At 43.3% G+C, this 58,848-nt stretch overlaps 3 protein-coding genes across 4 annotated transcripts in view; all 3 read left to right on the top strand.

Moving 5' to 3' along the window:
• LOC310868466 (ceramide synthase-like) overlaps nt 1-2,280 on the top strand; it is a gene marked incomplete at its 3' end in the record, with an annotated part of 11,475 nt that extends 9,195 nt beyond the window's left edge. The window contains exon 6 of the mRNA XM_083778924.1: nt 2,031-2,280. Coding sequence (XP_083635050.1) covers nt 2,031-2,280 — 250 coding nt within the window. The remainder of the gene's footprint in view (nt 1-2,030) is intronic.
• Nucleotides 2,281-7,079: 4,799 nt separating this feature from the next.
• mvp (major vault protein) lies at nt 7,080-33,614 on the top strand. Of its 2 annotated transcripts, none has more exons than XM_083779341.1 (17): nt 7,080-7,254; nt 10,859-11,019; nt 11,928-12,123; nt 13,030-13,150; nt 13,521-13,652; nt 14,638-14,732; nt 15,210-15,446; nt 16,969-17,094; nt 21,298-21,519; nt 22,393-22,628; nt 23,909-24,106; nt 24,823-24,967; nt 25,914-26,125; nt 29,869-29,985; nt 30,302-30,428; nt 32,481-32,669; nt 33,130-33,614. In XM_083779341.1, exons 2-17 carry the CDS (start codon nt 10,859-10,861, stop codon nt 33,247-33,249), a joined length of 2,634 nt encoding a protein of 877 aa, XP_083635467.1. In that variant the 5' UTR covers nt 7,080-7,254; the 3' UTR covers nt 33,250-33,614. The 2 variants fall into 2 exon arrangements, with proteins under 2 accessions (XP_083635467.1, XP_083635468.1); XM_083779342.1 differs by having other exon boundaries at nt 7,081-7,254; nt 21,304-21,519.
• Nucleotides 33,615-49,067: 15,453 nt separating this feature from the next.
• Nucleotides 49,068-58,552, top strand: LOC310869915 (proline-rich transmembrane protein 2). Its single transcript, XM_083780895.1, has 4 exons — nt 49,068-49,183; nt 53,292-53,587; nt 55,625-55,757; nt 57,764-58,552. The coding sequence occupies exons 1-4, from the start codon at nt 49,108-49,110 to the stop codon at nt 57,775-57,777; spliced, it is 519 nt and encodes a 172-aa protein (XP_083637021.1). The 5' UTR covers nt 49,068-49,107; the 3' UTR covers nt 57,778-58,552.
• The last annotated feature ends 296 nt before the right edge of the window (nt 58,553-58,848 follow it).

The following is a 58,848-nucleotide window of genomic DNA, read 5'->3' as shown; positions in this document are numbered from 1 at the left end:
TTCCGCTAGCGTTACGTCATAACGCTAGCGGAAAGGCCGTTGTGAATTTGGACCATGGAGAGGGAAATATTTGTCCTATTTGTTTAAATGTTATAGCCAGTGTTGTTAATTACGTGATGATATCATAGAGGCTGTATTCGCATGCAGTGTCTCTGCCAAAGATGCCCAGTGCGAACCAGTTGGAGTAGAGCTTGCGGTGAAGATGCCCACGCATCCTCTCGCATCCTTTCGTCTTGTTGAAAAATGCGCTGGCCGACGAGCGGTCTTTTCTGGTTAAGACAAACTCAATTCTTTAAATTCTGTAAATAATCCTCGCTATAGAGTCATTAACAGGGGTCACCCTGTCTACCCAGCTCTTTAATAAACAGAAAATACATTCTCATTTCATCCAATCAGGAGAGATAAAACTAATATTTTTGTATATATATATATATATATATATATGAACCCAATATACTTTTAAAAACACACATGACAGCACTCGTCAAATAACTTTAAAGAGAAAGAAAAGGACAGAGACAGTGCCTCAGTTTCACCAATTTATTTTTGAAAACTCATAATCTAGAAACTTCCTCTTCTGTTGTATTTCCAGGTAGTTGTTTGCAAAACAGGTAATTCTCTCTGATGAAGTCACCATCCGCGTCACAATCAATGAATCTCACGTTTGCCAACAGCTGTGCGTGTCCACTTATATCTGTTGATTCATCCACTTGCAGTGCAAATTTACCACTCGTCATCATTTTTTGTATGACAACACTCTCGATGTCTGCAGACATTTCTTCAATGCGTCGCCCAATTGTGCTATCTGAGAGCGGCACATTTGCTAATTCCTTTGCAAGATCTGCTGGCACCAAGCCCACACCCCCCGCGAGTTTGAATGCTCTGGCTATTACTGTTTCTGCCAATGTATGAGGCATTTTTAACTGTGCCAACAACTCTGCGATTTGGAAGCTTAATTCCAGACCTTTTTCAGAAGTCTTAGTGGTACTGCGTATCAAGAGACTTGCCTGCTTCGTTGTGTCTTTCTCCTTTTTTTCTTTCAAGCTCACGAAAAAGTGTTTGTCCTTTGTAGCGAGTTCATCATGATTGGTATGAAGGTGGCGCTTCAGTTTACTCTGAACCATGCCGCTGTTTGCAAGCTTGAATCCACAAACTATACACAGCGGAATCGGGTACGTTTTATCCCCAGTAAACGTGAAGCCAAACTTCATGTAATCATCACGGTACAGTCTGGCAGGGGCTTTCTTTGTAGGCGTTGGTAGTAGTCGCCGTTCCCCCCGGCGGCGGCGGCGGCGAGGGACCGCTTGCTGTGCCGTCATCAGATTCAGGTGACACGGCGGCGCTGTCTGTGCTGTCGGGTTCTGGTGGTGTCTTTCTGGAGGGAACGAAATGTAGTGTCTTCTGGATGCATCTCTTCTTTGCTGCTGGTTCCATCTTGTAGTAGCTGTACAATGTGAATGCCATGTCTGTGCTGTGCCCCATTTATACAGTAAAGTTGCCAGGCGATTAACATTTCTATGGCCGATGGTCGTTAAGAGTCTATTGTTCCGTCGTCATGTTGTTTTCGCACGTCTATTTAGACGTGTGACAACAACAACGACGCAACAATAGGACGCCTAGCTATCACTTTCGGGGGAGGGCTAGTGTTACTTTCGGTCAAAATCTCGAGGCACACCTGGACAAATCAAAGGCACAGTAAAGTGCCGCGGTACATAGGTTGAGAAACACTGCTGTATCCTATATGAGTACTCTCGATTGATTGCATAACGTTGATATTCCCTAAAGAAGACCTTACAACACGAAATGTTGGTTTCTCTGTTAAATAAATTTCCAGCATCGTGGCTACGAGTGTGCAGCCCTTTTCTTCTTTTTCAACGTTGATATCCCGATGTGAAAATGTATTTTCTGTTTTTCTGTCTTACTAAATTATTACTTACAGCACCTTTAACTCTGAGCGTGTACAAATCGAACCTTATGGGTCCATTTGGTTCCATGCAACAACAGCACCCCCTTCTGGCTCTTTGTTGCAGGTACGCCTCCATTCCCTTCTATGCTGTGCCCTTGGTGGCGCCGTGGCAGTGCAACCTGGGCTCTGCCTTCCTCATGGCTCTACAGCTCTACTGGTTCGGCCTCATCTGCAGGGGAGCTTTCCGTCTTTTCACCAGAACGTCACGCTCCCCGCCCTCCATCAAGGGCGCCGGCGGCGGGGACTGCCACCTGACAGCGGCCAATGGCTACAACGCACATGGGGGATCGGAAAGAGAGACTGACATGCACTGAGGGGGAATCGGCACAGAGGGGAGAGCGCGGTGGGAGAGAGAGCGGGGCCTCAGGGATAGGCCGACAAATGAAGGCTTAAAGCCAGGCTTATACTTCACCGTGTGACACTGTCATGTGCAGAATAAGGCAGGATTTATAAGCTCACATTGTGTCGCATCTGTGATGCGCTGAGAGCTTATAGATCTGCTATGTTCTGTTTGCAACGCTGTTGCACAATGGAGCATAGGCTATATTAGGCATTGGTCTGTGGGGTGAAACAAAATGGAAGGAACTGGCGACGAGCTGAGTTCAAGCACTGGACCTGTCCGATAAACACCAATGACACCATACACTGGCGACGAGCTGAGTTCAAGCACTGGACCTGTCCGATAAACACGATACACTGGCGGACAGGCGAGCCTCTCTTCTTCTCACAGGCGTGCCTCTCTGACCCTCTTAGTCCACAGAAAAGACAGAAGTGAGATAGGAAGAGAGGGAAAGTAGAAGATGGAGGAGAGAGAGTCAAAGACAGAGGGCGAGACAGACACTTTTAAGAGAGACAGACAACCAAAAACTGTCTTTAGTACGAGGAGGGGTTGGACTAATGTATTAAGAACATCATAAGAGCCTTAGAAGTCCTTTGTGACGGTGTGTGTGTGTGTGTGTGTGTGTGTGTGTGTGTGTGTGTGTGTGCGTGTGCATGTGCATGTGTGCGCGTGCATGCGTGCGTGTGCGTGTGCGCGCACCTGTGTGTGCGTTGTTGTGTGTAGGCCTATAAGAGAGAGCTCTGAAGCTCTCGGGAAGAGCTTTGCAGTCCCTTGAAGGGAAAACTGCCCGAGGACATAACACGGTTTAGGATATAGATATTAATACAGTTCACTAGCTTTTATTTAAACAGGTGGGACGCTCTTAGGAGAGCGATGTCGGTGAAAGGTTTTCCCCCAGAACTTAATGTTTAATTTTGAAATGATTAACTAAAGTTTAATTGTGAATCAATTTGTGGCATAGGCCTAATGTTGCTGTGACCACTTGACTTGCTCAGCTTCTCCGAGAGAAGTGTTAAAAAGTATAGTTGGTTTATGTTTTCTCCCACCCACCTTTATATTCTGATGTTGTCGTTTTCTTTTATTTATTTTGTTAATTTAAAAAAGATGTGCTTGGATTCTTTTTTTCCCCTTTTTTCCATATGTACTTTACAATTAAGAAAAAAGGAAAATGATGGTAAATAATTATGCAACCTTGCTCAGTTACCTATATAGACATGAATATTAACCACTTAAACCCTATATACTTAGTTGTATGTCAAATAGCAACAATAGGCAATCTACAAACTCAATGCAATGCAATGTCGTGAGCTGGTAGATCTACTATTTTTGCTGAATGTTCGCATACTTTCATCGAATGTTCGCCTATTTTTGCCAAATGTTCACCCATTTTCGCCGAATGTTGATCTATTTTCAAGGAATGTTCAGCTATTATGACATGCCCAGAATAGGGACGCTGGGGTGACGCTGTGGTTAAAGGTTGAAGTGGACTGGATGCTACTTTATAGTGTTGCTGAAAGCACTGCAGTCAGGCACTCTACCACTCAGTATGGTGCCTGGACTAAGACAGCAGAACTAAAGTTCACACAGTACATTGCAAAACGGATACATTATAGTATCAAATTATGATACCCAGCTATAATACGATACTGCTAAACAGAATTTTGATGCTAAGAGCAACAGATACTATAAAGCCAGAGTTATACGTGTTTGTGTGCTGCCTGCACTGCACACAGAAAATAGCAGCTCTACAAGCCCACGGTGCATCACGTCGCGCCATGTTGTGAGCTTGTATATCGGCTGTTTTCGGCGCGCAACATCAGCACACACCTAAGTAAATTGCCCAGGTGCCACAAGCCTAAGCAAAGCGAAAGTGCCCTTGAGTAGTCCTACGTGTACAAAGCCATTAGTGACATTAAAGTTATAATTATAATGGATCAGACAAAATTATCATCCTCTCACTATATTCTTTAACCCAAAGATCTCAAGCTTTATGTGCTACATGTATATCCTGCTGTTCATAAACTCAAGCACTAGGAATGCCATCAACACTGGAAAGGTGATGTGGTGCAAACTTAATATCTGTGGAGTTCATATATGCAACACTACAAATTCACTGCAAATCAGAGATTATACTGCTGCAGTGCTTCCCAACCTCTGAGCCGGGGCCCTCTGGTGGGCTGTAAGTATATAGCAAGTGGGCCTCCAAATAATTGGCAACTATAAAAAAACAGATTAAAAAAGAAAAAACCTGTTTAAACCCGAGTTTCCATTGTCATATTACCGATATACTGTATAGGAACGTAACTGTCTTTAGTTCCTTTGATCCAAGACTTGAACACGATTGATCGGCCCACCCATCTCATCTGACCAGTGAATTTATGGTTGCCATGTTCAGTGGTCACGATGGGTGGGCTGAGAACGCTTTTGAGACATTCAAGACTCAAGTGGGCCCTTAATCCAGAAAAGGTTGAGAACTGCTAAAATACTGAACACTAAGTGGCATCACATCACAGGAGGAAAGAGAAGGAAAACAGTTGACAAGCATTTAAAAGCTAGGCTACCGATTTTCACAAATCTGTTATATAGCTTTGTGCATGTTTACAGGGTTGTCTGATTCTCTTGAAATGTAGCAAGCGGTTATTTGTCTCTCTTCAGTTTGACACTTTATGAATAAACCATATGCCCTGGCTCGTACAGAAAAGAAAAGGCAATTTGTCTTCCAGACTGTTCAATACAGGGTAAAAATGTTCCTTTCTTCTTTTTTTGCCATCAAATGGCAAAATGCATTTTCTGGCCTGCTCTAACCACCTAACTGTATACCGGTATAGCTACTTGGTTGCCTGCCTGGGGTACCACAGGGCTCTAGACTAGGTACGCCAGTATTTCCCTCTACACCAAATGATGTTAGCCCATGCAGAAGACGGACGCTAGGGTTCAAGGGCTATTAAGGGTGACATTCCAGGTAGGATGCAGGAGTAAACATGTATCAGACGTTGAGCATCATCCAAATGTCTTTGTGTTCTCTTTTTTTAATCATCTCTCAGTCAAAGGTCCTGTGAAACTGTGAATCATATTTATCATTCATTTTCACTTCTTGACCATTGTTCTGCATGCATTTTAATTTGAACCGCAGTCCGCATTCTAAAGTTCAAAATGCATAATGTTTTAATTTATGGTTTTGTTCCTTGGACAGGGTCTACATTTGGTTTGCATAGACGTCATGAAGTAAACAATAATTAAAGTGTGGTCCATTGACGTCAAAGCCTAGGGCTTTTCGTTATGATTCATGGCAGTGTGTGTGTGTCCCACACATCACATGACATATGTAACTAGAAAAAGTGCCCTTCTGGGCACAGGTCTCCACCGGGATAGGAATGTAGGACATTGCAGCTTGCCTTCATCTGGTGGTTGGATAAAAGGGCAACAAAAGTAAATTATCCACAGATCCGTGCAGTTAGAGGTAAAAACACTTTTCGGCCAGTTATAGCGCCACCTTGAGGCTGAGTTGAAATTGTTCATGTGGCATTTCGTCCTGGGCCTAGTGGGAATGTGGGTGCACAATTTCACGGAAATCACGCGATGTGTTCATGATTTGCAGCATTTTGTTTGAAACTGAGCACTCCTGTGAACTTTGGAAGCCAATCTTAAAGATGGAGTGCCACCATTTTTTTCCACCCTAAAACATGATCATCGGGTATTATTACAATATAAGGGGGAAGAACTTTTTCCAAAAAGTGTACAGTATTTGTTAAAATCATGCTTTTATGTGGACACGCCCACCAGTTCATTAAGTATGCCTGGTTTGCCTGGTGGGTGGTGATGGGTGGTGATCCACCTGAATTGAAGCCACACCCACAGCTGTAGTTGTATGATAAAGGGGGAGGGGTTTGGGGAGGGGCTGATAGTGTGGTGTCACTATATTACTGTTTACTTCATTGGCCTGTTTGACTGTCAAGGGTTCGGCCTCCAGGAAGAAACCCTAAATACAAAGTCAATACACAATTGCACATAAAAACAACTCCAGTCTGTCTAATTAAGTACTGTCACCTCATAGACACATGAAAAACTGGAAAAATTCAAAAATTGTGGCACTCCATCTTTAACCAATCAGGATGGAGTCTGAGAAATCTGAAAGACCGGTTTCGTTGAATGGCTCTAGAGAGACTGTGTACCAATTTGCGCGATGTTTGGACAAAATCTGTAGGTGTACTGTGCAAAAACTTGTTTTGCACAAAGCGGCCTCCTGGTGGCGCTATAACAGGCCGTTCTGGAAAGTTTGGGGCAGAGGTTCATCGTTGGCATCCAGGGAGTGTGTGTGCAAAATTTGGCATCGACCGGGTTAACGGTGGCCGAGATTAGCTGCTCACGGACACACGGACGGACGGAGTGCAAAACATACTCTCCCCCCATGCCTTCGGCCTGGTGGAGACAATAATATTGTAGGCCTATATATTTTTAGTTTTAATCAATCACAGTCAAGTGAAAATGTTTAAAACACTTGCATAAACACACTTACGGCCGAGCTACACTAGGCTTTTTTTTTTACAGACAGTGATAATATATTCGCGCGCACGCACGCACACACACACACACACACACACACACACACACACACACACACACACACACACACACACACACACACACACACACACACACACACACACGCACACGCTCAGACACACCCACACACACACCGAATGGTTACATTTAGCAGCACGTGACCGTTCCTTCTTCCTGGAATGACACGCCTTCTGCTCAGCTGTTTCTTCTTCCTCATTCATCTCCTCAGAGGAACTTTGTCTTGTACAGTTGTACTGTACATGTAGCCTACTTGCTGGCTGCTGCATTTAAACAGGAGGAACATTGAACTTGAATCACAGTCAGAACTCAGAGGACCAGAGGACCTTCTCAGCTGTTTGTCTTCTCTGCGGAGACACACCACAAGGTATAGCCCTGGAACATGACTGCCATGATGATTATCATGACAGTCATGCAGTACCTTTGCCCTGTTTTTTGCGCTCGCTGCATTTACAAGATTTCCGTATATATAAACATTCAGATTTAAAATATAAAGTACTCACAAAGTGTCCCACGGGTGTTAGTTAGTAGCAGCGCCAGCGATTAGAATTGCTGCGTCCCGCGTTGTTTAATAAAAAGCATTTTTGTCCGAGCTCTCCGGCTACTTTTTTCAAACGGGGTTCGTTTGGGAAATCCACAGTTGCACACCGGGAGCGCACTCGCCTATTAGTCTGTATTGGCAGGGCGGTCAGCGTACCTATATCGAACACACCGAGTGCCACCCTCCTCCCGACCGATAGGGGCGCGTAGTTGAAAGCCAATGGCAAAATAACACCTCGGATAAAAATGCTTTTTATTAAACAACGCGGGATGCAGAAATTCTAATCGCTGGCGCTGCTACTAACTAACACCCGTGGGACACTTTGTGAGTACTTTATATTTGAAATGCGAATGTTTATATATTTTAATTCTTTGTAAATGAAGGGTGAAGTTGCGTCATGACTCTCGTATGAATACGAGAGTCATGAATCATGGCTACACAAGGTACAACGTACTGGTAGCGCCGCGGGGGAGTGAAATTGAAAGATCAAGTTGCAAGTCACGTTGCAAGAGGCATCTTGTTTATCTTAATATAAAGTGAATTATCTCGGCGTTTGTTGTGCGAATAATGTTACCTACGTCGAAGATTTGGCATTTGACAGAATCCCTGGACAATTGCTGCTTAGTTAAATCGAAGATTTTGAATGAATTTAAACTCTTTAAATCGAGAGATTTATATGAACCTGAACGAGAACCTGACAACGTTAGACATAATAATGTTCTGTAATGTATATATTTTTTAAATGGTTGCTCAGGTATATATTCTGACGTGCAATCAGAGTGCAATAAACCAGTCTGCAATAGTATTACTGCATGGGCTGGGCTGAGTTGACGCACTTTGAACCCCCCCCCCTCCCTGATTATGATGTTCCTACGTTACCTTACCTCTCCTAGTACAACGACACTCTAATGTGGGCAATATAAAGAATATTGAAAAAGAAATAGACTGCACCTTGTACTTTTTAGTAGTTTAAACTAAATGTGTTTCTGAAACAAACTGCCACAGCCTAAAGATTGATTGATTGATATACATTATTTATTAACAGTTTGCAGAATTGCAGTACATTTCAAGCACAAACTCAATACAAAGACTGTTAACTGTGAGTGGACGACCCAATTAAGCATTACACTTGTTTACACAAGATACATTTGGAGAGCTGTGTTCAACATTGAACTTCACAACAACGGAAATTAGCAAATGTAAAACAGTCAATCAATCAATGGCCTTGTCAAACAAATATGTAATGTGTGTGAATAATATGAAGATTCGCACCGCACCTGTCAGTCTCTAATACACATGGACCCGATTCATTATACTAGACACTACAGAGGAGTCCTCTGTAGTGTCTAGTATAATGAATCGGACCCCCCTTGTCATTTTCCAGGCAGGCTCCACTGCAGAGGACGTGTGACTGTTGAATGTGAACAAAGATTGCATTGCAAACAATCTCGTTTTAAAGTTAAACAGGACAGAGGACACCCTAGTTTCTGAAAACATTGTTATAGACAATGGACTACATAAACTGATTCAGCACAGGTGTGGCCTGCCCTACATACAGTAAAGGCTAACCTTCCCATCAGACAGTAATTGCTAGTAGCTCCACTTCTGTTTAAGCAGTAGCCCTACTGTGTTTTTAAGTGATAACCTGTCTGGGGGAGGGGGGGTGTGGCACTAATGCTGGTAGATTTCCTCATAGGATACTTTGCGTGCACTGTGTGGTGGACTGGTGGTGGTGTGTAATGTTTATGTAAAGCTCCGATTTGTTTGAGCAGAAGGTGTGTTTGTAGTACAGTGTGTTCATCTCTAAAAGGGTGTGTCCATCATTTGTGTTAAGGAACATTTACAAAGTGTAGTGCACCTGTGTGGCTGTGTCTTTCTCTATGATCAACCACTCTTCTTCCTCAGAGTAAAACCACATGGCTCTCTCCTGTGTTTTAACCACTTAAACCCTATACTGTATATATACTCTATTTCATTGACCGGAGTTCCCCAGGGGGGGGAACTTCCTTTTTTCCTCTACAACAATTTTATTTTGATGTGTTGGCCTATGTGACATACCCATTAGAGATGCTAAGTTTCATGTGATATGTCAATGTTATAACAATATCTCAGTTTTCACTTTTCAAAAGTGACTTAATTGACTAGTTTTATTTATATTTTTTATACCACTACCACACAATGCTTTCAGTGTGTTATACTGTGTTTAAGGAATCTGCGTATGCTGCTGGTACTCTGCCTCTCTCTCTCCACTCTTTTCTGCTGGAGGGGGTCGGTGAGGTTAACCTAGCCCTGGTCCAGTGCGTCAGCGAGTCTCTCACTGACTCCCTGTGGTCATCAGCAATTTTCCCACTGCCGTGTGAGGGTTTAGAATTCCCCAAAAATAAACAAAACGACGTAACTACTCACCGAAACAAAGCCTGCTAGACCTTGGCAAAAGTCTATTCTCAAAGCTGGGAAGCATCTCAGGTCCCCAGCTTCTCTCTAAAATGCACTTTGTGCCATTTCAATAAAGCAATGTACCGGATGAGTAACTTCTTCTACTACGGCATTTCCGGGTTGTTCCTGCGCCGATCCACTTGGATGCATTTTATTTCATGACAAAAATTGTGCATTTTAGAGAGAAGCTGGGGAACTGAGACGCTTCCCAGCTTGGAGAATAGACTTTTTCCTATGTCTAGAAAACTTTGTTTCGGTGAGTAGCTACCTGGTTTTGTTTATTTTCGGGGAATTCTAACCCTCCACGACAGTGAGAAATTTTGCTAGCAGCGGAGGCGTGCCCCACAGGGTGTCGGTGAGAAACTCGCTGACGCACTGGACCAGGGCTAAGGTTAACCATGATAGCCTTGTACTTCACCTCCACCTCCTTTTGGTATATCCATACGTAAAGAGACTAAGGGAGTGTCAAAAGCATTCCTCGCTCATGTCAAATACTGCAGATGCCAACTAAAGTGCGATGTAGCATTTCAAGTGGGAAAGGTGCATTGCACTTTAGTTGTCATCTACTCTACAGTAACAGTAACAGAGAATGCTTTGTAAAAAATTGTCCTTTAACACAAATGGATGGATGGATTAACACAAATTACATCAGTACCACACCCAGACAGACAGGTTGTCCGTTTCAAAGAGGACGTTCTTAATCCTAACCGTGAAGCCGATTGTACAAGCTCACAAATCCTTTCCCTATGATGACATGCCCCCAAAAACTTAAACCTTTGTGTGTTTTATGCATATATTTAGCCAATTAATAGTATTACCAGTAGTGAGAAGAGGGAAGTATTAACCGATCTAATAATGAAATTGGATCCATTGGAACACAGGTTGTTATTAACATTTCCTGAAAAGTAATGATTGTGGACATACCAAGGTTTCCACAGACAGCGATGAAATGCAGTTTATTACGTCTGACTGCAACATCTCTTCTGTCCTCTAGATGGCGTCCAAGAAGTCAGGAAACCGAGGGCCAGAGGTTGACGTGGAGGGCTCAATCATCCGCATCCCGCCCCACCACTACATCCATGTACTGGACCAGAATACCAACATCGCCCGCGTGGAGATCGGACCACTCACCTACATCCGCCAGGACAATGAGAGGTGAGGGCCAGGGTGGATAAGGTAGCCTGGCACTTTCATTACCCAATACCCACAGATCTGTGGGGAACTTTTTTGAACCCATGAGATCAGCATGGCCAATGCCATCTAATGGATAAGGTACCTCCTAGAGAGGACTGTTCCCCAAACCCGCTGGATGAAGAGGATGCTCTCTCCATAATGCACATTAATACCGTATCTATAATGGCACCTTTGACAGTGTAGAAGAATGTTGTTAAACAGTGGTTTTCAAAGTGGAGGACCCCAATTTACACTGTAAAATAAAATTGTCAGTGTCATTGTAACTTTGTTCAAAATGGAATCAAATAAACGTTTGGTTCAGTTTGTGTGCACTCTCAGAGTTACAGACAACTAAGGGACAACTGGTGGGACCACCAGTGGTGTGCGTGCACACACCACTGGTGTGTGCGTGCACACACCACTGGTGTGTGCATGCACAGACTAAACTTCCTTATTAATTTACACACTGATTTGTTTGCACACGCACAACTGGCAACAAATGGCATAGCAGCAGAATTTTCTATACGGGAGGCTGGTTCCATACAGCTATCTATCTGAGATTTCTGAGATCTCCATTTTTGATGCGTTCATGCATATTTTTTAACAGTTTGAGTTGTACATAGATTTATTGCTTGTTACAACATTCATAACCTAAACCTACTATTGCAAAAAATTCAACCACACTACTGAATGCATGAAATGCCTGAGTTCACTGTACATTGACTATACACACATTCACCTCCTCAAAATATATGTGAGACTCATGGAGCTGTCACACCGTGTCAAAGGTTTGTTGGATCTCAGTCAATACATTTGATGGCCACAAGGCAACAAGTCTCAACAAGCAGTGTGAGTGTTAATGTTACGTGATGACTCTGTGTTCTTCCCAGGGTGCTGTTCTGTCCCATTCGTATGACCATGGTTCCACCACGCCACTACTGTGTCATCTTCAACCCGGTAGCTCGCGACGACAACGACCAGGTGCTGTTTGACCAGGCAGGTCAGGCTAAACTCCGCCATGCTGACCTGGAGATCCGTCTGACCCAGGACCCCTTCCCCCTCTACCCAGGAGAGGAGATCCAACAGGTGGGTGCGGGCCCTAAAGGAATGGTTCCTCACTGGTTTTGGCACTGGGATACAAATGTTACGTTATCCATGAACACTGAACCAATTTACTACCATCATGGAGTGTGACCTCGTCCAGTTTTGGGTTCTGACCCACTGCGCTGGTTGAGGAATGGTGCAGCTCAGTGATCAGTGGTAGATAATACACAGCTGGTGCAACTCCAGATGTACATCTGTGAAAAAAATGGAAGTGCTGTGTTCATTCAAATTTCCATGAGCACATTCATATCACATTTTATGATGTAGCCAGTTTTGGCACAAAGCCATACCTGACCTACTGATCAGACAGGGGAAGGGAAGTCAAAGACAAGTTCCGTCTGGCATGATCCTGAAGAACTTTGACATGAAATGTTTATTCCATTTAGAGATGTGCATAATTGAGCTACTTCAGCACACTTTGGTGGACAAACTTACAGAGTTGCATACAGTAATTGCATCCATAAGCGCTTAACAATATAGTAACCATTTTCATGGCTCAACAAATTTATTTTGTGAACTTGCAACAACAGAATGCCCTCAATGATAAATCAAAATCAAATGATTTACATAAAGTTTAAGAGAGGGAGGCAGGGAGAGACATGGAGCCTATTTGACCCACACATTAACACGTTGCTGGGGTTATTGCCCGGACAATGCCTTACTTTGCAATGTGTTGTCAGGGCAATAAGCCTGGCAAACTGATAACACTAACTCAAACAATACAAAGGTTTAGCCTGATTTATACTTTGTTGCACACCTGTGTCCTGCACAAAAAAACAGCAGATCTGCAATCTCGCGAGCGGAGGACGCCATCCTATAGCAAAGTATAAATCAGGTGTCGCATTGGGGTCTGTGAAGGTGTGTGACTTGAACTCTTGCCTCTTTCAGGATGTAACCCCTCTTCAGATAGTGTATCCTGACACTGCACTGAGGCTCCAGGCTCTGCTGGACTTCAACGACGGGGCAGAGAAGAGGGTGGCAGGAGACGAGTGGCTCTTCGAAGGTCCAGGTCTGTAGGAAAGTGGTGTCTGGCCGAGGACCCCCTGGGGTCCTTGAGGACGTTACAGGGGGCGTCCCTCCTCAGTGTTTCTGGCAAGTATGCCAGAAACATGTTGCATTTGTTTCACACGGGTCTAAATACGACTCTGCCACAATCCTCTAATACCTAATCCCTCAAGACAGATTCTCCGAAAAACTATAACACAAAAAAGGAAGTTGTTCCCCCACTTTTCTTTTGTTACCGAATGGGTTCCCAGATTGTCTAATGCCTAACATCACACAACTCTAAATAGACACCCGCTTAATACCTCCTCCTACACCTTAATGTCCATTGGTGTAAGAAGTGAACGCAGTTGATGTGAGCTCTTCCTCTGCCACAGGGACCTACATACCCAGGAAGGAGGTGGCGGTGCTGGAGACCATCAAGGCCACGGTCATCCGAGAGAACCAGGCCATCCGGCTGAGGGCTCGCAAGGAGGGCGTGGACCGAAGCGGAGTCCGCAGGGTCACTGGTACTGTGTGCTACGACGGCACCGACACTCATGTGGAATAGAACTGAATAGGATGTCATCTGATTCCAATATGGAAAAACCCTTCCAGAGTTAAACTAAGACTAGTATGATAATAATTGTTATAGTCCCTGAAGGGATATTTTCTTCATAGTCTGTTCAAAACGACAACAAAAAACAACACATAACCATATAGTACAAAACGACATCACACAACACCAGACGATACATGAGGTCCCCTCTGTATAAAACAATCGCATCAACGGGGCAGTTTGTTTAATGCCGTAAAACTCCTGCTGGTATGATATAACACTTATCATTACAGTATATCATTTATAATACAGAAGGTGACTCAGTGCAGGATGATCTTATTTTACAATTTAGGCATTTAGCAGATGCTCTTAACCCAGAGCGATTTAGAGTAAGTAAGAACAAAAATCATGGTGATACATCATTCAAAACATAAAAAAGTCATCATGTATCCTACGTAAGCTTAGGAACCTAACAGTGGAATATCTATCTAAGGAAACTATATGTGTATACATTATAGAGTGCTATGTCTACATAAAGTGCTATTTAAGTTACATAAGTTGAGCCTATCCCCTGTTAAAGAGCATAACTATTATTTCTTATTGATCTGTTTTGCTGTTCAGTAAGTAGTACCACAGTCATTCAGAGTTTTATAATAACATAGCATTTCAAACAGAAGACGACATTCCTTCGCCACCTGCCAACAAGCAATGGGAAATTCAGCCATCATCAGAAGACTAAAATATTTCCTAACAACTTAAGCCCTATATACTATAGCAGATGTAGAAGCCCCCAATGTGTAACACAGTGAGGCATTGTGAGCTTGTAGATATTTAATTTTTTTGAAAACATTTAACTTTGTAACACAGTGAGGCATTGTGAGCTTGTAGATCTTTTAGAAAATGTTTCCTTTTTTTTCCTTTTTCCTATTCTCTTTTTCAAAATATGTACATGCTAGGTGAGGAATGGCTGGTGAGGAAGGTAGGAGCATACTTACCTGGAGCCCATGAAGAAGTTATTGACATTGTCAATGCTTTCATCCTCACTGACAAGGTAACCACCCTCTCTCTCTCTCTCTGTGTGAGAGTTATGCTTTATTACGGTCAGTGGTTTTCAACCCTTTTCACATCAAGGTCCATTATTTATTTGGCATCTGAGCCACGGACTTTGAATATGTTGTCATTGGATAAGATGTTGTCCACAATTCCATGCTGTATTGATGGTACCATAGGAGAGATACTGTAGAGGCGAATGTTGATCAAAAATAACAATTATAGCACATTCTAATTGTGTAGATTTCTTGAAAAATAAGTAATGCAGATGATGCAGGATAACTCTTGAGAGCGTAAAATGAAACCAAAATAACCTGAGGGTCCTTCATTTCACACTCAAGAGTTAAAGATATAAGGGTCCATTTGGTTACCAACTCTCCATTTAGCTGGGGACCACCTGCAACCCCCTCAAGGACCACTGGTTGAGAACCACTGCTTTATTGGCACAATGCCTCTCTCTCCCGTCCGTCCTTTGTAGTTGGCGCTTCACGTGCGCGCTCTGCGTCCCTTCCGGGACGCGGGTGGGCGGGACCGTCACACGGGTGAGGAGTGGCTGGTGACCATGGCGGACAGGGAGGCACACATCCCCTCTGTGGCCGAGGAGGTGGTGGGTGTGGTCAACGTGACCACGCTGACCAGCCGGCAGTACTGTGTCATCATGGACCCTGTGGGCGCTGACGGGAAGCCCCAGCTGGGCCAGAAGAGAGTGGTCAAGGTAAAAAGTACTCGGTTTGTACTTGAGTAAATGGTATCAATAGTGCATTGTAGAAATACCGGAATTAATACTTTGCTTGAGTGTACAAAAGTATTGGTATCAGAATGTACTTAAATGAACAAAAGTAGTATTATTAAGTTAAGTATTTGAACCAGGGGGGCAGTCAGCCAGATATTTCGTGAAGCCTCATTTGAAATCGGTAGTTCATATAATGGCCTGTTGTGGCGCTGGACTGGACCCAAAAAGCCCCATAGCTCCATAGAGGCCCATGTATTTTGGCCCAACTTCACCTAGACTGTATTACCTTAATAAACATGGTCATGAATACTTTCTTCTTCCAGTCACTAGTTTAAAGTCTCATTTCTAATGTCATAATATTCTTTTTGGAAAATTATGGTCCCATTAATTAAAAACATGACCATAAAGTCGCGTATGTTCTGAGGGGCGTGGCTACCGTTACAGTCTATGATCGGGATTCCCCTCCCACTCAAGAGTCTTCTCCTCCCACTCGAGTCAAAATAAAAACCAATGGAGAAGAAGGGGGGAAGTCCCGCCTCGTTGTCTGGGCAGCCAATGACCAGCTGGTACAAAACGGAGCCAGCCAATGGCCAGCTGGTACCAAACGGATCTAGAAAGATGGCGACTTACATCAGGAATTAGCATATTATTACAGGCTTCATTTTACGTTCATGTTAGACCCGGGGAACGCTTTGTCCATATTTTTTACAGTCTATGATTTGAACACTCCGTTACGGACCTCTTTAATGGTCCGATTGGTTCTGTAGGGGGCTTGAACATAATGAGGTAATCGGCATAACATGGCCGTTTCATTCTTTGTCTTAATCAGGACTGACGGAATTATTAATGTACAATGCCGTGCATATATCAACACGGGTACACTTTGATATTTCTGCAATGTCTGCATCACAGTGATGCTATCCAATATCCGTCCATGAAATTAAACTACCGCACAGATTCATGTTTTTTAGATGAACCATATAATAATAGAAGCTTCCCCTGTGTTTGAACTCGGCCAGTCTAATCTCCCATTCTCCTTGAAGCCTAGTAAATCTCTTCCCCTCAGTGTTAATTTTGCCGACTAACACTATGACGAAAAATGTTCAACTACCTTTCACTGACAAACTAAATAAAAACTAAGCTTTGATGACTAAGACTAAAATTGACATAAATAAATGCAAATGGCAAACTAAACTAAAATGTTATCGAGGGACTAGTGGAGAAGAGATCCAGTAGAACTAAACAGTTATTTTAGTTTTGTTGTGCTTGGGTGTTGCACTCTGAAAATTGCAGATCTACCAGCTCACAACGCGTGGCGATGAGCTTGTAGATCGGCTATATTCAATACCAAGTGTAAAATCAACCATTACGACTAAAATCGTATATTTAGTCCGCTAAAAATAGACTCAAAATATGACTAAAACTAAATTAATTTATTCAAAATAAATTAGCTGTCAAAATAACAGTGCTTCCTCTCCCTCTCCTCCTCCTCTTCTGTTTTCAGGGTGAGCGTTCGTTCTTCCTGCAGCCTGGCGAGCACCTGGAGCAGGGCATCCAGGACGTGTACGTGTTGTCTGAAGAGGAGGGCCTGGTCCTCAGAGCTGTGGAGGCCTTCACTGACACTGAGCAGGTGAGGACAGGCGGAGGGGGCAGGGGCCATAATGGCAGTGCTTCCCAAACGTATAGAGTACCCAAGTGCTGACGTCACTCGCTCGGCCCCTGGGAAGTAATTTCTCTATGGAGAATATCATCTTAAATAACTCACTTAATGCCAGTTCTATTTCATCCCTGCTGACCGCAAGAGGCGGTGCTTAAAGCACGGAATGTCCCAGGTCCCCCAACAATGTCACTTGGATGACCTGGAGAGGCTAAATCTCCAGGCCTTAAACTGGTTCTCTTCCTATCTGTCAGGGAGGAGCGTCGCTGTCACCGTTGACGGTTATGTCTCGTCCTCCGCCCCCTTGACATGTGGGGTTCCCCAGGGTTCCATTCTGGGTCCAGACCTTTTCTCCCTTTATATGCTACCCCTTGGTGCTCTGATCAATAGTTTAGAAGGCGTTGCCTATCATTGCTACGCCGATGACACCAAGATATATTTTTCTTTTTTGCATAATGACATCGATAAACTCTCTACCCTTACAGCAATCAATAATTGGATGGCCCAAAACTTCCTTCAGCTCAATTCCAACAAAACAGAGATCCTAATCATAGGCCCTGACAGCATCACCAACGCCGCTCGGCTTTCTCTAGGCCCACTGGCATCCAATATAAACGATTCCGCTAGAAATCTGGGTGTCCTCTTTGACAACCGCATGAACCTGGAATCCCATGTTAAGGTCACCCAGTCCCGTTTCTTTCACCTACGTAACCTCTCAAAAATCCAACCAATCCTCACTTCCCAGACCTAGTAAAAATCATCCATGCTTTCATCTCCTCCCGCCTCTATTATTGCAATGGACTCTACACCACCCTCAGCTCCTCCTCAATCCATAAACTTCAGTACAGAATACAGCCGCCAGGATTCTTACAAACACAAACCGCAGATCTCACATTACTCCTGTGCTTGCTGCACTCCATTGGTTGCCCGTCAATTTCAAAATTCTCTTAATAACATATAAGGCATTACATGGGCTGGCTCCACTTTACATCTCCGAACTACTGCATGCAAAGCCAAACATCAGATCTCTCAGGTCCTTCTGTCTATTCCGACAACTAGACTCAAAACTAAGGGGGACTGTGCATTTGCAGTGGTTGCTCCCACTTTGTGGAACGCCCTGCCCTTTGAGCAAAAAAATGCAGAGTCTGTCGACGGTTTTAAGAACTTGTTAAACGTATTTATTTCGTAAGCACTTTATTTTATGATGTATTTTTACTTGACATATTTGCATTTCAATGTTTTGCTTTCTATTGTTTTTTGTTTGTTTCTTGCCCTTGTTTTAACATTGCTTTACCTGTTGACCACTGTACAGCACTTTGTAACATTGTTTCAAAAGGTGCTCTATAAATAAAATGTACTTACTAAGTGGTAAAGAATTTAAGTAGTACCTTCATGCAACTACAATATTTTGCTCAGAAAACTGCAAGAGAGGCTTGGGCCGTGGCTCAGCGGTCCAGGCACCCTAGCTAGAGCCCAGCCTGGCAGTGTACCGCGGGTTCGACTCCCGATGGCCTTTACTGCATGTCACCCCCCATATCTCTCCCCATGTCCTTCAAAACTGCAACCATGACAGTCCAGTTTTTATGTCTAGATGTTCAAATAATGTACAAATAAGTAAGGCTTTCTGTTGGGCTAGTCACGTTTTGTATGTGGTGTATCTAGCTGAGAACAGATGCCAGCAAACGGAATTGAAGTTAAAAAAAGAAGTGTTGCATCCCTGACTCATACTATGAATGCCAGTAACGATTGGAAAGGGAGGCCACTCCCTCTCATGTTTTTTTTTCCCTTTTCATTTCTAGCTACTTCAATATTTTGTTAGCTTTCTTTACACCTGCTCTTGTCTTCTTCCTCTCACTCTTTTATGGTGTGGAATGATATTAATGGCATGTAAAGAATGGTAAATGGCTGCTTGGTGTTAAAGTATTTAGTTTGAACAAACATTTCTGTACTCATTGCTGGATTGAGTGGTCATTCTGGTACAACTGGTTGTGTAAAAGAACAGAATGCTCCATTCATCACGCAACCTGAATACATACTGTATACTGTATACGTATCGATTCACATGGAATCTTAGGAAAGTGCCCCATCTGGTGGCCATCTGGTTTCGTGTAAAGTCAGCAACAAAAGTTTGGAAACTTAACTTTGGTCCATTATTTCTCCACTTATAAAATACAATACCGATTGCTATTCTTTATCATTTTAATCGTCATTTTAGTCACCTTCTCAACGAGCTATAGATTGTAAGGATCAGGCGTTTGTGGAATGAGCAACACAGCTAAACGTGTGGGTAGTGCCTCCAAAAACTTGCCAAAATGGCAGGATTTCAACCCTTGCTTTGAGTTGCTTAGTGGATTGGATGATTGCACTCTCCCACAGTAATAAGGAAAAAAACAACGCATATTGGCCATTTTTACACTTTATTAATTTTACACTCTGTTAGGGAACTTGGTAGTGGGTGGAAGATCCAAAAGCAGCTGCAACAGCTTGGAACCATGCTGGTCAACTAACCTAGCCACATTTTGCTGTGAGATGGCATCCCATTCCTCAACCAGGTTTTATTACAAGTCAGCCAACTCTAGCACGTACAGCATGCCCAAGCTGATCCCACAAGTGTTCAATTGGGTTGAGATCTGACTCTGGACACATGGCAGGCCATTCCATCCTCTCCTCTCCTCTCCCAAATTATGGGGGTAGGCTACTCTGTGATGATACTGGCTCTGTGGGGGCGAGCGTTGTCAGGAAGATATGGGTTATGGGATCGCCACTGGCTCCAGAATCTTATCTCGATATCTCACTGCATTGAGATTGCCTTCAATGATGACAACTTCAAGTTCTGTCTTGAATGTGAGACAGATACTGTCCCATACCAAGATGTGGCTGCCTGTGGATATTTCAGACGCTACTGAGTTCCCTAACACTGAGTGTAAAAATTGCCAATATGTGTATTTTTTTCCCCTTATTACTGTGGGAGAGAGCAATCATCCAATCCACTAGCAACTCAAAGCAAGGGTTGAATACCAACCACTTGCCTTTTTGGCAAATTCTTTAGAGGCGCTACCCACACGTTTAGCTGTGTCCACGAAAGCCAGATCCTTACAATCTATACCTCGTTGTAAAGGTGACTAATCGACGATCAAAATGATACAGATTGGTATTATTTAAGTGGAGAAATAATGGACCAAAAGTTAAGTTTCCAAACTTAACTTTGCTGAGTTTATATGAGCTGTTTGTCCACATTTTAAACGAATTACTACATTCTAGATGCATTTATATATTCTTTAATCAAAGGTTGACGTTGTGCCATGGTCACTGTCCGGAGTGTCTGCCATGTCATTTCTGGTTAATGTGGTGTAGTTGACTATTGAATACCTATTAAGCTTTCAGACATACGGAGACATACATTTGGGTTACTAAATACTGTGGTATTTAACGTATAACCTTTATAAGTTAGATTATGATGAAACATAACCATGTTTAAACCAATGCCTAAGCTCATATGTCTGCGGCTGTTTGCACAATTATAGGCATTGTCCCAAGGAAAAGAAAAGTAAATAATCTTTGTCTTTTACACATTCTTGATGCATCGAAAATTCCATAGTACCACAGTACGTTTATACTATACTATACTATACTATACGTTTATGTTTGGTGTGGTTGGGGTAAATACAGTATCTGTGATGGGATGGTTTAATAACTGAGAGGCAATGCATGCAGCGTACTGTCCCGCTAACCTATCCACTCTAATGCCCAATGTTTTCTTCCATCCTTGGCTCTAGAATCTTTCCTCTCTTAACTTGTCTGATAAATAGCATTGCTGTTCTCTTCTTCTCGTCCTTTCTTTCTCAAACGCCATCATTCCGTTCTCCTCTCCTCCTCTTCCGGTTCTCTCCGTCCTCTATTTTTGCCTGGACTATTTCATACTATTCTTTTTTTCTCTCCCTTCTATTTCCTACTTGCCTGGACATTTGTTTTCACATTCTTTTTTTCCCCCCTCTCTTCATTCTTGTTCTTTCCTGCTGTCATCTTTCTCCTCTAATGCCTCCTGCGTTCCCTCAGTGCATGTCTCCCATCCCCACAACTCCTCCTCCTTGCCCGGCCTCCCCTCCCTCCCTCCGGTGCATTGCCACGCTAAGCCTCCTCTCGCTCCTCACGTCTCTCCCCCGTTCTCTCTGCCAGGGTGAGGAAGAGGAGGAAGAGGAGGAGGAGGAGCTGGCAACAGAGAGGGCCAAGCGCCCACGCAGGAGCGGAGAAGTCCTGCGTCGGCCCGGGGACCGCTGGATGCTGCGGGGTCCCATCGAGTATGTCCCCCCCGCCACCGTGGAGGTGATGGTGAAACGCACGGCCATGCCACTGGACGAGAACGAGGGCATTTACGTCAGAGACATCAAGACCGGAAAGGTGATCAGCAGCTCCCAAAGGCTGGCTAGTGCAGCCATTCCCAAACCTTTTTATTTATTTTCTCCCTCCCCCGCTGACCCCCATTTGATAACCATTTTGGAACCACAATCTAGAATCTACAACATAGATGGGCAACTGGGCCATCTTCACTAAATGCAGTCAATTCCAAACATGCAAACATAACCCTCTTTATTTACTGTTCAGACTATATAGTAGCTTAATGACTAGTATTACCATTTTATTGGCCTTTATGTCCAATGTATTTGTATTTAAGTTCTAAGTTAAGTTCTAAGTATAACCATTAACCAAATCATTTAAAATGCAGGATTCCAATAAAAAAAATGGCAAAAAGCTCAAGGGGGTGATGTAGTTTGAGCTTGTAGATCGGCTTTTTTAGCTACTTAAGTGTGACAAAGAAGGACAAAGTAGGGCATTAATTTACAACAAAAGAAAATAAATACGGAAATAAGAGGTTTCTGCCTGACAGTAAATGCAATGTGGCCCTCTGCAGTGTGGAAATATAGTGGCCCTCTCCATAATCAAAGTAAGTTACCCATCCCTATTCTATAAGGTAATCCTCTGTGTTTATTGAGTGTACAAAATTGACCCATATCAGTTTGTTTCCATTTATATACTGAGTTGCAGACTTGTGTGTGTGTATATATGGACCCTGAACCCACTGTCGAGAAACAGTGGGCTAGTGGAGGCTACCCATGTGCCGTTGAGCAAGGCACAGAGCTGGGTATTTAGAGTTTGTAGCAGGTAAATCTGATGGCAGACTTTTCTGACGGCAACGTTCTCAGAGAAAGGAACTATTTCATACTCTCTGTTAAACCTCCGATATGCTTTGACATCATTCTGTCCCCCCTGCAGGTGCGTGCGGTGATCGGCCAGTGCTACATGCTGACCCACGACGAGGAGATGTGGGAGAAGGAGCTGCCCCAGAACGTGGAGGCCCTGCTGCTGTCCACCAAAGACCCCCTTGCGGACCGCTCTGACCGGAGCAGTGGAGCGGACAGGAGAGCCAGGGACAAGACCAGGGTGGTGACTTACAGAGTGCCTCACAACGCTGCGGTGCAGGTCTATGACTACAGAGAGAAGAAGGCCAGGTATGCACCGCAGTGGAGGAAAATAACTCTACTCTAACTCCAAGTACTGCAGTCCTATAGTCTAATTTAACCACTTAAGCCCTATTTTATAGCTGAGCTTGTAGATTGGCTATTTTAGCCATGAAAAGAAGAAAAATGCTACATTTCACCCCTAGATACACTGTCAATCTTGAGTGTTCATTTTACTAGTTAGAAAGATAGAGGAATACTGTCCAATGCTCAAGTTGGGGCAAAAAAGCCCCCTTCCGGCCATGGCAGTGTGCCACTCCTGGAATCATCAAAGTAAATTATCTGGGTGGCCTCAATCGTCTGTGAGCAAATTGCCTTAAGATAGGATCTTTGAACCACTCTCTCTATGATCATCTGGGCAGATACTGGTCCCCCAGTTGATAGTCGGGAGAAGTGTTCCTGATCCCAAATCTCCCCAATTGTCCTGCAGTGTAAGCATCTCTGCTGTCGGGCAGAAACCAGCTATGTCCAAAATATTAACTTTTCATTAAAAGAGAGGTTTTTAGAACACAATACTGCCTCATCAAAGTTGGTATGGTGACTTTATACATGGTCAGATACTTTTTTTTTTTTTTTTAAGAGATATTTTTTTGCGGCTTACGCCTTTTATTGTTTTTTTGAAGGGACAGACAGTAGGCTGACAGGAAACGGGAGAGAGATGGGGGAAGACATGCAGTAAAGGCCGTGTCGGGCTCGGGAGTCGAACCCTCGGCACACTGCGACTGGATTACCAGTCGGGTGCCCAGACGGTTACGCTACCGCCTGGGCCATGGTCAGATACTTGAATGTGTCCTTATATAATCACCACTTAATCATCATTCTAAATACAGCTCAAATGGAGTTTTTTTTGACCATTACATTCTTTTTACGTCTGACTTCGTCAAAACTAATCTCCAAAGTTGGAGTTTAGAGGTTTGACAGACAGTTTGGAGGATCAAACTGAGTTAGGAGGTTTAGTCAGAAGCACCTTAATACTTTTAATTGATTCAATATTCATAAAAAAAAAAAAGGTTAGTCATTTGCACTGATTTTATTAAAAAGAATAAAACTGTTGAAAATTTTAGTTGGCTGATTTCTGCCTGACAGCGACAATTTATTATATAAATATTTAGATTGAGAGAGCAATTTATAGATAAATGATGGCTCTTTGTCAGGATGAGGAGGAGGAGGAGCTGATTGGCTCAGGGCCGCTGTGCATCACTGATCCACTACATAGATCATCATGGAGTTGAGGATCTTGACCTGACTGTCTCCATGTAATGCGTTGACAGGGTGGTGTTTGGTCCAGAGATGGTGATGCTGGGACCAGACGAGCAGTTCACAGTGCTGTCACTGTCCGGGGACAAGCCCAAGAGGGCCAATACCATCAAGGCCGTGTGTCTGCTGCTGGGACCCGACTTCTTCACGGACATCATCGTCATTGAGACGGCAGACCACGCCCGCCTACAGCTCCAGCTCAGCTACAACTGGTAAAAAACGCAACACTGCAACATTTTGGTTCATGCGTGGATATAATAGTTTGCTGAGATGCCATAACTACTTAAGCCCTATATACTTCATTGACCAGGGTCTCCCAGAGGTCTGTACTTGGTCCCCTTCTTTTGTAGATCTGCTATTTTCACTATAGCACTATGCCCCCCTCGAAAATGAGATGATGCATAGATTAGTCTAGTGTTATGTGCCAAGATCTTTGTTCAACTCAACCCCTCTTGCAAGTTGCTGTGTACACTACTGGGTTCCTGCAGTACAGGAACTGTAGTCCTAGGATTTCCAAAAGCGAGACACTGACCTCCATGTCTTTCCTTTGTCAACGCAAACGGTGCCTACAAAACTTTCAACTCTTTGTTTACAATCCACTGTGGTCCCTAGATTTCCGAGGTTGACTGATTTGACCCGGTAAGAGCGTGTTTTGGGGCGAGAGTTCTTGTTTGAATGTTTGAGAACCACTGCCCTGGATGAGAGGCCAACATGTTTGTCTGACATGTTGTCTGTCAAATGCATCTTTTACAGTAGGTTGTCTTAATGGAATATATGAAAAAGAAAGGGATGTCCGCACACTGAATTGTAGCTCCCAGGAAAATTCTTTATTTGTTACAACGTTTCGACCACTGTGGGTCGAAACGATATATTCCCTTAATGGAATATATCTCACTCTCTCTTTGTGTTCCTCCCCCATGTGTTTCAGGAATTTTGAAGTGAAGAACCGGTCAGATCTTGGCGAAGCAGCAGCTCTGTTCTCAGTCCCAGACTTCGTGGGCGATGCTTGCAAGGCCATCGCCTCCCGCATCAGAGGAGCCGTCGCCTCCGTGCAGTTTGACGATTTCCACAAGGTCTGCCTTTTAAAAGCAACACATAATTGTAATAAAACCATGCTTTCCAGGCGCGATTGATGAGGCTTTCTGACAATTTCTGATGGCTGAATTAATTAGCATTAAGTGTCTTGAATCGCCCCACACATGTAATTGCCATTTTGAAGTTGAAAAACAGTTGAAAACATTTATTCAGTTACTTACTGTAGTGGAATAATTTATTTCCTTCATTGCACTGGGCTACAGTGACCACACATGACCAATGATGTACTAAAAGCTTGTGTGCTAATGTTGATGAACCGAGCTGTGATTGGTGTACTTTAGTGATGATAGAGATATATATATATATATATATATATATATATATATATATATATATATATTGATACTAAAACCCTGTTCTAGAATGCTAGTCAGTACCATGGCATATTAATGTTGTTCTTGCAGTCATTGATTGACCTGTAACTACAACAGAACGACGTCTCCTTTCTGTCGCCACTCGCCATGTGACCATACAATGCTTATGGAAAACAAATGTATTCGTAAATATATACAAATTACAAAACAACAATGGCATGTGATCTGTAATCTCTCAAGAACAGATTCTGAGCTGTGCGACTGAAACAGTCGGCAGGGGCATTGAGAACGTGTGTACATTGGGGATTAGTGGAATGAAAACATAGGCGCCTGACCGGAAGAGGAGGGCTGAGGGCGGACCAAACCGGCCAACATCCTGTTATCCACATGATTCTATTGCGTGACACTCCCAGAGGAGAGCAGAGGCTGCAGATTTAACTTTTTTTGCAGATGGGTTCCCAAATTGGTTCATCTGTTAATCAGGTGTTTCAATTATGTGTCGGTGTGCAGCACACAACAAATATGTAGGATTCAGTATGCATCGAAGTGCTTTATCGGGCTGCTTCTAAATGGCATCTAAAGACCCTTTCTTATGGCTGTGTGGTTGCAGAACTCCAACCGTATCATCTGCTCTGCTGTGTTCGGCTTCGATGAGAAGCTGGCGGTGCGTCCCAGCCTGCGCTTCGGCCAGAACAACCTGGTCATCAGCAGTGTGGACATCCAGTCTGTGGAGCCGGTGGACCAGAGGACACGAGATGCCCTGCAGAAGAGCGTCCAGCTGGCCATCGAGATCACCACCAACTCCCAGGAGGCTGCCGCACGGTACCGAGCAAAGACACGCACACACGTCACCCACACAGTCAAACCCGCAGCGCTCATTATTTTAACCCAATGGTTTTCAACCCTTTTCATATTAAAGCCCATTGTTTATTGGGTATTTGAGCCACGGACCACCTTTTGATGAGATTTAGCCTCTCAGACCCAAAACTTTATATATTTTGTTGTCGTTGGACAGGATTTTGTACACGATTCCATGCTGTATTGATGTTTGTACCATAGGAGAGATAACAAGCAAATGCTGTGTTGTGTAGACTTCTTGTAAATGTAGTAATGCAGATGTTAACAATAATGTAACTCTTGAGAGCCTAAAATGAAAGCAAATGGACCCGGGAGGGTCCATTTGCTTTCATTTTACCCTCTCAAGAGTTAAAAGATCTATAAGGGTCCATTTGGTTACCAACTCTCCATCATTTAGCTGGGGACCACCTGGAACCCCCTCAAGGCCCACTGGTGATTCCCGGACTACTGGTTGAAAACCACTGATTTAACCCTCTAAGACCTGAGTCCGATTCTGAAAAATCATAACCTACATTTTGGGAAAAACTTAATCTATTTATTTTCATTCAAATTACTTTTGTTTATTGGGTGGAAAGCTCCTGGGGCCCTTCATTGGCCATTGATTGTTATATTTAGGTCATAAAGATGATAAAAACACATATGTCGCAGGGCCCTTGTAAGTGTTAAAAGATGATAAAAACACATATGTCGCGGGGCCCTCGTAAGTGTTAAAAGATGATAAAAACACATATGTCGCGGGGCCCTCGTAAGTGTTAAAAGATGATAAAAACACATATGTCGCGGGGCCCTCGTAAGTGTTAATCCGTCCCTGGAGGCGTTGTGCTTGTAGATTTGCCATTTTCACTACTTTTGTGCGACACTCTTGTATGAGGATGTATAGGTCTTTAATTTACAAAAAACATATTTGAAATGTGGGACCAAATGACACGTGACGAGAAGCTTTCCCACATAGGCTTTCGAGGTCTAAAGTGGGTCCACATTGAACCAAATAACTAAGGATCATCTTACTGCGAAATGTAATTCTCTACATCAATGGTTCTCAACATGAGGTCCAGCCAGGGGTTCACGGGGGTCATCAAAATTAATAAATTATTGATAGTTACATTTAAGTTCACCATTATTGCATAAATGCAACTAGATAATGTGTATAGTACAAGAATTGTCTGTTTTGATCTGAGCTTCACTGTACTCTATACCTAGACATTCTGGAACAAAATGACTAACCATATATCGGATCCAATCATGTCAACAATAAAAAATGTCTAAGATTGGGTCAGAGATTAAAAAATAATTATAATAATCTTGCTTTGAATTCTAGTAGGATGCATATCTCCTCCGCTGTAGTATGATCAAGACAAGTAGGGCATTCATTTATTTAAAAAAACAGTTAAAATATGGAGATAAAAGGTTTCAGTCTGACAGTCATAACAGACCCATTATATTGTTGTTGTCACTGACAACAATATAATGGGTCTGTTATGACTGTCAAACAAGTAAGTATTGCCACATTAAGAAGCTGTTGGAATATTGTGTGATCAACCATTTTGTAATGGTCACGGTGGATGTGTTATTTTGGAGCAGTTTCTTTCATGTTAAAACTAGGTCAGACCACTGGGACATTGAGGGTGCCATTAAGGACTTCAAATAATATTACTAATCATATTACAGTTTTATGAGCTGGGGGCGTGTTGTATGTCATATTGCAATTTTGGGCATGTTAAGAAGCGCTTTCGACACCCCGTGGATTGGGCAAAACGGCCTTGAATTAGTCATGGGTGTGTTTAAGGCGTGTTTGAGACGTACCCAATCAACATCCGTACTATTCTCTTTACCAGTCAGCTGATGTCACATACGGAATGCGCACTTTGGGGATCGTGGTATTACATTTCTTCAGGCTGGCACCATAGAAGACATGACATGACTTTGTCACATTTGGGTTAATTATTCCTATTGCACTGCATGCTGTCACCTTTATGCCTCAAAATAATTTGTTTCTATTGAAAAACACCAGTAAAATAACGTTTATTATATTTTATTTCATTCAAGTCATGATGAAGGAATGAGTTGAATGCTGTGCCTGTGGCCCCGATGGTATATAGTCTTCGCTCGTAGCATTTTATTGAAGAAGACTTGAATCGGGTGTGATACAGCATATGAAAGCAAACTTCCCAAGGATTATGGAGATGTTTTTATTTATTTTTAAGGTTGAGAAATGAAAGAATTATGGCCGTTTCTAATCTCAACATTTTACAAAAAAAGACGCAAAAAAAGGCTGTTGCCATGTCTCATAGAAACAAGTAAATGGGTCTATAAGAATAAGCGCATATAACAGGGGTCTGCAACCTATTTTAAATGAAGTGCCATGTTTTTATTTTCTAGATAGTGAGTCTGCCATATCCAGATTAATTTTAATGACACCACATTAAAATAAAAAAACATATTATATTGTCCACAAATATAAAGTTCTTCCTTCTTTTTAAATATGTTCTTGCACATTGTTATAATGATCATTATATATATCCCCCTGCAGTCAGAGTTCATAGTTTTAATGAATGAATGTGATGCATTGTGAGCTGGTATAGATCTGCTATTTTCAAAAGTAATCTTGGAATTATTTTATTTAATTTTTGGATTAGCCGTCCTTAGTTGGGCAAATGCATTCATCTGGGGATCCTTGACATGGGAATGTGCTGTGTGAGGATCACTGGTTTAAACAACATTAGGAGAAAAGCCCAAATAACCACTTTAGAAACAAGAAAAGCAACCACAAAATAGTACAACTACCAATATTTACAAGCAACTTTACAGCCGCTTATAATAAACAGACATGGCAACACTCTAGCAGCCTCCCAGAGCCAAGTGTAAAATCAAACGGTGCTTGTTGCGTTTATGAGGTGGTCAGACCCACGTCTAATCGTTATGCGCTGAGTGTTTCTAGGTCAAGGGGCTTAATAGCAAATAATTAATTAACATATGGACACTCCCACAATGTTAAAATATTCAGGAACGCCGCATGCCATAATGTGTGTGCGTTCAACACGGGCCGAGTGCGTTCAACACGGGCCGATATGCCTTTCATAATACCATTGTGCGCAGAGCGAGGGCAATTTCTGTATTACCCCATTGTAAAACGGATCTTCAAAATCTGGGCCTGAGTCTCTAGGTCACATACAGTAAGAGCCCCCCACCCTTCAAAGAAGAAAATGGTGCATTCATTTCATTATGTAACATTTGATAATACAACAGAAGTAAATGCAAATCAAATTCCCTCTAACTCTCTCACACTCTGATCTCCCCTCAGTATAGAGGGTATGCACATGCATAAAGTGAGTGGCAAAACTGGCAAAGTGAGTGACCAAGTGAGTTTAACGTCATTTAATGCAATCAGATACGACTTTTCTGTTTGGATGTATGGGCTGTCATATATATACATATATTATTTTTGCCTCTCAGTAGGCGTTCCCGCCTAACTTCCGGGTATGATGGCATAGTCGCGTACCCTCTATTAGAAATGCGTCTAGGAAGCAGACATACCACAGATAAAGGCCTAAAAACGTTGATAAAGAGTGCAACTTCGAATTCAGAGGACAGTGTGTGGATATTGTTAATCGTGAGTGGAAAAGTCAAGTTGCTCACAATGTATAGGCTTAAAGAAGAGTGTTTAGTCCAGTGTTTAGTGTTAATAAAGTTTCTGTGTGTGTGCTCAGCCATGAGGCGGAGCGTCTGGAGCAGCAGGCGCGGGGTAAACTGGAGAGACAGAAGATCACCGACCAGGCTGAGGCAGAGAGAGCCAGGAGGGAACTGCTGGAGCTGGAGGCTCTCAGGTGAACACAACAAGCTCTCATGTTGTTGGTTTTATGAGAAGATTTAAAGAAAAAGCAAAATGTTTCACTTTCAATGTTTTTCTAAAATGTACAAGCTTGCAGCGTGGCATGGGGTGACACGCTGTAAGCTTTTATATCTGCTATTTTTGAGAACCTTTGTTCTAAACCATTGCTTTGTTTTTGCTGTCAAAGTAACCTGAAAATTACAGCAAATGGTGAATGTCAATGGATTACATTATTGATTTCAGTTTTCATGCAGGCGTAAAGGAGTTATGGAAGTATGACTGTGTGTGTGCTTATGTGTGCTTTTTTCCAGTGCGGCGGTGGAGAGCACAGGAGCTGCCAAGGCTGAAGCTCAGTCCAGAGCGGAGGCAGCTCGTATCCAGGGAGAAGCAGCTGTTAATGAGGCTAAACTGAAGGCTGAGGCCCAGAGGATTGAGGCTGTACGTACAGTACCCGTGTGTGTGTGTGTGTGTGTGTGTGTGTGTGTGTGTGTGTGTGTGTGTGTGAGAGACAGCAACTATGAGGGTGTTCGTTTGATTGATAGACATTTTTATTAGGACAAACAGTGAGACAGAGAAAAGAGACAAGACAGACAGATGGAGAAAGGGAATTTCAGTTAAAAGAGCAGTGCTTGGCAGCCACTGCTTGAAAAGGCAGGGAAATCAATATGGCATTTGAAATAAGGATGTGACCTTAAAGTGAGATAGATGTGCAGACGATCACCACTGATGCATGGAAGTGAAGGACATTTTGATTGTGACACAAATACAATAGAGGCGATCTACAAGCTCACAGCATGTCGCATTGCGACTGTTAATTGTGTGATCATAAAACATCTATTACAAATATCTCCACGTTATTTTGTTGAAATAAAATTTAATTTTTGGTCTTACAAATCTTCTTTTGAAGATCATATCTGATAACTTAAATCAAAGCAAATTAAATTAAATTAAAATAAGCACACATTAAACAGCTTTTTACTGTTTAATGAATTAATTGCATTTTTATAGCGCTTTTCCAAGTGCTCAAAGCGCTTTACAATGGTTCGTTCATTCATTCATACATTGGGAGGTGAAGCGGCGAACAGTCGACACCAGCGTCCTCACTTCCCACATTCACACAACAATGGTGGCAAGCTCACAGGTCTAGGTGTGTGGTGTGAGGTAAATGTATTACATTTGGGTCTTACACTCAAGTCTGCGTGGCACGTCAGGCGCACACATTGGTGCGGGAGCGGAGGGTGTTTTTTGGCGAGGTCCCGGGAGGCTGGCCGTGCGCCGTGGCGGCCGAATTGTGCAGCAGCGTTGCTAAACAGCAATCCTGCCCTGAGCTAATGTGACGCGCAGGATTAGTAATGTTAATATGGATTGCAGAAGCCTTGTATCTCCATATCATTTCAATGTTTTGGTTCTTTTGTAAATTCACGAGTGTCACACAAAAGTAGTGAAAATAGCCGATCTACAAGCACTTTTTTTTTAAATGGTTTTGGACATGCAAGTTTTCCACCCAACACAGTAAGGATATCAGTAAGGCTGTGAATGAGTCGTAGGCACAGTGCCAACTGCTCACTGTGCAGTCCAACAACACGACCAACAGTGTGTTATTGCTTTTCTACGACAGCTCTACACGCTTCATGTATTAGTTAACAGATGTGTGTGTGTGTGTGTGTGTGTGTGTGTGTGTGTGTGTGTGTCTGTGTGTGTGTATGGTTAATCATTTTATTCGGCTCAGCCGTCAACTGGACTGGGACTGGACTGTTGCCAAGCAACAAACATTTTCATTACCGCTGGCCAGCTACTCCGTTTCATGTACATATGTCTGTATGAGTGTGCAACCAGTGAAATAAGAGTCTTTGATGGTATACCGCTGCTGTCGGGGAGAAATCTCTTATCTCTGTATTCTATCTTTTTATTTTGGGTTTTTTGTTTTTTCCTTAACGCCCTACTTGATCATACTACAACATCACACTAAAGCATCAAAATGAGCCGATCCACAAGCTCCACCCGGCGTTCTGAGCTTGTAGATCTGCTACTTTTGCTGTTTATGAATTTGAATCCTGAAATTTTGGACATAGTGAGGATTCCACTCGACAGATGTGATTCTGATGGGAGCATTCACCACAAATAGTCGGATCTACAAGCTCACAAAATGGGACAACGCTAACATCAGAGCTTGATTAAGCTATACGATAGATGACGTTAATGTAATTATATTGGAACACCATGACCATAGTCAGTTAAATGTTCCACTGCGGTTATACTCTAGTCATCGCTCATGTCAAGTGAATTACTTGGTTGGAACTTGTATAATGAGGCAATTTGATATCAAACTCTTTATGTTTTTGTACTAATTCCATTTGTTTTGGACAATAACATTTTCTGTTGTAAATCCGTGGCATCGAAGGGCAACCAGATCAGAAATGTAAATGCATCTCTTGTTATTTCTCGGCTTGTTTACATGCACGTTGAATGTGTGTATGTGTGTGTTTGTAGGATGGAGAGCTCCTGCGTCTGGCCAAGGCTCGGGAACAGGAGCTGAACTACAAGAAGGAAGTAAACAATCTGGACGTGGACAAACAGGAGAGACTGGCCCAGATTGAGAGCCAGCGGTTCAAACAGATGGTGGACAGTCTGGGCAGCGACACCATCAAGGAGATGGCCCGGGCTGGGCCTGAGATGCAGGTACACACAGAAACAATGGCTTTGGTTCTTTTCTGTTTTCACAGGAATTTATTTGTGTTTTTACTTTTATCATATATGATTATTTTAAGTAGTCAAAAACATATAACTGGAGAGAAACATATAACCCACCCATACAGAAACTCGATACAATCCGCCAAAAAAGAAAGTGAGAAAATCCAAACCGTAAAATATCACAAAACACAAATGGCATAAAATGGTGTCACAGGAGGGAATAATTTGTTAGTGCACACATTGACACCATATATAACTAACGACTGGAAGTCTAGTTCATAAGTGTATACGTCTAGTATCTGATAGCACTGCTATTGAACTGCTTTCTTATAACCCAGTTGACATGGTTAGACCAATCTCAACAACTTTATCCCTCCTACTCTCACCGTCACTCCCCAATACCTTCATTCTCTCCTCCCTCCCTCCGTCCCTCCCTCCCCTCCTCCAGGTCAAACTGCTTCAGTCATTGGGGCTGAAGTCAACATTGATCACAGATGGCTCTTCGCCTATCAACTTGTTCACCACCGCCAATGGCCTCCTGGGGGCGCTGCCCACCCAGGGACAATGAGGAATGAATGAATGAGTCACCTTCCTCTTCACTTCTCTTCAGGAGATTGTGTTGCCTGGGCCTCTGTGCCTGCCTGTGTTTAGAATCTATTGCACTTTTCCATTTTCTTCCTAATTTCATAGAAAGGATGCAAGAAGGTGGTTTCTCACGAGTTTGTTCCAGCCTTGTTCACTTTGACCATGTTATGGGCTTTTTGACTCTTCTGTTTGGCTCTTATTTCTGTTTGTTTGTGAGGGTTCTATTCTGTATACAGTACATCTATTTTCTACTGCAGTCAATTGCTTCTTGTTCAAGGTAGGTAGGAGTGTTACACTACTGTGTAATGTTTCGAATGGCAAATGTTTGAATAAAATTGTATTCTGCTACCACCTTGTTAGTTTTGTTTTAATTAATATGAACAGGGCTGTTTTAGACGTGTTGTTCCTTCCTATAGTGACACAATACTGGTCAAAGAGCATGACATGTGTTTGAATCCACCGTGATGCACCCGGCTTTGTCTTTTACGAACACGATTTGGTCTGTGATCGGGGGAGGGAGAGATTGGTCATTGCACGTAATGCTACGGGCTGTGGCGGAACCTGTCATGTGTGTTGGGCAAGAGGAGTAGGACGAAGGCTCTCCGTTCTCCTGGTGGGGGCTCCTCACTGGCAGGTGAGCAAGTAGGATACGACAGCAGTGACAAGTTGACAGCCAACTATGCAACTCTATGCAGCCAACACTTCCGCGTTCAGTTTGGGCCGCCGGAAAGCTTCCGGTCGGCAGAAACTCATTCACTGTGAACGTACGGTCGTGATTTTGTAGGAATAAAGTTCAGTACTTTATACAACACTATTTCATTTGATAATGTAATGGCATAGTTTTTCATAGTTTGTATTATTTGTGTTGCGACGTTGACATGAGTTAGAAACGTCTTAAATCTCCTGTTAAAAACGAGAGTTCTGCATGGATTTCTCCGGTGGTGCCATGTCCGCTTGTTATAAGCGACTTGGGGCTTGGCTTCTTTTCATAGATCTGATTGCTTATTTCTCTCACACAATCTGTACCTAGACTGGTAGGCCTACCGGTCTAGTACCAGACCACATGTTGATTGAAGACCTATTTGGCATTTAACTTGTTACAGTGCTATCCGTGGTGCTGAAGTATAGGACAGTATAAAGGACAACTTTAGTTTTTTTCCAACCAAGGTTCATATTTTAGGTTATTAGAAAAAGTAAAAGATGAGTTATTTTTTTTTCATTTGCTGCTTTCTTTCATTTTTAGCTATTTTTTTTACAGGGGGGGGGGGCATTCAAACATGGGGCTAAATATGTATTTCTTTACAGAATTTCATAGCGAAACATTTCATGTTTTGTGTCCAAATATAATTAGCTGGGGTCTAGTGGGACTAGGCCTACCTGATGTTGGTATAATACCGTTAGGAGAGATAACAGGTTTGCTAACAGGTTTGCCTGTTGATCAAAATACCAATTCCTCTACATCATCTAAATGTGGTTCTTGTAAATTAAGTAATGCAAATGTTTAACAATAATTTCAAGATTTATAAGGGTCCATTTTGGTTCCCAACTCGACATAATTTAGCTGGGAAACACCAGGAACCCCTAAAGCACATTGAAAACCTTACTGTAATGACAGTTTCCCTCCACTGTGTGGAGCCACAGCCGCCTGGAATAGATCACACCAGGGAGGGAAACGATGGGGAGGAGTGAGCTCTTCTGGTCATAAAATAAGAGGTGCGTGCCGCACGCAATCATGAATGATACGCACGTATCATGGGTGCACTTGTAATGCAGCGAGAGAATATGAATGAATTAAAAACACAATGCATTATACGTTTGATATGTGTATGATGGGCAAATACTGCGTTCATTCTGAATGATTATATTGATGGTCCATTACTCCATTGACTGGACTTCAATCAATGCGTAAAATGTATAGGGACATGTCGCATGCCGAGAAGGACAAGCGACACCGTCGTGGTATGCAGTATACTGGCGATCGCCAATGCCAATAAAGCCGCTGCTGTGGGTGTCTTGCTGGCGCATTGCCGATTTGTGCGTGGTCAGCAGAGAAAGAGAGAGAGACCACTTGAAGCAGGCAGGGTGGGGTGAGAGAATAAGAGAGAGAAAAAAGAGAAGCTTCCTACTAAAGGTACTCCCTTCTCCTCCTCCTCCACCCCCACCTCTCCCTCCATCCATAGAGAGAGAAGTGCACTCGGAACATCACAGCGTTGTATTTGCGCCATCGGACGACACAAACGGGGAAAGCGAAGCAGACCAAATTGAGTGTAGTATTTGCGCCAAGCCCGTGTATTGGCATGTCCTTTGCTGGTGCTGATACTTTCTCTCTGTAGAACGCGCTGGAATTCTTTTAATGCTCAAAATAGCCTACAACACCAAAATGCATATGATCGTGCTACGTCACATATTCTAAGAACCAGGTAAGCGTTCACGTTATTGTATGTGTGGCCTGTGTGGGGCTGATTTGCGTATGACTGACACCGAAAACCCAACACGTTTCCATGTTGGTTATCCGAATGTGGCGGACAGCATGTGTGCTGATGACCGAGTGGGTGTGTCACCCTGTGTGTGTGTGTGTGTGTGTGTGTGTGTGTGTGTGTGTGTGTGTGTGTGTTCACTTGTGTGACTGATGGAATTCATATGGATTTGCCCCCTGCTGCGGTTGTATAGACTTGTGTGTGTGTGTGTGTGTGTGTGTGTGTGTGTGTGTGCGTGCGCGCCTCCATTTGGGTATTTAAATTATGTATAAAATGTTGGTTGGAGACATGCTCCCATGTAACATTCATGGAGTTCTAACCTATATTCTGTCTGGACTGTGCTGCTTGCTCCTGTGGCCGCATTTATTCAAACCCAATGCAGCTCTGTTTTGTTTTCCTCCCTATTCTTTATTGAATCATTGTCAGATCAATGCAGGTTCATATAGGGGAGCTGTCCTTCACCCAAGGCAATAGACAAGCACACACTGACACTGTAGTCTGTAACCTAACCTTATCCTATACTTGTCCTGTATATACTGTACCTCTCCCATGTGTTTAATGCCACTGCTGTTGCTGCTACTATGACAACTCTGGATTTCCCCACGGAGATCAGTATAAAGGTTTATCTACCAGAGTGCCGTTTTTGTCATCTTAAAGCCAGTAAAGGAGGATTTATTCAGCAGCATCACATGATCCTGGTAATGAGGGTTGGACATTAATGTTGCACAAGTAGTGGTTTGAATATTATAGAGTATAGCCTAATGATGAGAAGCCCAATAAAATAATTGTTTAAAATCTTATAGGCAACAATTTATCAGATTAATTTACAGTTATTATATAACCTCTCTACCCCATACGTATTGTTCTATTAGCGTGAGAACTAGCCTACTGCTTGCTGACTTGGTGACATGTTCCAGATGTCGTCTCCTCAGAAGGCGATCAGGCCATCATCAGACCACCTCTAATGAAACAGGATAAAATACAAATCATTTACATTTTTTCATTTTCATCTTATTATAGTGTCAAGGATTGTCCCAACAGCATCCCTCTAAAGTAAATCTGCACACACACACGCACACGCAGGCATGGATGCACGCACACGCACAGATTCATGTACATGTCATGCACACATAAACAACCCCCACCACACACTCCCTCCCCCCCCCCCCCAAGCTTTGCGTCTTGCAGGGCTAAACCTCTGTTCCGGGGGTACTAGACAGTGGTTTTCAGAGTGCGGTCCTTGATGGGGTTCCTGGGGGTTCCCAGCTAAATTATTATTATTTTACCACTTTAACCACTGTATCAGATTTGAAAACAGCCGATCTACAGCCTCGCATCACATTGCGAAGCAACACACTGTGAGCTTGTAGATCTGCTGTGTGGAGAGCCCTGCATGGCACAAACCATTTTCGGACACATTCATTTTGGTGGATCCAAACGTTTGAGAAACACTTCTACAGTACAGTATATGGGGAGTGGTGGTCTGGGAAGGAATGGGTTGTTGCTGTGCATTCATACTGTACACTGTACGTTGTCAGGACAAGTCCTTGAACAGATCCTCTGTTCGCCTTTGTCTTTGTATTTTTTTAAACATTTTGTTCTGTCTGACGGTCAGATGGCTGATGCAAAGGCGCAGTCAGGACAACAACTTTTTTAATAGGAACACTCGTACATTTGCAACACAGCATGCACACTAAGCACCGAACCAACTCGACTCCAAGGGCATAGAAAGGAGGCTGCTGCGTATGGCTACCTCTGTCTCTCACGGTCCAAAGAACGCCACACCCGTGGCCCGGAAAGTTCTCCCCCAGTCATCTCCCCCAGTATTCAAATGTTTTAATTAAGTAAAATGTATCATTAGGCTACTGCAATGTAGAAATACTGTTACAAGTAAAAGTTTGGAATTAAAAATTTACGCCGCAGGGTCTTCTTGGTCAATGATCCATGGACCATCTGGAGCGCCTTGGGCTGGAGGCGGCGAGGCCCCAGGAACTGTCAGATCCCTTCAGGTGGTGCCTATACACAGCAGGCCGTCCATAACAGCTTGGCTGTCCCACTGAGAACGATCATCCATGAATGCATGGCATTCACACCAGCGACAAGTGACAGGCAACATGTCGAGTTCAATGGAAGCCAGTGACCATGAAGCTACAAAGTGACACCCGTCAGACATGCTGCAAATCAAAGCTGATCCGAAACTTTTTTTCGCCCTCCAATGGCACAGTGAAGCGTCAAACAGTCACGTTTTCGTGTCACCATTTCCACACTCCTTCTCTCGCCTCACAATTCCTACTTTATTTTGTAAATGGAAGAGAACTCCTTCTCCTTTGCCTTTTCAGTAACATGTACAGTATGTGACTTGAGCAACACCTCAACGGCGACTTGGCAGCATCGTAGCTGGTCTCGCTTTGCCATGTTCTGCAGCTTTGTCACCCGATATTGTGAATGCAGCATAACTGTCTTTATCCAAGGTTACTACTGCGGACCTTTGACTGATGGCTTCAAGTCAAGTCAAGTCATCTTTGTTTTGTACAGCACATTTAGAAACAACAGAAGTTGGCCTAAAGTAAAAGAATCAGAGAACAAAAAACAACACCATAGAAGACCACATTTTGGAGACCACAAAAGCCTAATATAAAGAAATCATCAAACAATAGGCTAACGGGTATCTGCCAATACCACATCTGAACTGATGTCAGTTCAGTGACTCCAGTACTTCACTCACTCAGCAGTCATTACATCTCCACTACAGACCAAGGCCATGTGTACAATGTAAGCTATTGTTTCTCTATTGTATTTCCTTATTTACTTGTTTATTGTATTTTGAGTTAGAACGCAATAGCAAAGCAACCAAACATTTCTTGGGTCGAAGAAATTGTTTTAAATAGTTGTTTGCTTTGCTATTGTGTTATAACTCAAAATACAATTAACCGGTGCATGTGTTTGGTCCGACGTACTAACAGTCCTACAGTCATGAGTCCGACACCCTACCCAAAACTCAACCCTATAACCTCACAGGGAGCCAAAGGTACTTTTAACCCACTCTCTCCTGCCGTGAGAGAGTTGTAACCGGCCACGGGTTAGTTGTAACCGGCAGCGCATGTCGAGAGCGACAGTGTTGTCAGACCTATGCCTGTCAGACTTAGGGATGCACCGATCCGGCTTTTTGGCATTCGATACCGATTTCGATAGATGGGGGTCCAGTATCTGCCGATACAGAGTACCGATCCGATACCCCCCACAAAGAAACGTAATAACCTATTAAGCTGTATGCCTCACTGTGTGGAGTCTGGAATCATTATTTTGTGTAAGGCAACATCAAGGCTTGACTTAAACATTACTTTCCCAACTTTGTAAAACAAAATGTAACAAACACAGATATAAATGCACTGAATTATTTATTAAATAACTGTGCAACAATTAGACCAGGTTAATGTGTGCGCAGGCTAGCCTGGCTGCATTCCACATGTTATACTGTCAATACTACACTGCTGTGTCACAGAGGAGGTAGAGTTGTTTTCATACTGTAATTACACATAATTATCGGATCGGATCCGATAATGGATCGGCCACCGATCCGATACCCAATCTAGAATTTTAGCCTGGATCGGCGCCGATCTCCGATACGAGTATCGGATCGGTGCATCCCTAGTCAGACTGTTAGTAATGTCTAACCAACGTATGCAACTAACCCTATGCATACAAATGGAACAAATCGGACGGCTACAGATCCATTTGGTTGCATTTGTACACTCTCAGATGTAAATGAACACTGAGGATTTGACAGTGAAGCTTGGCGTCCCAGAGATATACAATGGGTGTCCTAATGAATATCAACCTGGGAGTCCTGGAAAAGAAAAGATTCAAAATCACTGCCTTAGCGGAGCAGGTGGGGAGATCCTGCATCGATAGCGGCTTAGATCGCAGTCCAGATATAGCTAATCCGACCGAGTCGGTGTCCCCCGAGAGGGAGAGCGGCAATGGCTGTGTAGTTTGTACTCATGGGGGTCAGGGCTGGGCATGTCCCAGTTCTCCACACTGGTAGTAGCATACTGACTCCTCTGCATCGTTGGCTTCTCCCGTGACTGGTGGGGGAGACTGGCCACTATAATAGTGCTACCACTATCACTGATTTTATTAGCGATGAGTAGTCTTCTGATTCATTCAATAATTAAGAATCAAGTTTTTATTTGTTAACAAATCTTGAGCCCTAGTTTATACTTTGTCATACAAAAATTGCTAAAACAACATCACAGAAACATTGCGACACGGCATGTTGTCAGCTTGTAGAGCTGCTATTTTGTCTGTTATTGTGTGTTGTTTCTCCGTTGATCGTTTCACCCATCATGCTTGTCCCACTCCGACATGGGCCCTCGGAACCTGCTTGGCAGTACATAGGGCATCGGCGTTGGCGAGTGTCCATGCACTGACTGGACAGACAATGCTCCCAAAGGTGGTCTGGCCGGAGGTCTGTCTGTCGGTCTGTCTGTCTGTCCAACTAATTTTAAAAAAGGACAAAATGTTTTACACATAGCCTACAGTATTGGGACCCCAGCCAGGAAGTGAATATCCCCTTTTAGGCCGTGTGTTATGTTGCTGTATATAGCTAAAATCACAGATGCTTTTCCAGATTGAATGCCCTTTATCAACAAATTACATGGGTTAAATATGATTTGTGCTTGTGTTGTTGAAAGTAGAGAGACTGAATAGTTCCCTGTCTAGAGGCAGGTGGCTGACAATCTTCAACAGGTTCCCCACTCAGAACAGAACCAGGAATAATTGGATTACATGTTCAACACACCCCAGTTATACAAGTGCTACAACTTGTATAATGTGTGAAATTGTTTAACTTAACATTCTGCAGGCCAAAGACATCCACAAGTAATTAGATTGCACCCCCCAATGGAATCAGAAAGTCTTTTTTGTTTTGTCATGAACTGTGAACTTTGCCGCTGGAAGCTGCAGTGACTTAACTACAGCGCTAGATCTTTCCATGAATAACCATCAGTGTCAGCGACGACGGGGATCAATCTTGTGGCTTGTTGAAGCTGACTTCATCACACCGTGGGGACGGTAACTGACTCAAATCTGTCTGCAGTCAAAGGAACGTTTTGAATTAAGGAGAGTCATACAGCTAGTAAGTGACTGAAGCCTTTGAGGGATTACCCAGATGGGAGACGGATGTCTGCGTGACAGCCCTCCCCTGCCCCACTGGGAGGCCCAACGTGGTATAGGACTGGTCAATATATCCATTCCATATATTGATATTGTGATGTGATACTAGATTTGTGTTTCTCAAACTTTTCAATGCCAAGGAATATATATTTGGACCCCCATCTGAAAATGTTTGGTTGGGGACCCCATAGAACCCCACTTTGAGAGCCAATGGACTTTTGAATGTTAAAACATTGTGCAAAATGTTGTGTTATTTGGTTAAACATATCTTGAAATTGTGTCCATATTTCTAAGCCCTATACAATGTGGATCATGGCAACACCCAGATTCAAACTCGGGTCTCTCCCGTATGGGATATTAAGCTCATAAGCTTTAGGCAGCACTACTTGTACATTACATTCAAATCCTTTTGACCGTGGGCGGACCGTGTGTCAGGCGACACGAGCCGCCCGGGACAAATAACATAACTATATGGCAAGTTAGGGACGGGGGCGTGTGTGTGTGTGTGTGTGTGTGTGTGCAGATACAGGAATGCTGCAGATACAGGAATGCTTCGCGGACCACCTGCCTAATAATAACACATTTTGTGCCTAAAACTCCCAACTTCCCAAGCTCATCCCTTAACACCTCCCTCCCCCAGCCCCAGACTGCGTACACCTCAAAATACATACACCAATACTATGATCTAGTAAATTGCATTACCCACACTGTACATAATTTGGTGTTCATATATTCGAACGGGTAAGGACTAGTTTCAAATAATTGCGATTAGACGATTATGTAATAATTGTGACATCCCTACTGGGGATGCCCATGATAATTTGAGGCCGCTCAACATAAATGTAATATATATTTATGTAAATATACATGGCCCCCAGGGACCCGTGGAAGTCAAGGCCCCATTGTTCCGGTCCATGATCCATACAGAGCAAACGTTTATCTACAGAACATCATCCGAGCACTCACTCCGACTTCGGCCCAAATAATATTGGCAGACACTTTTTATGACTTGTTTTAGCCACTTTATTTTTTGTTCACTCTCTAACCTTACCTCAAGCGTCCTTTGGACTTGATGTATAATTGTTGTCATCAGTTGATACCAGTCACTCGGCGAGAGGTGGTACAAAGGGATTGCAGGTTAATTGCTTTGGGAGTCACTCATAACAGTCACCTTCTCCTTATTTCACATCTTCGCTAACCTCAGTTGATTCTTCTACGCACATTTTAATTACTACATTACACAAGCCTTTACCTTCTGTTTGTTGTCTTCTTAAAAGAGAAATTACGGCACAGGGTACATAATGACTGCCTGTCCTCGGGTGGTCATCATTATGCTACAAGTAATTAATTGTGTCTCTTGGCAGCCTTGTGACGTCTAGTTCTGTGCAACAACAGTGCTTTCTTCGCCAGTATCCTCCCTCATACCTCGTGGACACTTTGATATACGCTGGAAATAGCCATTTCTACATGCTCCTGACACATTGCATTGGCTATTTTTGCCACGCGATGCCGTCCTATGATGAAGGCGCCCTATGATGATGAGGCGTTAAGCAGCTATTCCTCTCCTAGGCTCTCGGACATGTGGCACATACATACTGTACACTGTACAGGCTCAATTAATCTAATAGGTGAAAGGTGACAATGCAGAATGCACATCATCGTTTTAAAGCAGGGTGAGTCAGGAGTCATCTCTGAGTTAGGAGTCAGGCCCAAGATGTTGTTTTAAACTAGTGGTTCTCGAACATTTTCAGATACATACAAGTATAGTGGCAATAGTAATACATGTAATACTGTAAGATAATAATATAATATGGTATAGCATACCCATATAGCAACACATATATATACACAGATACACTTCCCCCCCCTTTTCATTAGACAAAACATTCATGCTTGGCCTCACAGAGGCCTTTCCGTTTGTGTGAGTTAGACCTCTGCTAGGATTAAGGTAAATAGTGTGATCATGCTAGCTGCCAATCATCAGTGGTGGAAAAAGTAAAATGTTTACTAAGTAAAAGTATCAACAATGCAATGTAAAAATACAAAAGTATTTGTATCAAAATGTACCAAAAGTAGAAAGTACTCATCCAAAATGTTTTCAAATGTTCTTCAAATGTACTGATACAATTTATAAAAATCATGTGAAAATAGCAGTCTGTTTTCAAATGGAGTAAATAGTAACTAAAGTTTTCAAATATTGTAGTGGTAAAAGTAGAATATTTTCCCCTTAAATGTAGTGGAGTAGAAGAAAATTGGAAACACTCAAGTAAAGTAAAAATTGTGCTTAATTACATTATGTGTGTAAATGTACTTAGTTACTTTACACCACTGACAATGGTCAATAGTATAGTCGATGCTTGCACGTTGGAACGCCTCAATCGTTATTATTCTCATTAGCTGCTGTGTTGCGCCCAGCAGTGGTTCTCAGACTTGTTTGGTTTCAGTGCCCCGTTCACCTGACTTCTGCATCTAAGTACTGCCATGATAACCATTATAAATGAGAAAACCCCATTTGAGAAAACCCTAGCTAATATATCATGATTACAAAGTTACAAATACATGGAGTGAAAGAGTTGCAATTAGTGCCTCCTGAGCAGAATTATTGCAGAATTATTTTGTGACCATGACAGTAAGTCCCATTTTGAAAATAAGTACTGTCCTTTTTTGTTTTATGTTGTTTCAGCTCAGCAGTTTCACCCAAAGATGGCAATGTTTATCATTAAACATTACAGTAAAGTACATTCTTCTATTTTCCACTTTCTCTCACATACACCTGTAGTACCTCCAGTCCACATACCTCCATACACCACAGTGTACAGTACCAAGCTCAGCCTATAGACCTTATAATAATAATAATCCAAATTATGAATACAATAATTTGTACCTTAGTATCTTTTGCAGGCAATACTTTTTGTACTATTAATAAACAAATTTGAAAACAGGACTTTTACTTAGAAATAAAAGTTTTTCTCTACCACTGTAAAATTCCATACTTTGCTGTCTTGAACTTTTACTGTAGCCTGTGAGCGAGAGACCTAATTGTGTGTGTGTGGAAGTCTTTGGCTCACCAGTCTATTGCTTCATAATGGTATAATAGAAGAATTTATGAGCCTCTAGCCTTGGCTGAGTGCTCCAGGGCAGCAGTTTATGGCCTTTCTCTCACATACGCTCTAATTCACAATCTAAACGCTATTTACAGAGGCGCAAATTGATGACCTCCCACAGCTATTCAGCCTGGCAAAATACAGTCAGGACTCAGGAGCAACGTGTTGTCACCGCAACCACGAGTTAGGGCCGATTCATACTCCTATTTTAGAGCCGAATAAAAGTCGGTTCGGCGCTGAAGAGCCTACAATTTGACGTCATTTGAGGTTCGGGGGGGCGGGTACCGTCCTAAAGTCGGCTCTTCGGTGCTACTGAAAATTTCTGACGAGCCGAAATCATTTCGGCACTACAGCGCCGAAACAGCGGTAAAATAGGAGTATGAATCGGCCCTTACACTTACCGACAGGTGGACAAAGTACTGAACCCCACTACATGAGTCAAAGTATACAACGCTAATATCAGTGAAAGTTGCCACATTTGTAAAAGTACAGGAGAATGTCAGTATATTCAAAAGTATACAAATAGAAAGGGCATTTTCTTTTTAATATTGACATTTTAGTAGGCCTATTGAAATCCCCCCCCCCCCCTTAAGTGGTTAAATCATGATGTACGTTCCCCCTTCCTAGACATGCAGTGGACTGAGTGGAGTACAATATTTGTTTTTCAAATGTTGTGGAGTGAAAGTCACAAGTATACAAAAATAAGACTGTAGGCTTGTATGATGTTACATTACCACTTGCGACTCACGAGCAAGCATATATGGCTCTTTAGCTGAGTGGTTAATTCATTATCTGCCACTACGTGGCAGCAGAGGGTTGGTAAGCCTTGCTGGGGCTATTTCCCCATATTTGGGTACTTTCATTTCCGGTTTCCCAGCTTGGAGACCACCAATGTAATGAGTACGAGAAATCTCATACTTAGCATAGAAAGAGTTAATATGCACGCCATGCAACTATGCGACCCGTGTTCAACAGCAGTTTCCGAGGTGCCTGGTGGTGGTTCTCAAAATGGGGTACTTGTAACCCATTTTTCACCCCTGTGTCAATTATCTAATGTGATCCTGGGCTCTACACACCCTCCACCAACCTGGGGAGAGCAACGGACTTGAACTCATGCTTCCTTCATGCTTGAGTGTCCAAGTTGCTCCATTACACCTGACAGGGGGGAGTTTCCCTGGTTGGACGTAGCGCGTGGAAGGAACACGTTATTCCAACCAGTTCCATTCCCCTCCATCAGGCGCCCCGGCTGGCCAGGGGGAGGCAGTTTAGAGACCAGGATTACTGCATGTTTTTGTGAGGGTACCTACCCTAGGGGACACGGGGAGAACATGCAAACTCCACACAGAAAGGCCCTTTCGCCAACACCGCCTCGGGTATGGGCACTGATGACGTGGAGGAGGAAACACACCGCCAGCACCCACAGCACCCCGAGCGGGAATCGAACCCAGGACCTTCTAGCTGTGAGGCGACAGCACTACCAACTGTGCCACCGTGCCCCTTAACAAACTAAATTTGTTAATAGCATCACAATCAATGATCGCTTATTTTCAAAAAATCTTGAACAAAATGTGAAAAATGTGGAGTATTTTTTTATCATTTTAACCAACAGGAGGGCAGCGATAAAGCAGTCCAGAGTTGGTGTTCGCTATTAGTCTGCACTCTCACATAACAACTCAAATCCTGTATGGGGTCCCTGGCAAAATAATAAAATAAAATCAGATGGCCATCCGTTCCCAAATACATACTAATTTGGTGGTCCTTGTAATATGAAAGGTTTCAGACACTAAACAGAGCCGCTGTGCCTCAGAGAGCACCATGCAGCAGAGACTAGTGTCTGACTGGCCGCTCACCAGAAATTAACAGTTTTGGACTGCAACACCCCTGCCTAAAGAAATATTGTCCACATGCCAAGTTCCTTGTGCCGCATCTACACTGCATCTAACCTGCTTTGCTACTGCACCGCCTATACTGCGTCTCTCCATATACTCACTGGCGAAGCTTGCTCAGTCAGTGGAAACTACAGCAATGCTTTATCACAATACTGAATTCTGGACTTCTGTCAGTTATCCAACCAGTTCCTCCAAGGAGAAATATCATGGCTGCCACTGCAGTGCAGCCCCAGTGTACGGCATGCAGTAACTAGTTGGACCAGTACATGATAAAATAATGGTTTATTTAATGGTTAAATGAAATATTCCAAACATTTTCAAGATTTTGAATAATCCAACATATAAATGGATACAGTCGTTAAAATGATTGTGCTGCTGTATTAACTACTTTAGCTGGGGACCCCCTGGAACACCCTAAGGACCCCACTTTGGGAAACAATGCTCTAGTCCAGTGGTTCCCAAACTTTTCAGGTAGAGACCCAAAAGAGAGATTAGATGTTTGCCTGGGACCTGGCTTGTAGCTTGTATCGGCTATTTTCACAAATTCTTAATATTATATATATTTTTTATTAATGGAATTTCTTAGATTTGTTTGTTTGTTTTATATATTTATTTAAAATGTCTTAATTAAAAAAATATATCTTTTGAAATAATATATATATATATATTCTTTTTATATTATATGTATTCCCCTCCGTGGATTAATCTAGAAGTGTTACCTGTTTCAGTCACGGCCTCCGCCCCTCCCTGTTTGTCCATGAGTTGCCTTTGCCCCTCCCACTCCTATGCCCTGCTCCCAGAGCCTTCTATTAGAGAGTTGTGTTATGATGGGGCAGAAAACAGCGGCGGGGGGAGGCGCCTGCTGGCCAAGTGGTCCAGGCACATGCCACATTGCCACAGGCTATGGCCTGACAGCGTGTCGCGTGTTCGAGTCCCATTCATGTCTCTCCCCTTCTCTCTCTCCTTCTTTCCTGTCAGTCTTAAATAGTAACTCGAAATAGTAAAACATTTTGGACCACCAAAATGTGGTGGTCCAATGCGGAAATGCGCCCAAAAAGGCGGAAATAGACTCGGTGCTCGGGTGCTTCAAAACGCCACTGAGCAACTTCCACTGACATGAATAGCGCTAGATCAGTCTCTATCCTTTTATTACTCTATGGTATGAGGTGACGCAACTCAGAATTAAGGCTCTTCCGGGTCCTAATTCCTCTATGGCCAATCTCCTCTCCTCTGTACAAGTATCTGATTGTCCAGCGTGCCGTCACCTGTGAGGACCAGCTGAGCCTGGTTGGGTGACGAGCTCCAGACTATTTAAACTGGGTCCTTGACTCCTTGTTTGGTTCCTGTGCTGGATCTTAAGTTAATGGCTCTATGTTAAAGTATTGTCTGTGTGTAAATTGTGCTGTTGTTATCCTCAAGTAAATGTGATCCTCATGACTGCTATGTTTGGAGTTTTGGAGTTTGTTTGAGTACTTGGGTCCTAACAGCAGTTCCTGACAGTTACCTTATTGAATCGTTCCTAGACTGGAACCTCACCTATGCTTTCTATGGCATAGGCAGCTCCCGGCAGGATCCGCCGGGAGAAACTACAGCATGCAAACTGCATGACATGAGCTTAATTAATTGGATTGACAGAGAGAGAGAGAGAAGTGTGTGTGGGTACAGTACGTGTGTGCATCAATTTAACAAAGGTGCAGACGATCAGAAATCAGCAGAGAGTGGACTCAGCCCCAGAGTAATGTTTTTCTCCCTGGAAATAAAAACATCTGGGTTTCCGAGTGTACATCGTTCCTGACATAGGTTATTCCTGATTAGGCTGAAAAAAGCAAGAACCTTACATTATGTTACACTTATCTTAATGAGAAGTAATCTCTTGTATTCGTATGAATAATGACAATGAAAGTGCAGCCCATGAAAGAGTTGATATGAACTCTGGGCTGGCCTCCACTTAAAAGGAGACCATGCAGAGTTGCAGAGTAGACCCTCATAATCCTCCACACTACATGTTCTGGAGCTCGGTCCTCTCTTATGGGGAGGATGACCCTGTACTCATTTCCATTCCTCAACCAGATAGTCCAGTAACAATTTTGGGTCTCAGTAAGGTTCATGAATCCCTTCCTGTTGATGGACTCTGGCCACTCGATCCTACCTTCCTGGCGTCATAGATAATAGAATCTCTTTTTGCTGTTTGGGAGATTCTTCTTTATGGCTCCATCATTCACTTGTTTTCCATCCTCAGACTGGATTAGATTGGTATTTTCTAAATCAGCATCATCAACATGTAGTGTTGTTGCTAGTAGGAATAAACACAGACACACCTGGGAGTAAGTGGACTAAGAAAGGGGAGAATCCTGTTTCTACACAGAAAGGAGGTAGTGCCCCCATAGGCAAAAACATTTGGCCCCAGATTCCACTGCATTGCTGGATCCTCCTCCGCTCTGAGTCTGCATTACACAGCTTTTCCATCTCTTCACTGAGTGTCTTCTCCAGCTGATCCACAGCTGTACCCATAGTCAGTGGTGCAAATTTAAGTAACTAAGTACTGAACTTGATGTACTGTACAATTACAAGTTATTTTTTTCTAGTAAATTTACTTTACTAGAGTATTTCCAATTTTCAGTGCTTTCACTTCTACTCCGTTACATCTCAGAGGCAAATATTGTACTTTTACTCCACTACAATTATTTGAAAACCTTTAGTTTGTAGTTACTTTGTAGATGGTGATTATTATTACAAAACATACATTACGCAGCTCTGCCATATACATTTTGGCCATTTGAAAATAGCCGATCTACAGGCTCACAATCCATTTCATCGCAACACATTGTGAGCTTGTAGATATATTTTCCAAAGATTTGTATACATTTGACAACATTCTGCACAACGAGTACTTTCTACTTTTGGTACTTTAGGCACATGTTGTTGTTGTTACAGAGTATCTCTACATTGCAGTATTGATACTTTTTACTTGAGTAACAAATGTGAATACTTTTTCAAACACTGTCAAAATGTGGGTCCTCACAATGAAAAGGCCTGAGAAAAACCACCGCTCTCCGTTGCAGATAAAGCCCCATCCCCCCACTCCCCGGACAGCTTTCCACCGCCGACACCCAGAAGGACTTCCACCATGGCCAGCAGCCCCAGCAGTGTCAACCTGGCCCCCGAAGAGGGGGGACGGCAGTCGCGGCGCTCCAGCATGGGCACGGTCACCTCGCAGCCAGCCGGCGCGGAGCAGGACCACCTGTCAGTGGTGAACGAGAAGACAGAGGCCAGTAAGTTCAGCCTTTAATATCTGAGTTGTCTTTACTGTTGTCTATCACTCAAAATCCCCATACATGGGAAAGCTCCCATATGCTGTATGGTGCCCAGGTCTTGTGACATCACTATGACATCTACCACCCTTAGATCTCCATATATGGAGCTGACCTGTTCTGACATTCCATATGTTGATCTGACCTCATCAAGCGCGGTACACTCAAGACATGCTCCTTAAATGGCCAGTACAGAATTCCTTCATGTTGATCTGACCTCCCCATGCCAAAGCGCCAGCGCTCGCCCAGCAGTCTGCCGTCAATGTCTTACTGGTACTGCACAATATATCATTATCGCATCGTTATGCGCAATATCAGTATCGCAAAAATATATATAATATCTCGACCGGTCAAGATAATATCTCAACCGGTCAAGATAATATCTCGACCGGTCGAGATAAATACATTTTCTCACCATGGCCACTCCAGGGCTCTATATTGATATTGCAATATTTGGCATAAATTTTGTGCAGCCCTACAACACGTAACAACACCAAGACAAAACATCAAAACAAACACCGTCCCATCAGCGAGGGACACAACTTCTACTAAAAGAAACCTTTTCCCATTTCAACGTTCAGTCAGGACAACTCAAGAATGGATGGAATATATAGTTATTGATTACAAATGAGCAATATATTTATTATGGTTTGGCGATGAATTGGATCTGCTTTTAGGTACTCAGATCAAGCGCATCAGTCCCAACCATAGGGACTCCGAATCCCCGTACCTAAACAGCCAGTTTAAATAGCCGGTATGAAAATGGGATGGGTGTGTGATTAGATGAGGTGAATCATGTGAACGTGATGCTGTGGCGGCCCAATTAAAGGGCCAGCAGCAACTGCACTGAGTTTCCTGACTGAACTTGCTCTGCACATGTCTGTGACAGCCAGGCGCAATGCTCATTTGAGTCATTTCTGTATCTTCGTCCAGATGGCATGAGTTTGAAGTGACGATGTCAGGGGAGGATCAGTATCATTTGCTATTGTGAGTGCTAAATGTGTGATGGATTTGTTGTCCATATCAGAAAATGTGGGTTTATATCTTCTGGGTTTACTGTATCTTTAGTCGATACTGTTTCAAAGGGCTTTATCGTACAACAGTGTTTGCGATTCGAGCTTGTACGTTGTACTTGCACTTTTGCAGTGTGTGTGTGTATGTGTGCATGCGTGTGTGTGTGCGTGCGTGCGTGCGTGCGGGTATATATATTGTTAATGTATATTTTGTAATAATAATCAAAATCTACAAAGTAACTAAAGTAACAAAAACCTTAAGTATTATAATTAATGTAGTGGAGTAAAAGTACAATATTTGGATTCGAGATGTGGTGGAAAGTAATGGAAATTGGAAATACTCAAGTTTGTACGGTAATTGTACGGTACCTAGATAAATGTACTGACTTACTTCACACCACAGCACACAGGTTATGAATGGCTGTCGTAAACAGTACATAGAATAAATGTGTATGTAATGTGTAATGCCATTGGGGATGCAGTGCTCTGACCTTGGAAAGGAATCTCTGTGGGATATGGGAACATACTGTTCTGTAACAGTGGTTACAGCGCAGCAAGAATCATAACAACAATGGGTATCAGCTGTAACACGTTGCTTTTTGGGGAAGGATGGCGCTATTGCTGACATGTGAATTCGATATATAAATCACTTCTTCAACACATTTTTAAAGACGTGCTTTTATGACTCGATCAGTGTTTCGTGTTTTTCACTTTTTTATGCTGTTCACGCACACTTATATCGCACTCTGATATTCTTTTTATGCACTTTAATTATATTTCTCACACCATTTTTTACGTCGCTTTTATGTTACTATTACAAATGTTAGTACTGTGGTTATTGCTGGTGCCTTCCACAGATGTTCCATTATCCTAACAGCAGAACTCTACACCTACAATGTGCAAAACATTTTTGAATAGTTCAACTAGCCAATCTCCATTGACATGTTTTGAGCTTGTAGACTGGTGGCCATTTTAAATATTAAAAAATGTTTTGCAAAATAGTACAAAAAAATGGCAAAGAAGTTTAGGGATAAGAGGTTTAGCGGTGACGAAAATGGAGCCCATAGTCTTTTACCCTCTATCTTTTAAATCTGATTGTTTTAGGCTAAGTGCTCAATGTTTTATAAATGAGAATTTGTTCTTTATCGAGAGTGACAGTGTAGAAAACCACGCACGCACAGACACACACAGGCGCATGCAGACGCACACACACACACCCTCTCACACACACACACACACACACACACACACACACACGCACACGCACATACACATACACATACGGTACACATACAAATACACACACACACACACACACACACACACACACACACACACACACACACACACACACACACACACACCTCATCTCTTCTGTGTGGTGCAGGGAATCAAATCCCCCAAAGATCCAATTTCCAAAGGAAAGAAAAAAACCCTCTGCATTGATGGTAATACAATAAATCTGCATTGATTTATTACAAAAAATGATATCGCTTCCATGGCACGTGATGGCGGTGTGTCCATGATCTGGCAGAATTGAACCAATCAAATGGATTTGATCCTGTTTACAAGATACATGAAGGACTACCTCACCCATGTATGAGCAGATTCGTGCCTGTCACAGACATGCGCAGAGCACGTTCAGTCAGGAAACTCAGTGCGGTTACTGCCGGCCGTTCATTGGGCCGCCTCAGCATCACGTTCTCATTCACATGATTCACTTCATCAAATGCACACAGTCATTCCATCTTCATACTGGCTATTTAAACTGGAAGTTTGCACTGCTCAAACTGCTTGCTTGTTTGCTGCTGCACACTGATACTGCCGCGTTGCTGTCTGCTTAAACCTTTGCTGCTCAACCTCCTCCACCCCAGCTACCACCTGTCGTTTTGGATCTGCTGTTTAAGTACAGGAGATTCTGAGTCCCTATGGTTGGGACTGATGCGTCCCAACTGATGCGTACAATATTTGCCTAATATATGCAATGGAGTAGAAATACTTGGGTAAATATAACACTGGACCTCACCAATCAATACTGGCCATATCATTCATACCATCATGCTACTGACATGATACTGACATGCTACTGACATGATATTTAGCATGATACTGACAGACATGATACTGACATGATTTTAGCATGATACTGACATGCTACTGACATGATATTTAGCATGATACTGACATGATATTTAGCATGACACTGACATGATATTTAGCATGACACTGACATGATACTGACATGATACTGACCATGACACTGACCATGATACTTACCATGTTACTGACATGATACTGACACAATATTTATCATGACACTGACATGATTCTGACTAAGAAAGTGGAGGAGTGAAACCCGAGTTGAGGTGGTCTAAAACCGAATGTTTTCCCAGATTGCTGACCATAAAAACAGAGTTTATTCTACGTTCCGCTTCCCAACCGACCCTGACCCCCCCCGAAGACACACCAAGCGCTAAAAGCCCTCCCCCTGTGGGACGAACAATGCCAAAGAACAAGGACACAGGTCATGTTGCAGCATTCGACATGCTAAGCAATACACACAGGTCACTTTCACAACATTCGACATACTGACAAAAATGCTTACAGTACTGTACTGGTGTGGAGGCACTTTCCATCTCCATTTGCTGCATGCTACGGCTATTCTCTCTCTCTTTCTCTCTCTCCCCCCCTCTCTCCGTAGAGGTTTGTTTCTGTATTTTCCTAGCATTATTGTTGTTCATCACAGTCACTGCGCTGCTGCAAAATCAGGGGAGCAGAAAATGTTTACTTTTATTATGTATCTGCACACAAGACGTACAACAATAAAGAACCTTTAACCTTAAATGCCAGCATTTTCATCCAAGACCCATAGCCACCACCCCACAGCCACGGTCTTGTTTCATGTTTTCTTGTTTCAATTTGCATTTCTTTCACCATAGTGAATCCTTCATGGTTTGGAAGGACAGTTTTTTTCAGACGGTTAAAAGGGCAGGGGCTCAAGCCCCCTAATGTGTGCACGTGCCATGCCACTCAATGCCATTTCCACTATCCTCCAGGTAACGGCATCGGTCCTGCGTCGGGCGACTCGTCTCCCCTGGTGTCCCACGTGTCGCCAAAGCCGCTGTATGCTGCCAAGCCCGGCGGCCAGCACCAGCATCGCACGCGCCTAGGCAGCCGCTCTGGCTCCCTGGCCATGAGCTCGCCCCGGCCTTCACTCACCCGCCGGCCCAGCGCCATCACGGAGGGGGGCCTCGGCGGAGAGAAACCACGGGACTACCTGTTCCTCTCCATCCTGTCCTGCTTCTGCCCCATGTGGCCCATCACCATCGTGGCTCTCACCTTCTCCGTCATGGTACGAGTGCAGCTGCTCCTATCTTATCGCCCTAACTTGATCGTACTATAAGCGTCACACAAGCAGATTCACAAGCTCGAAATGTGCCGCTTTGAGCTTATAGATCTTTTGAATATGAACATCCAATGTTGTTGCATGAGGCAGGTGTGACGCCACAGCTGTTGTTTACACATCCCGTTGTCAACACGTGTGCGGAATGACATGAGATTGAGAGAAGACGTAGAGTTTATCCTTTAGTAAGGCTGTGGAAGTATTCACACTGTTTTTGGATTTATTGGGGAAAGGAGGAGATCAACGTCAGTGCAAATTGGTGAAGCAGCAGCTCCTTAACACTGGTATGGAGGCAGCAGTTTTTTTGTTGTTTTTTTCCTCGCATGTGGGTTTTAATAGTCGGTAACGTAAAATAACGCAAAAATAAAAAGTTACTTTTCTCAAAGGTAATCTTGTAACTTTAGAAAAGTAACGATGCCCAACACTGGTAATCACACTGTGAAGAAGGCCGTGGGTTTTACTGCTGCTGGGTTTTCAATAAATAATACAAATAAAACATTGCTGCTTTAACAGCTAGTGCAAGGAAGTCCTCCTGATGTTGCTGCATGATTCAGGATGATGAAAATGGCCACATTTGCATACAGTAATGAAATCTCTTCTTTCGATAAGCTTTGATTGATTTAAATATTTGCTGTCGATAAACTTTGATTGAAATATTTTTTTGGTTAAAATAATAATAATATATAATAATATAAATATAACAGTCATGCATCAACTATCATCTCTCCTGTTAGCTACACGCAGCATCAGCCATTTCCCTGCCATCATAATATGCAGTGTTATTGCTGTTTTTGGTAAATTGGTATTTCTGAATCATCAGCACAACAAGATTGTTACTCCTGTGTAACGTTCAAGCAATCTTGGCAATAAGCAATTGCTTCTTTTTATTAAATAACCACAGAAACAAGGAACAAGGTTTGTAATGGGCCTCTGCAGATTGGATTACATTAGATTTTCAGTCCTGACCTTATAAACGAGGCATTTAAAGTCCAAATGCAATGATGTGGTAATTATTTTTTATACCAGTAGCATTTCTAAAGAATATTTAAAGTGAGTTTTGTACTTTTTATGTTTTGTATGTGTCTATTAACATTAACATTAACATTACTCGACCCTAACCACTCCCCCTTTATCATACGCTGACATACAACAACAGCTGTGGGTGCGGCTTCAGTTATGGTGGATCACCAGTACCACCCACCTGAAAACCAAGCATTCTTAACACCCCCATCGCCCAGGACGAAGTTCTTTCATCGAAATGTCATCGAAAATATTCCTCCCCTGTTAAAGCCAACGATCTAAATCATCCCGTCTAATTATAAAAAAAAACATCCTGTGTTAGACGGCCCTACGCTGTCCAGTCGTGTGTGTGTGTGTGTGTGTGTGTGTGTGTGTGTGCGTGTGTGTGTGCGTGCGTGCGTGCGTGCGTGCGTGTGTGCGTGCGTGCGTGTGTGCCACATGATCCACAAGAAAAATGTTGTTTCATGGTTACGAAAAAGATTTTAAGAGTTAGTTTTACGGTTAGAACAGGGCGGGGCACCGTGGCACAGTTGGTAGTGCTGTCGCCTCACAGCTAGAAGGTCCTGGGTTCAATTCCCGCTCGGGACGCTGTGAGTGTTTCCTCCTCCGCATCAGTGCCCATACCCGAGGCAGGGTTGGCGAAATTAAGGGCCCCACTGTGTGGACTGTGGAGTTTGCATGTTCACATTCGATAATTGACACAGGGGTGAATGCATCAATACTGCAAAAATGGCCTTCATAAAGTCTCCGTACTAAAATGCTGTGTCCTCACAATTATTAGTAATACAAACCTCTGTGTGTGTGTGTGTGTGAGTGTGCGTGCGTGTGTGTAGCGTGCCACAATACTTTTTCACCTTAATGAAAGAACACAGTGTTGCTGTTAGTTTGTTTACTGGTGTCGTATACCTTCCTGCACACCGTCAGCTATTTCACAGCTTTGTGTTTCATTGTGTTTTTTGGATGCAGTCCCGGAACAGCTTGCAGCAAGGCAACATCGACGGGGCGCGGCGTCTGGGCCGCAACGCCATGGTGCTGTCCGTGGTGGCGCTGGTGGGCGGGGTCGCCGTCATCACCGCAGCCATCGTTATGAACTGGGGAGGTAAAGCCATCGCACACTGCCAGAAATATCACTTTTATTCAGTTCCCTTTACTGAGGTTCAATTTATGCCTCGGATTTAAGCTGTAACATACCAGTATATATATACAGTATACCGGTATACGGTATATATATATATATATATATATATATATATATAGTTTCTGAGGGAAAATGTACTAGGTAGCAGTAGGGGTGTCCAACCGATAAGGTGCCGTTAAGAAATGTGGTAACCGACAACATTAACGGCTAATGGTTAACCGATAAAATAAAAATAAAAGCCCATGGGGCACCCTGGCCTCTTCTAACTTCCCCCACGTTATTAGCCAGGGGGCAAAGTGTATGTGCACTGCAGCAGCCATCGGGCTTTCGCCAAACTTTGGTCAAATGAACTATCATTGCATCTCTGTGTATTTATAATTGTATTTTACGGATGGCACAGGATGGTGGCCATTGTGCTGTCTGTGTGCGTCACGGTATTTACGCTCATGAACTGGCTACTGGAGTTTACGCATGTGGCTTACTGTTGGACTCACCACAGAGAGCTATTTGACAATTTGTGCCGCTATATTGGCGAGGAGTGGAACGTTAATTCACTCTAATCGACACAGAGTATGCACGACAGACACTGCAGACAACCTGGCTGGTAGGTAAACTAAACGATGCCAGACACAACGTGGACTCACTCACGCCTCCTCCCCGCTGTGATATCGAGGAGGAAGCGAGAGTAAATCCATGTTAATATGGCCAAACCAGGCTAGAGGCTTGTGAATATTGAAAATATCTGTTTCCACTGTCGCTTCACTTTGGTCACACTGTCGCACAGGTCACTCTTGACCGGGCGGTCATGCAAGATCTGTAGCTGAGCTGTCTTCGTCCTCTCGAGGGAGGACGTCTGTCTGTCTGTCTGTCTGTCTGTCTGTCTGTCTGTCTGTCTGTCTGTCTGTCTGTCTGTCTGTCTGTCTGTCTGTCTGTCTGTCTGTCTGTCTGTCTGTCTGTCTGTCTGTCTGTCTGTCTGTCTGTCATATCATACTGTAATACGGTATAGCATGAGAGATTTATCAAGGAGAGTGACTCCCAGTACTTAAAAAAAAAATAAAGCCCCGGCATACTCCCACACACGTTTTTCCTCAGCCTTATGTGTCAGGTCCTTCGTCAGGACATCCTACAGTAGCAGTGAAGCAGTGGATGAATAATAGATGAAGGCAGCGGTGTATGGTGTCCACAGGAAGTGGGTGGTTCTGCTGTGGCCCGCCAAAGTGAATGTGGAACTGAGGTCACAGACAGAGCGGGAAGAGTGGGACGAGGTGTGGGCTGAGATGAGATTAAAAGCAGCGAGAGGGAAGACACCCAGAGTGCATTCTGGGAGCACTGATTCTCCATCAAGCCTTAACATCCTTATGCTGTGTTCACACTGGCAGCTACCAAGCTACTGGCTACCATTCATTTTCAATGGCAGCCAGCGACATGAAGATACAAAGCTACAGGCTACCATTCATTTTCAATGGCAGCCAGCGACATGAAGATACAAAGCTACAGGCTACCATTCATTTTCAATGGAAGCCAGCGACATGAAGATACAAAGCTACATCTGACATCTGGTACAAAACATGCAACAGCTACAAAGCTGCAAATAAGTTGAGCTGGCTTCAACTTCAGATCGGAAGCTATGAAGCGACAGATATGTTGTGTAACTTTGTACCTCGTTTTGTGAATGAAGATGCCAATCAATAAATCAAACAGTTAATTGGTCAATTAATCAATAAATCAGTCAGTCAGTCAATTTGTGTGCCGTGTGTAAAAATAAAAATCTCTTTCCCTCTCCACTGCTGATATAGTGTAAACTCCATTTGGACAATTTCAAACCAGCACTTATCTTGTATCCCTTTCGCCAAGTTAGTGATTATAGTTTGCCTTACAAGTATGTTGTTTTTGCAATATAATAAAGAATCACCCACGCTTTCCCTCTCTCCCCCCTCTATCTCTCCTTCTCTCTCTCCCTCTCTCAGTAATATTGAAATGATGAGGTGTTGCCGTGGTAACCAGAGCCGAGACGGCACAGCAACATGTTTCACCACAAGACGTCGTTCCTGTCCTGCTCCATCAAGGCACCCTTCTCTCCTCCTCAAGCACCTGCCGTCGAACAAGACGTAAACCCCGTCCTGCTACATCAAGGCACCCTTCTCTCCTCCTCAAGCATCTGCCGTTGAACAAGACGAAAACCCCGTCCTGCTACATCAAAGCACCCTTCTCCTCCTCCTCCTCCTCAAGCACCTGCTGTTGAACAAGACGTAAACCCCGTCCTGCTACATCAAAGCACCCTTCTCCTCCTCCTCCTCCTCAAGCACCTGCTGTTGAACACGACGTCTCCATCAAGGCACCCTTCTCCTCCTCCTCCTCAAGCACCTGCCATTGAACAAGACGTAAACCCCGTCCTGTGACATCAAAGCATGACTCCTCGTCAAGTACCTACCATTGAACAAGACATGACAATCCTGTCTGTCTCCATCGAAGCACTTCTCAGGCGCCTGCCTTTGAAAAACAAAAGAAAAACAAAACAACCCCTAAAGCAACCTGTTCCCGTTTTTGCCCTAACCGTTTCTTGCAGCACGAGCATGGTCAACCCCCCCAACCCCCCCATAGCACATGACCTCTACCTCCGACACCGCCGAGCAACATCCACCCTCCCCCCGAACACCACTAGCTGGTTGGGACACGGAAGGCAGAGAAATGAGACTGACGACGAGACTTAGTAAATAATAACGCGTAGAAAAGGACACGAACACCTCTTCCCCTGCAAGGCTGCTTCCTCTCGCTGCTTCTTATGCTCGATTCGTACTCTGCGGCGCGGCGGTGTGGCGCGCCGGAGATAGCTTGTGGCACATCGTTGAGGTCCTTTACTTCTGGCGCGCTACACCTCCGCACGGTGAGGTATGAATCAGGCTTTATTGAGTGAGTTGTCATGGTAATTAAAGGACATATGGTTGCTCTCTCCATAATGGGATTATCGTGATCTGCGCTGCTCTTCAAACAAACGGAGAAACCCCTTTCATCATAGATGCCAAAAAATACAAAAATATAAAAGAAATAAAGA

The sequence above is a fragment of the Protomyctophum parallelum genome, assembly GCF_964188405.1.
Source record: "Protomyctophum parallelum genome assembly, chromosome: 13".
In the NCBI taxonomy this organism is placed as follows: Eukaryota; Metazoa; Chordata; class Actinopteri; order Myctophiformes; family Myctophidae; genus Protomyctophum; species Protomyctophum parallelum.
The sequence above is the reverse complement of the archived record's forward strand: the minus strand, read 5'-3'. Positions and strand labels throughout refer to the sequence as shown.

Bases quoted from the DNA above. Each gene is read 5' to 3' on its own strand.
- mvp (XM_083779341.1), top strand. From the start codon at position 10,859: ATGGCGTCCAAGAAGTCAGGAAACCGAGGGCCAGAGGTTGACGTGGAG. The intron at 12,124-13,029 runs GTGGGTGCGGGC...TGCCTCTTTCAG, and splicing joins CAGGAGAGGAGATCCAACAG to GATGTAACCCCTCTTCAGAT. The intron at 29,986-30,301 runs GTGAACACAACA...GCTTTTTTCCAG, and splicing joins CTGGAGCTGGAGGCTCTCAG to TGCGGCGGTGGAGAGCACAG.
- LOC310869915 (XM_083780895.1), top strand. From the start codon at position 49,108: ATGGGCACGGTCACCTCGCAGCCAGCCGGCGCGGAGCAGGACCACCTG. The intron at 49,184-53,291 runs GTAAGTTCAGCC...ACTATCCTCCAG, and splicing joins GAACGAGAAGACAGAGGCCA to GTAACGGCATCGGTCCTGCG. The intron at 53,588-55,624 runs GTACGAGTGCAG...TTTTGGATGCAG, and splicing joins CTCTCACCTTCTCCGTCATG to TCCCGGAACAGCTTGCAGCA.